Below are 72,089 nucleotides of genomic sequence, written 5' to 3' on the forward strand. Positions count from 1 at the left end.
CTTAGATATGGGCCTGGTGTCCTAGTTGTGTTTGGTTGTGTCTCTTTAGATCAGGGTATAAATATGGAGTGAAGGGCACTGTAATAAAGATATCAATCAATATCAAAACCAATTTTTACTCCCATTTGCATCTACTTACTTTTCGGCGACTTCGTCAATTTGCATTATTTTCTTTTTACGAGTTCTCATTGATTCGGCGAGCTGCATCGCTTTAGTGCGACCTTCGGCGATCCTCGAGTTCCACGTGAGTACCTCTTGGCCGTGACTTCCGGGCGTACCGCTGTTGTCAGGACCAAAGTGCTCGTATCTTCATCCTTGTCGATTAACAGGTCAAATCGACTGGCACGCCTTGGATATCGATTCGGGTATTAGCCCTTTGTGTTTGCAGATCCACTTTTGTATCAACACATCTTTTGGCACGCCCGGTGGGACCAATCAATCCGATCAATATGTTCAATTCCGAGATCGATGCGGGGAACATTATCACGGTATCAAAAGAAGATCTTAAGGAAGAGCAGAGGCAGGCTATGGAAAAGGTCGTAGAAGAATACAGGCAGCTTTGTCTGAAATCGTTTAGCCTGAACAAGAGTGGACAAGTCATCCAGAAGCAAGATTTGCCATTGCCTCAGCAAGTTACCTTTGACTCCAATCCTGGTAAACTTCAAGAGATGGTTAATTCTGCAATAAATCATGCTTTGATTAATCATTCCAATGTGTTGTCCAATACTGTTCATAATGCTGTGGTTTGAACTCTCAAAGAAGGACAAGCGTCACCGCATTATGTTGGGCCTGCCTATCACCAACCAGAGCCGGCATCTGTCAATACTCCATCGGCTCCCTCGGCCGTTGTGGGTACAGAAGTTACTTCTTCTCTAGTATCGGCAGGCTTACCTAATATTCAATCTACACCGATACGATCAGATCCGGTACTACCAGGAGGACGAATTCAGCTTAGTACAGATCTATCGGCATCAGCTATGTCAGGCCCTGTGTCTCAGAATAGCCAGATTCCTACTAATTGGTGGGGATATGGTATGCCTCTGGAGTCATCTGCTTTCAATCCTGGATTACCTCAAGTGTTTGACGCAGTAGGAAAAGCTCCTATACCATCGGCTGTTTTGCCGATGACCCAAGTGCCTCAATATGCCACAGCAACTACTGTGCAACCAACTCCAGGGGGTTTCCAGATGCCTTTGGTTCAAACGCCCAGTTCAAATCCATCGGCAAGCCTACTGCCGAAGCAGCAGAAAGCCCCTGTTATGAGTCAAACTGGGGTTCAGTTTATGCCTCAAGCTGGTTATAATTATCCAACAATGTCAGCAAATTACCAGCCATCGGTAAGTTTTGTACCGATGGGTTCTAATAATGGTTGGTCAGGACAGTTACCTGTTCAACATACAGTTCAGCAAAATCAACAGATTGCAGGGATTCAACAAGGTTATATGCAAGCTGGCGTCCAGAATCAAGCATCGGCAGCTCAGCCGATGAATCCTTTCCAACAGGTTAATGGACCACAAGTAACGGCAAATATGCCGATTGCTGGAGATCGTGGGCCACAAAGATATGTGGAAGGATATCAGTAGGTACCTCCTGTAGAAATTCAGCCAGTTCGTCAGTAGGAAGCTGATGCTTTTTGGGCCGATAGGATAGCAGAAATTATGAAGGATCAGTTTGGGATAAAGCCCAAGGTCAATACTTATTCTTATCGGACTCCATATCCTCCTGCATATGATTTAATTCCTCTCCCAAATCGGTACAAGGTACCAGACTTTACTAAATTCTCCGGGCAAGATGATACATCAACAATGGAGCACGTCAATCGCTTTATTATTCAATGTGGAGAGGCAGCTAGCAGAGATGAATTAAGAGTTCAATTATTTTCATCATCTTTGTCTGGATCGGCATTTACGTGGTTCATTTCATTACCACCAAATTCTATTATTACCTGGGCTGATCTAGAAAAACAATTTCATAAGTATTTCTTTGCTGGAATCCATGAAAAGAAGCTTACCGACTTAGTAAAATTGAGACAGCGCAATGATGAATCGGTAGAGAGCTTTGTGCAAAGGCTACGAGATGTGAAAAATAAGTGCTACAGTCTGGTGCTGGATGATCGGCAGCTTGCCGATCTGGCTTTCCAAGAGTTATTGCCACATCTTAAAGATAGATATGCTTCTCAGGAGTTTGAAAGTCTCAGTCATCTTGTGCAAAGGATTTCTGATCAAGACACTAGGGTTTTTGAACCTAAAAAGAATTAGAGTAAAAAGGTATCATTTGTTGAAGAAGTAGGAGATTCTGATTCTGATGAAGAACCAGTTATCGGCTTAGCTGAGTGGGTTAAGAATAAAAAGCCGATATCTTGTCCCTTTGGTCAAAAAGAGCCAGAAAAGTTTACCTTTGATATCACCAAGGCCGACGAGATATTTGATCTTCTGCTTCAAGAGGGCCAAATTAAGCTGTCACCTAATCATGTGATCCCATCGGCAGAAGAGTTGAAGAAGATCTTGTATTGCAAATGGCACAATGCAACTTCACACAGTACAAATGAGTGCAAGGTGTTCAGGCAACAGTTACAATCGGCTATTGAATCTGGGAGAATTAAGTTTGGTACTTCCAATGCCCAAAGGCCGATGAAAATTGATCAACACCCTTTTCCAGCAAATACGTTGGAGGCCAAAGGGAAGACCAAGGTATTAACGTCAGAGGCTGCTGAGAAAAATGCATCAGTGGATCCCCAACATCGGATAACTACCGATGATGCAAAAAGTAAGGGTTTGCTAGGAGAAAGCAGTGGTTCCAAAAAACCTCCTCGACCTGGCATTGTGATTACTCATCGAAGGCAGCAGGAGGGTTGGCGTCAGCGTAATGATCGATATCGACAACAGCAAGAAGAAAGACGTCGGGAAGAATGGCATCGGCATAAAAATCATTGGAGGTGCCCATTTTTTATCCATTGCTGGGAAGAAGGTATTAAATTGCCAACTGTTGAAAATTGCCCTGAGTGCAATGGTTATTATGGGGTCAATCGATCAGAAAGGAGATTTCAACCTGGCAATCAGGGTTTATTTATCAATGAGCCGATCAGAAGCAGAGCATCAGTGCATGATCGGCTGGGGGGCAAACTTAGTGTACATGAAAGGCTTGGTAAACGCGCTGGATACTTTCCAAGGAATCAAGAGGAGCTTGAGGAAATGGCAAATGCAAGAGTTCCCGATGAGGAAATATTCTACAGGGACCCTAATATACGCCGTGTAGAATCAACTAGGACCTGTTATCAGCCGGTTTGGAAAACCAAGTTTCCTCGATGGTGCCCGGAGGGTCTAACAAAGACACAGAGAAGGAGGATGCAACGTGAGCGTCAGGAGGATTTATACCAAGAGGAAAATTCCTCCAATGAGAGGTCCGGTCATCAGCAGTGGCAGGTAAAACACAAAAATAAGGGTCCATCGGCAGATGTTAATATGGTATTCATGTTGCCAATGGAATTTTTGGCACTATCTGATAATGAGGAAGAAGTTGTTCTCTCTGATCAAGTAGCTCAGTTGACACTAGATCCAATGATGGCTGTTTTTGAGAAACCTACCGATGACGAGAGACAGCATCTTAAGGCTTTGTTTGTGAAGGGCAGAGTTGATGGGCAGCCTGTGTCTAAGGTACTTATTGATGGATGGGCTGCGATTAATATTATGCCTTATGTGATGTATCGGAAACTTGGTAAGGGAGATCAAGATTTGACCAAAACCGATATGATGCTGAAAGATTTTGAAGGCAATGTGTCACCGGCTAAAGGGGCAGTATGTGTTGAATTGACCATCGGCAGCAAAACCTTGCCGATGACGTTCTTTGTTATTAACGGCAAGGGTGCATATAATCTGCTTCTAGGGAGGGATTGGATTCATGCTAATTGTTGTGTTCCTTCTACAATGCATCAATGCCTCGTACAGTGGATTGGGGATAAGATTGAGGTTGTCCCTGGTGATTCTTCTTATATCATCGCATCGGTAGAGTCAGATACTTATGAGCGAACTAAATGCATATCAGGAGAAGCTTGGGAAAAAGAGTTCCTTAGAGTTGCTGATTATGAAATTCCACCGATCCAAGCAGTCGGTTCTGAAGAAGAGTTTTAATGGATAGGTTTGCCGATGATGGAAAATTAGGTCAAGGGTTCACATCGGCAGATGATTTAGTAGAAGTAGATATCGGTGATGGCGATAGGCCAAGACCTACTTTTATTAGTGCTAAGTTAGATTCCAAGTGTAAGCAGCAAATAATTGATGTGTTAAAAGAGTATAAAGATTGTTTTGCTTGGGATTATACTGAGATGCCTGGATTAGACCGATCGGTAGTTGAACATCGGTTACCTATCAAATCTGGATTTCGGCCACATCAGCAGCCAGCGCGCCGATGCAACCCTAATATACTTCCTGATATTAAGGCCGAAATAACTAAATTAATTGAGGCAAAGTTTATTCGGCAGTGTCGATATGCAGAGTGGATCTCTAGTGTGGTTCCTGTGTATAAGAAAAATGGAAAACTTCGTGTTTGTATTGATTTCAGGAATCTCAACAAAGCCACACCGATGGATGGCTATCTAATGCCGATTGCTGATTTATTGATTGATGCTGCAGCCGGACATCAAATTATCAGCTTTATGGATGGTAATGCAGGCTACAATCAAATATTCATGGCTGAAGAAGATATTCCCAAGACTGCTTTCAGATGTCCAGGTCATGTAGGGTTGTTTGAGTGGGTAGTCATGACGTTTGGCTTGAAAAATGCCGGTGCTACTTATCAAAGAGCTATGAACTTTATTTTTCATGAATACATCGGCACATTGGTGGAGATCTACATTGATGATGTGGTGATTAAGTCTGGAGATATCACAAAACATCTAGCCGATCTACGAAAGATACTAGAGTGCACGAGGAAGCATGGATTGAAGATGAATCCTAATAAATGTGCATTTGGTGTATCGGCAGGTCAATTCTTGGGTTTTATGGTGCATCAGCGGGGCATCGAAATCAGTAGGAAGTCTATTGATGCAATTAGCAAGGTGGTTGCTCCTGCCAATAAGACTGAATTGCAATCATTGATCGGTAAGATTAATTTCATTAGAAGATTCATATCTAATCTGTCGGGTAAGATCAAGGCTTTCAGTCCATTACTTAAATTGAAAGCCGATCAGGAATTTGTATGGGGAGCTGAGCAGCAGTTAGCCCTCGATGAAATTAAGAAATATTTGACAAATCCTCCAGTGCTAGTTCCACCTCAACACGGGAAGCCTTTCAGGTTATATTTATCAACTGATGATACAGTTATCGGTTCAGCTCTTATTCAAGAATTTGAAGGGAAAGAACGTGTTATTTATTATTTGAGCAGAAGATTAGTGGATGCTGAGACGAGGTATTCGGCCATCAAAAAGTTGTGTCTATGTTTATACTTTTCGTGTGTCAAATTAAGGCATTATTTGTTATCTGCCGAATGTACGGTCATATGCAAAGACGATGTAGTCAAGTATATGTTGTCGATGCCGATATTAAGTGGTAGAATCGTCAAGTGGATTTTAGCATTATCAGAATTTGAACTACGTTACGAATCAACTAAGGCAGTTAAAGGGCAAGTGATGGCTGATTTTGTCACTCAGCATTGTGATACAGTGGACTCTCTGGAGGTTGCTCCCTGGACACTTTTCTTCGATGGGTCCACATGTGGTGAAGGAGCAGGTATCGGCATTGTGTTGATTTCACCTCAAGGAAGGAAGTATGAGTTTTCATTGCCGATTGTTGCCACGTCGACGAACAATCAGGCTGAATACCAAGCCTTGGTAAAAGGGTTAGAATTACTGAAGGAGATACGTGCCGATGCTGTTGAAATCTTTGGTGATTCTATGCTAGTTATAAATCAATTGGCTGGACTTTATGAATGCCGAAGTGAAGCTTTGATTTTGTATTATGAAAAATGTTTGCAATTGTTGAAAGGATTTAAAGATTTTTGTCTTGAACATATCTCTCGATTGCATAATGAGGAAGCTAATCGACTACCTCAGCATGCTTCAGGGTATCAACTTATTCAGGAAGTGCTAACATCGGCAGTTGATACCGATGACTGGAGAAAGGAGATTGTCAATTATTTAAAGGATCCATATAAAAAGGTTGAAAGACGTATAAGGTTCCAAGCTACCAAGTATGTGCTCCTCGATGATGAATTATATTATCGAACTATAGATGGAGTTTTACTCAGATGTGTTGGCAGTGATGAATCAAGAACTTTGATGGGTGAAATTCATGAAGGAGTGTGTGGTGCGCATCAATCGGCTTTCAAGATGAAGTGGATGATCAGAAGGAATGGATACTATTGGCCGACTATTCTTGAAGATTGTTTTAAATATTTTAAAGGATGTCAGGGATGTCAAAAGTTTGGTAATATTCAAAGAGCGCCTGCATCGGCTATGAACCCTATAATCAAACCGTGGCCGTTCCGGGGATGGGCTATTGATCTCATTGGTCAGATTTATCCGCCATCGAGTAAGGGACATAAATTTATTCTGGTTGCTACTGATTATTTCACAAAATGGGTTGAGGCAATTCCTTTGAAAAAGGTGACATCGGTTAATATGATTGATTTTGTGAAAGAACATATTGTTTACCGATTTGGTATTCCTCAGACTATCACTACCGATCAGGGCACTATGTTTACATTAGGAGAATTTGATGAGTTTGCTGTAGGTATGGGAATTAAAGTTTTAAATTCTTCTCCATATTATGCTCAAGCTAATGGTCAAGTTGAGGCTTCTAACAAAGGGATCATCAAACTCATTAAGCGCAAAATTGAAGAAAATCCTAGGAGGTGGCATACAGTATTAAATGAAGCCTTGTGGTCATATCGGATGTCATGTCATGGTGCAACCAAAGTAACGCCTTATCAGTTAGTATATGGACACGATGCAGTATTGCCTTGGGAAATTAAAGTTGGCTCTAGGCGAATACGTTCTCAAGATCAGCTGACAGCCAATGATTATAATACTCTTATGAAGGATGAGTTGGAAGATGTGGCGGGTCATCGGTTAAGGGCTTTAGTTAGCATCGAAGAAAATAAGAAAAGAGTAGCCAGATGGTATGACAAGAAGGTGAAGGTAAAGGAATTTGCCGATGGAGATCTGGTCTGGAAATTGATTTTACCGATTGGGACTAAAAGTTCAAAGTTTGGAAAGTGGTCTCCTAATTGGGAAGGTCCATATCGGATAAATCAGTCTGTTCCTGGTAACACATATATTCTAGAAACCCTCGAAGGGGTTGTGTTTCCTAGAGCATTAAATGGAAAATATTTAAAGAAATATTACCCTAGTATTTGGATGGATGCATAAAAGTATAAGTGCCGATAATAGTCCTATCGGCTAGAATTATGCAAGGATGTCGATGTCTCATAAAGTGCCGATACAATAAACAAGATTACAAGTTCAACAAGGATTGGATAGCTAATATCACACGCAGGCGAATCTGCTCGGCTTCCTCCATTTCTTTGATATCGTCATCGGCAGTACCCTCCACAGGCTTGAGTTTTTTCTTCATGGCCAAAGCTTTGCGAGCGTGGATATCTCTTTCTTGCTGAAGGGCTTTGATGGCATTGGGTAGCTGGCTTTCTTCTTGTTGAGCATGAGTTAAGGCTGCATCGACTTCCTTCAATTCAATCAATAGAGCCATCTTCCTTGCCGATAAATCCAAGATTTTCTGCTTAAGTTCAGCACCCGAAGTCTGCAAGTTGCTGATGCCCTTGTGCTTCTCATCGGCAATTTGTTTCAGTTGTAGCATCTCTTCTTTGAGTTGAGCCTGAGCTGCTCTATCGGCAATACGTTGAGCAGCCCGTTGATATTGTAGTTGGCGACTTTCTAAATGGGCTGCTGGGAAGAGTACTTCTTCAACATCGGCAGGGACCTGACCACGGATTGTTTTGAAAATTGCCTTTGTGGGGTCCGAGTCATCTACCAGTTGGGCGGTATCCTGCTGTAGCAAGTTCAGGAGAGCTTCCAAACTAGACTTAGTTTCTGCCGATATTGTTCCCAGTGCAAGGGAAGAACTTGTTTCCTCTCCATCATCGTCAGAGACGTCAATAGCGAAGGAGAATAGGCTGTTTGGGGAGTCTTGTTCCTGAGGGAAAGGAAAGGAGGTCAGTTAAGGATAAGTATGAGTATTGTAAATCAGCTAGGTTAATCGGTTTACCTGTTTCAAGGCAATTTCCTATGCTTGACTAGAGGAAGCAACCTAGAGTATGTCGTGTGGGGGATCGGTTGAGCTTGCCGATGGGATATCCTCTGTGACTTCATCGGTGGTTGGCTCTTGAGGTATGATGACCGATGACATTGGGGCAGATGTAGGGATCAGCATGGACCTTTGTCGTTTTGGCTGTGCTTCAGCATCTGTTAAAGCTTTGCGCTTTGCTTGGGCATCGGCAACGATTGGCTGGAGGGCATCGACACTTGTTGATTGTGAAGCTTGGACATCTGGTATGCTTGCCGATGTACCCAATTGTTGCTGCAAAACAAGTGTAAGGTATGATATTTAACAGATAAAATGTAAAGTTAAGAAGATACCTCTGAAGGTTCATCAAAAGAAATGGTGCTTGATATCGGAGGAATTGCCGATGATGATCCAGCAGCAGCTTTTACCCCCTGGTGATTAATGTTAATATAGTTTGTGATCGGCATGAGTAGAAATAAACAAGGTTGTTACCTTGAATGCCTTGACCAAGGTTGTAGCAGCAGCCGATGGAGTGGCCTTGGCTGTGGCCAATTTGGACTTGGAGGTGATGGTCTTGGTACGGATCTTCTGGTGAGTCAAAGCGGCTAAGGTGGGAGCGTTGTAGCCGATCGGTGATATCGGGGAAACAGGTCAAAGATCGAAGGGTTTCCCACTTTTGCTCATAGTTGGTGCTGGGTTGTTAACCTGTCACGAGAGAGTTAGTTACCGATATATGAAAGGAAAAAGCAGAAGGGAGCTAAAAGGAACTTACTGCGTCATCGGGAATGGCGTATTCAGGGTCGATCATGTGCCGATATGTGTGAACAGATGTTGCAAACAGTTGTTCCTTCCACTCTCGCCACCATTGCTTGTATGACTCGGTGATGAAGGATACTGGCGTCCAGGTGGATATATCAACATCTATGGTATCGGCATCGGGGGAGAGTTGTACTACCTTGTTCCAATCTGTTCCACAGGTGATTGTTTCCTTGGGTTTGATCACATCGGCAAAGCAAAGTTTGATTGGCAGTTGCCCAAAAGCCAATTGACGGGATACTGCCGATGGGTTGTAAAATTCATACGAAATGTTGGTGTTTTTCCCGCTACCAAATGTATTTACTGGAATTGCCCTGGGAGTAATGATGGCCATCATGAGTTCCTTATCCTGATTCAGGGTGTCATCGGCAAAGTTAAAAAGACGGGGAAATCTGTTTTCCTCGTCAATATAAGGTACCTAGGCTCTATGATCACGAGAAAGGCCATTGTAGAAGTTTTGGAAGAATCTGCCGATCTGGTCTTCATTGGCCTCTGTTCCAGGAAGGACAATTATGGCTTCACCAAAATTGAGGGGTGAACGTGTTGCCGATTCATCATCCCCAAGCACATGGTCTTCAGCAATTTCTCGTGGGAATTGTTGGGCAAAAAAGTCCCATTGCAAACGTTTGTGCATATGGGCATTCAGCCACATGTTGATAAACCACCATGGGCCTCCTAGGTTGCCGATGGGTTCGCCAAGCAGAAGTTTCTGAGACACTTGATGAAGAAGATGATAAGTGGAGCTCAGAAGGTATCGGCCAAGAGGAAACCTTACACCATTAGCCAAAAGTTTAGCTGCGGGGAGGAAGGCGTTGGTTGGTCCTACTGATCGACCACAGAAGATAAATTTTTCTAACCACATATTCAAGAATGTGGCATGTTCCCTCTGGTTAGGTGTCCTAGTCTTCTGGTATTCTTGAATGTATCCAGTCCAACCGCCGATGTTGCGGGTATTCACCCTATATTTAGATTTTCTACCATAAATGGAGCCTTCATCGGCAGTTGAAATATCCAAGCCAGTGAGCATGTGGACATCGGCAAGTGTGGGAGTAGCTGGGCCATGTCCAAACATAAAAGTGTTTGTCGTGTCTGACCAGAAGTAAGCAGCTGCAATCATCATTGATTCATTCTTCTGCATATCGGCAATAGATAGCCTAATGCATTGGTCCAACTTCTGTTCTGCCTAGTATACTTGCATCGATCTATTAACCCTCAAGTACCAATCTTTCCACCCTTTGGTGGTTTTGGGCCAAGATCGGAATGTATCTTTCCATAAATTCAGAGAGAAATGTTGGGCTCTAAAGGGGATTCTGTTAACCTCTGCATTGATCAGATCGGTTGGATCTGGGTTGCCCATTGGTCCTAGGCATTGGACATGCGGCTGATCGGTTGGAATAACTAATTTGTTGCGCAGTTCCTAAGTTTAAAGGATCCGGAGAACAAAAGAAAGGAAAAATCACCAACTGTATAGATTTGCAAAAACTAGGGGAATCAAAGTAAAAGGTAATGGAAGTAAAGCGAACCGCGGGGACGTTGAAGTTGATTGCCATTATCTTAAGGAAGATGAGGGCATGAGCCGGAGACTTGAGGTAACGCTGGAGAAGGGTTCTTGTTGGTTGAAGTCGTGCAGTGGTTCGTCGGAGTCACCACCAGAAAGAGAAAATGTCAAAGATTGGAGTCTGAGGGTAGAAGACGAGTGTTTCGGAGGAATCTATTTATAAGCCGCTTGGAGTAGGGGTATTTTGGACTTATCTCTATGCCGCGCGCATGTAGGTCGAAGTGGTTCAGATGGATATGGTAACTGTTTGCACGATAATCAGGGGATTGTACAGATGGATTGATGGCAAGTAATCATGACTTGGAAGAGATATCGGTACAGGATATTTTAATTCTGAAAATGACAGCATTATCATGTTAAGATCTTGCTGATGGGTTATTGTTTTGGTATCTTAATCATAATCATGGCAAGAGTGGTTGGCGATTGTGCGATATTTACTGAAGTGCATGAATTAGGATTAGATTTGATTGGATTTGATAACAGATCAGGTTTTGGCTTGGAGGATGAGTTGCAGTAATCTGGAGTAAATTTCGGAGCATTAATGGTTTTATACTACGAAATTGGGGGGCATGTGTTGACACCGTTTTTTGCACGTGTCAAAATGATCGGAGTGGACTAATCGGCAAGAGGAAAGTTACTGTATACTTTGATAGCCGCTAAAAGCCAGCTTGTAAAGATGGTTGCCGATAGCTGGTGATGGTCGATGGAGAGGTTGATTTAGACTCGGGCGTTGCCAATGAGGTTGAAGGTATCATTGTCGATGCCGATGAAGGGAGGCTTGAAGACTACTGCCGATGAAACAGGGAGTATGCCGATGAAGGAAGATTTGAGGACTACTACCGATGAAATAAGGAGTATGCCGATGGGAAGGAGGACGGTGAGATTTCCATCGTAATTGAGGCGGACAGGGAAATAGATAGGAGTTGATTTCCTTTTCTATATTTGTTAGAGTATGATTCATGTAAGAGTCACGTGTTTCCTTAGATATGGGCCTGGTGTCCTAGTTGTGTTTGGTTGTGTCTCTTTAGATCAGGGTATAAATATGGAGTGAAGGGCACTGTAATAAAGATATCAATCAATATCAAAACCAATTTTTACTCCCATTTGCATCTACTTACTTTTCGGCGACTTCGTCAATTTGCATTATTTTCTTTTTACGAGTTCTCATTGATTCGGCGAGCTGCATCGCTTCAGTGCGACCTTCGGCGATCCTCGAGTTCCGCGTGAGTACCTCTTGGCTGTGACTTCTGAGCGTACCGCTATTGTCAGGACCAAAGTGCTCGTATCTTCATCCTTGTCGATTAACAGGTCAAATCGACTGGCACGCCTTGGATATCGATTCGGGTATTAGCCCTTTGTGTTTGCAGATCCACTTTTGTATCAATAGGTACATGCTAGACAACCATAAAGGAATGCTTACATGTATCTTTTGGATCATCTCAATGAAGATCCATGGTCGGCTTCCGTGTGTGTGTGGGAAATGGCAAAAAGTTCATGTCAGTGAAGTCTTACGGGGCCATTTCCTCCTCTTGTTCTTTATTTTGTGCCAAAGATTCAAATTCCTGGTGCTTTTTTGCTTTTCCTGCATGGTTAGGGTTTGGTGGATCATGAGTGGACTTGCCAGAATTATTAACAGGAATAGCAGCAGCTATCTGAGCTAATTGTGTTTTGATCATTTTATTAAAGCTCAGTTGATTTTTAATAGAGGAAGTCAAACCTTCTATTTTTGTGTTGATATTTTCTAGCATTTTGTCATTAGCAACAAGTTTCTTTGTTAGGTTTAAATTTATCTTTGCTTGACCTAGAACTAAATATTTTAAGGAGGGTTGATTTGAAAAGTAGGAATTGAAATTCAAATTACCTCCTTGGTACTTTGGCCATGATTGGTTGTTCCACCCCTGGCCTCCTTGCGGATGGAACCCATTGTTCATGTAGAATGCATCTTCACGGGTTTTGGGGCAGTCGTTCCCCGAGTGTCCGGCATTGCCACAGACTTCGCATGTCATATGCGAGTCTAGTGCTTGGACAGTGCCAAAATTTGCTTCTTTCTCGGTGGCATGCTCATCCAGGCGCTTCATGAGGAGGTCTAGTTTAGCGGCTAGCATATCCATCTCCTTCACGGTATGCATGCCTTTCTGATAGGCCTGGAGCCTTTCTTCGCTCCAACCCTGGTTGGAGACCATCTTTTCTATCAGAGCCGTAGCTCCATTATTGTTAGCAAGAGGAAGGCTCCTCTGGCAACAGCATCAACATGGGCTCTTGATATGGGTGTTAACCCATTATAGAAGTTCTAGAGGATGAGCCAGTTCTCCATCCCGTGGTGTGGGTAGGCGAGGATGTATTCTTGTAGCCTCTCCCATGCTTCGGGGATGGATTCATGTGTATTTTGGTGGAAGTTTGAAATTCTTCCATGAAGGGCATTGGTTTTACCCATCGGGAAGAACTTTGCAAGGAACACCATGGAGCACTTGGCCCATGTGTCAAACAGCTTCCTAGTCCTTGTAGAACCACTGCTTTGCTTTAACCAGGAAGAAAAACGAAAACAGACGGAGTCTTATGATCTCCGGTGCGACATCCTTCATCATGACGGTGTCGCACAGCTCCAGGAAGTTTTGGAGATGCGTGTTGGTGTCCTTACTAGGAAATCCACAAAATGGATTTGCTTGCACCATCATGATGAGGCTAGCCTTGAGCTCAAAGTTTGCATCACCCATGTTGATGGTGGGCTCAACGGGGATGGAGTACTCGCAGAGCGTCCTCTGGGCCATGGTGTTTGATGTAGATGGTGCTGGGTTGACGAGTTCGTTTGTCGGTAGAGTGATGGAAGGAAGGACGAGACGGCGTCTGGTCTTCCTTAGGAGTGACTTCGGATTCTCGATGAAGTTTGTTGGCAAGGCGAAACCGGTCATGCACTATCCTGTTTTCACCCACAACAAGAGAAAACAAGCAGAGTTAGCCTGCATGAGCAATGGCTACTATACAGTCATTTTATCATGAACATGTCCTAATAGATTATTTTAACCAGTGCCTTCCCTGGCAACGGCACTAGAAATGCTTGTTGGTATTTCTTAACGCATATAGAAATAATCCGCAAGCGCACAGATATACCGTTGTACCATTTCACCCGAAAGAATTCAGGGTATCGTTAATTTATATTTTCCCAAAGGAAGGCATGGTGTAAAAATCTCTAGTAGGGACATGAACAAGATGACATGCTTGTCTAACAAACCAATGTTAATAACAGGGTAAACCAGGATAAAAATTGGGATAGTGTGACACACACAAGCCAATCTCAAGGATAAAAAGAAAAGAAAGAATAAAGAATAAAAGAAATAAACCTAATCAGGAGTAGACGTATCTGAAGTTGTTATGCTAAGATTAGCAGATGATCATACAAATACATGATTAAGACTTAGCTCTAAGCATACAGATGGATGGGGAGAGATCCGAGCACTGGTCTGCCATCAAGCGCGAGAGGCATTTACGAACTCCTACACTATACCCGAACGTGGGGGATTAGAAGGGATAGACAGGGCTGTCACCACCTGCCGCCTACCCCTCAACCGTGGAGCACCGTCATATCCGAAGGTTCCCATGTACATGAGCACCATGCCCGTGTACAAAGAAACTACCCAAATTCCCCTGGGACTCCGACCCTACGGATCGACAAGCATAGAACTTGGGCTTACCCGAAGGCACAACAAACCGCCACCTCAACTTAGGTCTTAGTCTAAACATATATGTTGTATGAATGATTAAGCATAAAGGTTCATATGTCAAATGAATAATAAAAGAACTTAGCTCTAGTTTTATAGCATAACTACTTTGATAAAATGAGAGCAAGAACAAAGAGGAATTCTTCATATTGCTCATACCAAGATTCTCCAAGGTGTTCAAGCTCTCCACAAAGCTTTGCCTAGCTCCAAATACTACTAAAAAGGTAAAAGTACAAGTGTAGAGGGAGAGAGTGTAATACCCAGAATACGTTTTGTGTGTTAGAAACCGTAAAGTGGCAAAGGGTTCAATAGGAGTTTTAATGAGTGGCAAAAAATAATTTTTTTATACGTAGCTTGGATGGACGATCAAATATCATAGATGCGTAGGGCTTGTCGAATGCTTTCTGTTTCACTACTCATATGCGTTGTTCGGAGTTCGGATCATCAATATATAGCTATCGCAAGATGCAAGGTTGGAAAAAAAAAACGTGAACAGTAACACATGGTTACTGTATCGCCGTCTGGCTACAGTACCGATGGTTTTCCCCCTTTTCTATGCCGGTGTCCCTTCAGCCACCCACCTCTCTCATGCACCAGAGAAAAAAATTGGAGAAGAATAGCAAAGAGATGAGATGGGAGGGAGAGAAAAAATATGGTTTTGCCGCCATTACCGCCGTCATCGTCCAAGTGGTGCCCCTTCTTACATTTGTAAAACTGGTTAGGATCTATCTCATACCTTTGGTTTGCTGTCAATCTTTTTCTTTCCCTCGCTGTTCTTGATGGAGATGCCATCGATGCGTAGATTAAGTCGACGAGACGTGTATCTACGGAGATCAATTCTAGGGAGAAGGGGAACCGGGAGTTCAATCGTTGCAGATCTTCATCATTATCGCTGTTTGGGGTAAGACCTCACTTTAGCCCACTGTTTTGATGTGAAATCTATGCTAGAGCTTGGTGAATTCGTTTGATTAATAGGAGCTAGTTCTAATCTCGAAATTGGGAACTGCAGTTTTTCAGATTGTGCAGTCATGGGCTTGGTGCTGTTTAGGGCTGTTTTTATGTATCCAAAAATCATAGAAAAATTATATTAAGTAGTATACTTGAGTATCTTTCTTTTGGCGTAAAGATCACCTTTATAGCACCTGTGGTTTAGGAGATATGGTCGTTGTTTGATGATGCATTTGTTCTGTCAGAAATCTGGACACTATTAGATGAATTCAGTTTTTTGTTATGTTAAGTCCATAATCTCGAGAAATGATCTACATGAAAGTTGTAGGTAATTTAATAATCTTTCCATATTGTTAAATATCACAAATGTTGGATCAGTACATCTCCAGTTATGTATGTTTTTGTGGCCTGCTGTTGTTCTGTCATCAGAAAAGTTCAGTTAGTTTGTAGTCTTGTTTTGGGCATCTTAGGTTCTTGAAACTCCTAAAGTTATAATATGAAAGTTGTAGATCATGTTGCTTTGTATATTCTGACATAGTTTCATAATTTTTGTATGAGTAGTTTATCCTTAGTGAAAATGTGAAGGTAGGTTGCTGTTGTCAATTAAGCGTTTGGTTGCTGTTTTGGAGAAAACGATTGGGCATGCCGTATGAATGCTTTATGCGTTATTTCTATATGTTTGTATGAGTCTATTTTTCTGAGGTAATGATGTTTGAACAGGTGGTGTGCCTTCGGATCGTTCTTAGCTCACGTTGTCACATCATCGTTTCCAGGCAAGTAAACGTAGCGGTGGTTGCTACAACTTGACTTGTTTATTCTACCTACACATTGTCATAACATTAATTGAACCAAGATGATATACCTATTATGAATTAACTTATCCTTTAAAGTAATGTATGTTATGATTATAATTGTTGAATCTCATTTGTCTATCATCGGAAGGTAAGTGATATGTTTTATGGTTGTGGAGACATATGACATATGTGGTAAGTATTTGTCTTTCTTCATGAAGTAAGTGGGATGTTTATGATTGTGGATGTATATGGCGTATGTGGTAATACTCTTGCGGTTGCATCATATCATTGCATCATGTGCATTCTTGTTATGAGCATATGCATCGAGCCAGGTCGGTTAGAAAGGCATATAACTATTTCCAGAGTGCTCTTGAGTCAGGTCGGTGAGAAAGTTATATGACTATTCCAGAGTGCTCTTGTGGATTATGTCGCCGCTTGCTGGCCGCTACCGTACCGGTACAGCATCGTACATTACCCAAGGAGGGGTACGATGCAGCTTCATACCTTGCTGGGTATGGAGGCAGTGGACATGCATATGCATTGCATTTGCACTCTTTGAGGTTTATTTGTATTGAAGTTTTATGTTGGCTTGATGGTGGATATGATGAGTATTGTTTTTTATGAGTATTGTTTCATTCATATGTGGAGGTGGTTTATTTATTGTATATCTTGCCCTCTACTTCTTTATGAAAATTTTATTGGATATCTTACATAATGTCATTTACTTCCTTATGGAAATCTCATTGGATAAATAACTTGAGTATTAACTATTGTTTTCTTATGCTGTTATCTTCCATATTAAATCGATGTCTAACTAACTTGTAGTTTGAATGACATGTTCAGGCAGTTTGCTTGCTGAGATTTATTCTCACCCGTCTTATCTTTCCAGGTGCTTGGTTTCGATGATTTGCTTGAAGGGAGGGGATTAGTAGCACATCTTCATTGTTTCACCCACACTTAGAGTTAATAATGATGCTTTTGGCTTGATGTAATAATCTTAGTTTATTAGTCATGGTGACCCTTGGTGGTTTAATAAAAATGTTTGAGGTGGAACCATTCTTAAGCATAGATTTGTTCTTACTGTTGCTTTCGTGTTTTACTTTGATGGTGGGGTTTTGAGGCCGAGTTTTCACGCTCTGGCATGTGGTTAGGGACGTTAGTAACATCTTGGGCTTTTGTGGCGCCTGGGGTGTTACAGTTGGTATCAAAGCTGGTTTTAGATTCTCGGAAAATAAGGATTAAAATGATACACTTGCACATGTAGGGTGGATATGGGGTTGTTTATCATGCATGCCATTTGAGATTGAGGTATTTGTTGTTGCTTAACTCAAACTGATGGTTATGTTGTATAGCATTATTATTGTTAGTTATGAGCAAGTGAAAATTTTATTTGCTTGGTTTATACCTTCTTTAATTGTCATCGTACCAACTTGTATATGAAAAGACTTGCCACCTGCCTGTGGAGTTGGAATTCAGAGCACATTGGGCCATCAAGAAGTGGAATATGGATTTATAGGCTGCTGTTGGTATTTCTTACGTCATGAATAAATCCGCAAGCGTACGGATACCGCTGTAGCTTTCACCCGAGAGTATTCAAGGGTATCGAATCCACAGGGAACGTGTGTACCCTTCTAGCTGGTTCGTCCAAGGACAACACAAGGATAAAGTTGGCAGGGGTAGAGATGGATTCCTATGGCTTTAGGGTATATGGAAAGATAAACTTTACTTTTACTTGCTTACTTCAGGCACCGGATCGCACTTGGTCTGCCAAGTGATGTCGGCCTATAGCTCTACGCCAAACCTGAACGTGGGGGATTACAAAGGATGGACAGGGCTGTCACCACCTGCCGCCTACCCCTCAACCGTGGGGAATGAGGCAAATGAAGGTAACCTCTTGCCAAGACACCATGTCTACACTATCGATTACTACTCTAGTGTCGTATAGGATTATCTGTTTTCATCATGAGTCCTCTACTAGTGCATCTGCTACAAGAATGGATGACGAACCCATAGCAAATAAGAATAAAGCTTATATAACCAAGAGACTCACCACCATATGAATCACAGACACTTAGAGAAGAAAGCATTCGTCAAGGGACAAGCTTGGGGAGTCTACCAACAAACCCAGCATTTCCCCGAACTCTCCCTCACATCTCTCCCTATTACTAAGTTCTAGCTAGCTAGGGCCTTTGCCTTGGAGTGGTGCTCTTGCTCTTCCCCTTGGGGCCTTGTGTGTTGTCATGAAATGAGGAGGGGATGGCCTTCTTTTATAGGTGAGGAGGAGGGGATGATCCATGGAATATTCCCTTTATTCCCTCCATTAGTAAAGGAACCGCTATCTAGCGCATTCAATTCTAGCCATCCACCCCACAACCGATGTCAGCAAGGTGGTAAGTGACTCGCTGCAAAAGATGGGCCTATTTGGGCTCAGTAGGGGGTCGCTCGACCCTATAGGCTGGCCGACCACTTTCTAGGCTCGTTCAGGCTCCGCTTTGGTGGGTGGCTTCTTTGTGAGCTTCTTAATTGGGATCTGGGTGGATGGTGGAGTTGAGATAGTTTTGCTTCAGTTATGGGCTCATGAATCCATGTGTTTAGGCCTAGATTTGTCTGGTAAGTGGGCCTCTTTCATTTTCCAAGATTTTCTTTAATATTCAATGTGTGTTCTTAGCCCTTTATGTGCATTTGCACATATGTCCTCCTCCATATAAGCAATCACCAAAACTTGTGGAATTTGTTAGTTATAAACCCTAATGTTAAGTTTGGTGTTTATATAAGTAGGTTTTATGCAAGATTTGGCGGTTGATTTTAGGAGTTAAGGACCACCAACAAGCTCCCCCACACTTAGCCCTTTGCTCATCCATGAGTAAAGGTTAAGGACTAGGGTGGAACATCTCCTCAAATGGTATGATGCCTGCATATAAGTTATTCCAAGCCTCACCTATATATGTGAACTTTGAAGTGTCTACCACACCATCTTGGGTGGTTGAGGAATGCTGGCGGTCCTTAACTCCCATTTCTTACTGCCAAATATTACATAAAATGAAGTCATATGAACACCAAACTTAGAATTAGGGCTTATAACTAACAAGTTTTTGTGATTCATCATTTGCAGGAGGACATGTTGGAATAACACAGATAATGAGCCTAAAGTATACAAGAAACACAACAAAACACACACCTGACTTGAGCCCAAGGGGGAGCAGGCCCACTTACCAGACAAATCAGGGCCCTGCCATGTGGAGAACAAGCCCATGACCCAAGCAAACCACCTCCAATCCATGTCAAACTTCATAGGCCCAATCAAGAATCCCACAAGAGGTCACCCACCAAAATTGAGTGCATTTGGACTTTGTTTAGGTTGAACGGACCCCTGGTGTGGCCACACCCCTACTAGGCCTATTTGGCCTCAGCTTTTGCGGGCCGCCTCTTTATCACCTCCCTATGGTCGGTTGCGGTGGTTTGGTCGGTAACATTAATGCGTAGAGGGTGGTTTGCTCATGTTTATGAGGGGGTCAAAGGAATATTGTAGGAATACTCCCCTCCTCTCCACCTATAAAAGGAGGCCTCCCCTCCTCACTCAAGAAGAACACATCAAGCAAGAGCAACATCACATTTGAGCTTCACTCCAAGGCTTAGGCCATAGCTACCTAGAGTTGAATAGTAGGGAGAGATGTTAGGGAGAGTACGGGGAAGTGCTAGACATGTCGGTAATCTCCCCAACCTTGTACCTCAACGAACACCTGTGCTATACCTTGATGAATCTTTGCTAAGTAAGTGTTCATGGTTCTTATGGTTATAACTCTTTTTGAATAGCTAAGTTTTACTCTTATTTGCTTGTGGGTTCATTGTCCGTTCTTGTAGCGGATACTCTAGTAGAGGGCTCTGGATAGAGATGGATAACCCTATATGACGCTAGAGTAGTAGTCGATAGCGTAGACGTGGTGTCTAGGCTAGGGGCTACCTTTGTTTGCCCCATGCCCCATGGTTGAGGGGTAGGCGGCAGGTGGTGATAGCCCTATCCGTCCCTTGTAATCCTCCACGTTCAGGTTTGGCGTAGAGCTATAGGCTGGCCTCGCTTGGCAGACCAGGTGTGATCCGGTGCCCAAAGTAAGCAAGTAGAAGTGGAGTTTATCTGTCCTTGGACCCTATAACCATAAGAATCCATCTCTACCCTCACCAACTCTATCCTTGTGTTGTCCTTGGACAAACTAGCTAGAAGAGTACCTCTGTTCCCTGTGGAAAATATGATACTCTTAATACTTCTAGGTGAAGTGTTACAACAGTAATTCCATGCGCTTGTGGATTATTTCTGTTTGCGTTAAGAAATACCAACAAGCATTTTTGGTGTCGTTACCGAGGAATGGTTGCTGTACTTTCTTCAAACCTAGTTCATCCTTGTATCTTTATCTTTTCTTTTTATAAAAAACAAAATATTTCTGTTGCCTTTTTCATCATGAAGCCAGCACCACTTCAAAACCTTTCTGCTTCAATGGGTGAGTTCTCTAAGCCACCACTTTCAAAACCAATTTCATCTGGCTATGAACTCCACCCTAGCTTGATAGCCATGGTTCGAGCACAACCCTTCTCCTAGCGTGATAATGAAAACCCTTGCAATCACCTGCAAGAGTTTGAGGAAATGTGTTCATGCCTGAGCATATCTGACATGACACAAGAAACTCTTAAGTGGAAATTATTTTCCTTTTCTCTCACAAAGTAGGTGAAGCAATGGTACACTCAAGCCATAGACAGTATGAATGGGGACTGGGATGAACTTAAAGACAAGTTTTATCTTGCATTCTTCCCTATGTCTCATATCGTCTCTCTACCAAGGGAGATCTTCGACTTTGAGCAGTACGAGAAGGAATCCATAGGTGTATCCTAGGCCAGGTTATTAGTTTTAATGCACTCTGGCCTAGACTTGTCTTTACCCGACGGCATGTTGCTATGTCTCTTTTATTCGGGTCTTGACATAGAGGCTGATCTATGCCTAGACGTGACTACCGGAGGATGTTTTACACACAAACCTATGATGGAACAAGTGAAATTTCTTGAAAACTTCCTAGAAAGACACACTTCCTCCATCATAAGAACCAAACCCCTCTAGGAGAAAGCCATGTCAAGCTTTGAGGAGCTCTCATTAGCCAAATCCAAACCTGTAGCATCCTTAGATTCAACTCATGAGCCCTCACATGAACCACGAACATCGAATCAAAGAGTAATTCATCCTTCGGAGTTCCCTATCGAATTTGAGGATTATGGCAATACCTCGAATCACTCTTGGCACGAAAAGCACACAACACTTCCTTCTAAGGAAGCTTCCCCCAAGGTAGAACCGTTGAAAGAATGGTTAATGGAAGTGAAATGTTCTTCCAAAGCAATTTGGATTCTTTTACCTTCCACGACCATGCCTTGTTCGTTAAGGGGAACTGTCGTAGAAGCCCTTCACAACCCCATAGTCAGGACTAGTATCATGTCAGAATTCCTTGCGGAAACTCTTTGGAGCAACATGCCGCTAGTCTCGACCGCTAAACTCTTCAAAAGTCAGTCAGGACTCATCTTTGAGTGTCGTGGGATTGCCAGGGGCGTGCCAATCGTAATAGACAAAACCGAGGTCCACTTAGATTTCCACATCTTTGCTATCCTCGATTTTGATCTTCTCTTGGGCTACCCTTTTGAAAAGATTTTTCAAGGACAACCTTCCCATGGGAGCCTTAATGAAAAATTTGGGAAAACTGCTTCCACCACTCCTATCTCTCGCCTAGAAATCCCAATGGCGAAGCATCATCCCAACCATGACTCGTTCGAGGTGGTGAAGTTCATATCCCTGTTTGTTTTACATGGGCTTTCTTCTCATCCCTATGAAATAGAACGTCTGTCATCACCCTCGCTCAAACTTAAGCCATGTCCCTTTGGCCATCAAAATGTTGTTCTCGATAGTGGTCGAGATTCAACATTGATCCTACACAATATATCTCTTGAGAACGAAAACTTGTGTGCCATGGACACCTTGCTTAGTACCACGTGCTACTATGAGGATCCCAACCATCTCTCGATCCCCATTTTCAAACTTTTTATGAGGATGGTTGTGGATGCTTTCGTTTACCATAAATTTTACAAATCTTGTAGTTGCACTATGGCACTAACCTTGCAGCTTGAACAACAACATTAAAATGCTTGGTGGTGAAGCTGGGAACTACACCACCACTGATAGCTGTAGGATGAAGTTCCTACGATCAAGCTTGTGACCATAAACAAAGCACTGCTAGGAGATAGCCCAGATTATCATAAAAAAACAACTTCCTCTTCAATAAAAGCAAGAACATGCTATCAGGATAGTATGCACCTTCAGGTATTCTTGGTTGCTAACCATTTCAGGTTAAGATCAAGAAGAACAGGGGATATACGATGCCTAAAAACATGGGAGCTGCATCAACTATACACCATGATGCTCTTTGGTGATGGAACACATTCAAGAGGAGACCTCGACTCTGCACACTTGACTTTCACACAAAAGTCCAAATGTGGGGGAGGATGGTGAGTCTCACCACAAGTTCCATACACACCAAAGGACATCTTGGTTAAAAACAAAAGAAATGATGTCAACTCTGCCTTGCTGAAAAAAAAAGAAAGAGAGAAAGCTGAAAAAATAAAAAAGAGAGAAAAAGAGAAGAAGAGAGAGGAGTCGGTTAGCTCCACTTGTCTACCATAAATGCCAATGTGTTGCCTGACCCCACCCAGTATTGCTTCCATACAAGCAAGAAGGATTCTCCACTTCTAGACCTTTGTTGCTGCCACCGAGGCCCATGGTCCATACACACTAACCATGTGTATGTGGCCTAGCCTTGTTGTTCGCCTGAGTTGGACCATATGTGTAACATCCCGGCCCAGGGCTTAACAGGATTAATAGGATACTCATACCAATAAGTTGCAACTTCTTTTCCGGAAGCCCATCTGTAAATAACTCCGAGGTTAAGCGTGCTTGGCCTAGAGCGATGGGTGACCGACCGGGAAGTTCTTCCCGGGTGCACACGAGTGAGGACAAAGTGCGCAGAAAAGACCTGTGTTGGTCTGTGAGGGCAGTCTATATCCTAGAGAAGCTGTCAGATATAAGCGGGCCCGACCTCGGAGAGGCGGGACGTTACAGAATGGTATCAGAGCCGACTTTTGCGGTTTCACGGGCGCATGTGTCGCAGTTGTGCAGGCATGGTGCGCATGGCTGGTGTGGATCCGGCGTGGTCACACAGCATGACACATGCGCTGGCTCTGGACACACGGACGTGGCCAAGAGAGGACGCTCCTAGCTTGGGATTGATCGACGAGGATGTCGATCTCTTAAGGGGGTGAGGATGTAACATCCCGGCCCAGGGCTTAACAGGATTAATAGGATACTCATACCAATAAGTTGCAACTTTTTTTCCAGAAGCCCATCTGTAAATAACTCCGAGGTTAAGCGTGCTTGGCCTGGAGCGATGGGTGACCGACCGGGAAGTTCTTCCCGGGTGCACACGAGTGAGGACAAAGTACGCAGAAAAGACCTGTGTTGGTCTGTGAGGGCAGTCTATATCCTAGAGAAGTTGTCAGATATAAGCGGGCCCGGCCTCAGAGAGGCGGGATGTTATCCTAAAAATTGCCTCTTTTGAAATAGAGTTAAAATGATTTAAGTTAGAATTTTTGTGCACATGAAATATAGGAAATAAAAATTTTCATTAATTTAAAATTCAACATAAGGTAGTAACATGTGTGAGCATACATGCTGCTGCATCTTATTCATTGTGATGAATAGTGTTGATCCAAACTCCAAAGTAAATTGGAGTGTTTTTTAAAAGAGTTTGAAAATGGCTTTGAAAGAAAAGAAAATTAGAAAATAAAAGTATTTTTAAAGTTGTAAAGTTTATCTTAGAAAACCTAATGGAATTGACCATTTTTATTGAATGGGAAAGTATTTTTTGAAACCATACTCGAATTGGATTTGAATTTAGCTCACAATTGGAAGATTAGAAAAAGAAAAGGGGTTTGGAAAATGCAAGAACTTAAAAAGTTATTTTTGGAAACTTCCCAAAAATTGGTTCATCTATGTTGGACTTAGAAAGTATATTGAAATCATATTTATGCTTGATTTGGTACATAATTGAAATGGTTTTGAATTAAGAAAAGAAATAGAATTCAGAAATGGAAAAGGATTTTTATTTGAAAATTTGTTTTTCTTCCCTTTTCAGCCCAGCACAGCAACCGGCCAGGCCCAGCATCCCCTCCTTTCCCCTCCTTCCTGTTTTTCTCGGCTTCGGCCCGCTGCCTAGCGGCCCGCTTCGCGCCTGCCTCTGCTCCGCCCTCCGCGTCGCTCTGCACCACGGCCCGCTTCGCTCCGGCCTGCTCCGCGGCCTAGCTCCACCACGTGGCCCAACTACTGCCGCAGCCCGCCTCAGCTTCGCCCGCCGCACGCGCTGTCTCCCCTTCCTCTCACTGCGCCCTGGCCCCATTCGTCAGCGCGCACCCACACTCGCGCGCGCAAGTCACCGGCCGCTCTGCTCGGCCTGCCCATAGCACCGCTGGCCCTGCGCGTCAGACGCCCGCACGCACTGCTCCTTCCCTCTTTCACTGCGCTCCGGCCCCGCATGTCAGCCCTGCCGTTGTCTTCCCTTCCTTTCTCCCCCGCGTCTTCTTTCCTTTTCTCTCCCCCGCCGATGGCGCGGCCAAACACGGCAAGCCACCGGCACCCATGCAAGGAAGGCAGCAAATCACCGTGCCCCGCTCCCTTTCCTTTTTCCATGCCCCATCCCACCTATAAAACCCCAGATCGAGGCCTCCCCTCTGCCCCTTCCTCTATTCGCCGTTCCAGTCGCCACTGCCGCCGATGAACTCCCGCTCCGGTGCCTAATCCCCGTCGCCGACGAGTCCCAAGGCACCACCGTACTCTACCGCGACCATAGGTACCTCCCTATCATTGATTTGGTGACCCTGTGCTTGGATTGAACCTCAGCCACGCCGTGCTCTCTCTCCAGATCACGGCTGCCGTCGACGACCCGCTTCGGAGCCCTCCCGGACACCGCGACCACCACCGGCGACCCCGCGGTGAGCTTCTCCGCCTCCCGGTGTACTCCGTTCGTCAACTAGCGCCCTAGAACGCCGTACCTACAAGCGCGGCTCACCGCCGGCAATGGCAGCCTCGCCGGTGATGCCCTGTAGCCACCGGAATTCGCCTAGTGCCACCTGCGCCGTCGAATTCGTGATGAAGGGCCGCGATTAGATCTTACCACTTCGTTAAGTGACTGGTCCCTGGACCCGTAGACCACAGTCCACCGTGGCCGCGTCAGCCGATCCACAGAGCCACATGGTGCACCGGACCAACCCTATGCCGCCACGTGTCAGCCCAGTCAGCAGACGGGTCAACATCCAGTCAAAGCCGTACGGTTTTGCAGTTAAGCCCCCCTATTTTCGGTGAATCAACCCGCAGTCCGTAGCAATTCAAAATAATTATTTTTCAGCCCTATTTTTATTCGGTTAGGCCCCTGTATTTTCCAGAATTAGTGTGCCCAGTCCAAAGTACATTTAAATTCAGATTTTAATTGTTTTAATTCAAATTTGAGTTCAAATATTTACAGGAATGCCACTGAACCTTATTTCATGCGTAACTTTTGCGTTTTAAGTCCAATTTGATCCGTTCGAATTGCGTTAGGACCGTATTTACGTTATCTACGTGTTTATACTACTGTTAGGCATGTTTTCAACACTTGAAATTCATGAGTAGATTTAATCTATTATTTAATTAAAGTAAAACTTGTTTAAATCATAACTTGTTTATTTCAACTTTGAAATAGTCCGTTCAAGTTGCGTTTGTTTCGTAATGACGAGATCTACGCTTTAGCAATGATGTTTACTATATTACTATTTCATAAAAATCATAGTTTAAATCATATCTTGATTAAAGATTATGCAACTAGGTTTTGTACATAAAATATGATTTGTTTTACTTTTGTTTTATAATTTAAATCTAAGATTGACTTGATTCAATCCATATCATTTATAAAATATCTTTTGTATATGAATTCATAAAGTTAACATAAATGAAGTCTATAGTTTATTTTTCCACATATAAGGCAAATCTCTCGGTAGTTGTATCTTTTTAACCATAGCTTCGATTAGCGTGCCTCTCACGACTATGTGTTCGTAGTGATGCGTAGAATCATATATCAATCTCTTTTACTTATTTTTCTATGATTGGTGTACTATTCAGATATAGATACAACTGTATGCTATGCATGTATGTGTATGGATGTTTGTGTGGTGTTCTACGATTGTCCAGTCGGTGAGATATACGTGGTGATCCAGAAGAAGAAGAAAGACATCAAAGAATAAAGCTTACCGAAGGATCAGTGTGTAAGGCAAGTATAGCATGGGACCATCCTTGTTACCTATTCACATTTAATCACTTAATTCATGTTGCATGTGTCTACCTTGTTGCTAATAAGGATATCCTAGATATTTGATATCTTGTTCCTTGAAAACCTTTGGGATATTGCTTGGGATAGTTTTTGCTAGTGCTTAATCAAAACCATGATCTTGTAACTTGACTAATGATATATGCAATAAACGTTAAAACATGACTTTTTAGTAACATGGAATCAGGGGGCTGGAGTGTTTAGCTACTTTCTAAATGCTCTAGATTCCTCTCCCTAAGGACTCATCTGTAAGTGATCATCCGGGACTTACAGTACAGCTGTGAGGGCCATATGGCTCTGGCCTTAGCTCAGTATCAGGACCTTTTCTAGCTTGTTAGTGGTTACCTTTACGGCGCAAGAGGGGCTCCAATGGGTATGATCTCGGTTTGCCAAGTAGGTGCACTTGCTAGTCACTACTTGGAGGGGGGTTCATGCTTATTGATGGGTAAACCTTAGCTGCCCTAACTTGTTAGATGAACCTTTGAAAGGCTTCAAAGTGAATCCTGTCGACCTTCCTTGGTAGTGGGTCAAGAGGCTGATCACCTCGGGCGAAAGGGTAAATCACGACTCACAGTGAACGTGTACAACCTCTGCAGAGTGTAAAACTGTTATAATAGCCGTGCTCACGGACACGAGCGGCCTTGGACCCTTATGGAATAGTGATGATCACTAATGGATGATGATGTTAATAATTAATCGTTTATGCTATACATTATTCATGTTTACTTGATCATGAGTTTATGGGCTTATGGATAAACTTGTTGCCAGCCAATTGCTAAAAAGATGATCTATTAAAGCTAATCGCAGTTAAACCAGTGTTAGCCCTTTTGAGCCTCATGAACCCCATGATATAATTGTTAAGTACAACATGTACTTACGCTTGCTTCATTTTTCTATACATTGGATAAAAATCTCGGATGGGTACCAGATTGCTGGTTTGGAGGAGTTAGGTTTGTGGTCAACCAGTCAGTCATCCCTGTGAATTTGGAGTCTTCACCAGAAGATTGGAGTCAACTTTCCGCTGTCTTTACTCTGAGGGTACTTTTCTTTTACTAATACGTTATGTAATAAGTATTGTCTTTTGATATTACCCTTATTTGTGGCTATATGTGAGATTTGACTTCCTGAGCTCACATATAGTGTGTATCTGGTTTTGTCTTTAAAACCGGGTGCTACAAAGTGGTATCAGAGCAATGCTGACTGTAGGACGCAAGCCTAGTTAGAACTGGACGTATTAGCATGCCTTCATCTCTGCTTACTTCTTGCTCTCTCTCTAACCTTGTTATTTGCGAAAAGTTATGCTTACTTTAGCCTGTGTCTGTTATGAAAACTTTGTCTCTATTCTGAATCTTCTCTCTTGGTCTATTAGATGGAACATAACGAGTTAACTGCCAACATTAGAGATCAGGAGGGTCAAGCTACATTAGCCATGACTGCATTTGACAAGGAGAAGCCTGTAGCTATGCAACAACAAGTGCTAGAAGGAATAACTCAACATAGGAGTTTCAACAGTGCTTGTTACAAGGTCAAACCAACATACCAAAGGGACCAGTGAAGAGACAAGTCGTAGAAGCTTGGAAAAAGATGAAGTGTCCTACATTCTAGTTTGTGCAGTGGAAGCGTGGTGATACTCAAGGATGTAAGAGAGAACTCAAAAGTATTAAATAATGAGGGTGTTCATAGCAAGTCTCTTAGAGGTTAGGATCCAAGTCAGTGCTATAAACATTTTGGTTTTCCCTATTTTTAGGACAAGTCTAATAAGAAGGAAGTTAAGGTGAACCCGAGTTGTGAAGCTAATATGGATAAGAAGAGAATGGAGGTCTCAACAGAGCAAGTATTGGGAAGCAATCGATATTTGTATTCGTCACATCTAGCTCTAATCCCTAGTCAGATGAATCTAAACTGTAAAGAGTTAGAAGCTTCTCAAGCTAAAACTACTTCACTTGAGGTATGCATAGATGGGTGGACTATCACCTATAAGGAGTTTCAACCTCGAAAGACCAAGCAAGCTAGAAAACAGATCAGTCAAACCAAGGTGAATCTTCAGAGTCAGAAAGCTGACAAAACACCAAATAACAATTCCGTAGAGTATGACATCACAAAAGACCTAGCTAAGAGAAGGTGTCATCATTGCCAGTAGGAAGAACATTATGTTAAACCTTGCCCATAGAAGAATCAACAAGTACACCATGAAAGTAGCCAGAGTCAGATCACTATCGGACTGCCACCAGAAAGTGTCAGTGATAACCAACCTGAAAGAAGTACTTGGTGAAATTGATGAATGAAGAAGTTATGCTAGACTACCCAAGATCCTTAGTTAAGAAATAGGAGTTTGTGCCCCTTATGTAATAAAAACGATAGTATCGCAAGTTGAGTCAATGATTGAGTTATGCATATTTAGGTGCTTTGTTGAATTGTCATTATGATTATGCTTGTTTTGCATCTTTGTAATGATTTCAATGATCTTGTTGGGTGTTCCCACAATTTCATTTAGTTTATAGGCCTAAGGTATAAGGATTAATGAAATAAATAGTTGGGTTATGGTTTTCTTTTGTTTTTACCTATCCTATCTTTGGAGTAGCCTATCTCTATCGGTTCATATCTCTGATTTTGGACGATAAAAAAAAGAAATCATGAGAAAATTTTGGACAACAGTAGACTTCAATCACAAGATGATGCAAGCTATACTTTGGTGTCCTCTACTTTAACTCATCTTAAGGGGGGTAGCCAAGTTGAAGGGTTTGCAAGATGAAGTTTTCTTGCATTCTAGTGTATCATGTGGAAGAATTGGATATTCCGATGGTTGGGGTTTTCTCTAGTCTTTCATACTATCAATCCTAACTTGTTATCTTTTGAAACTACAATAAGGAATGCTATGAATGACTAAATCCTAATGCACATATGTTGGAAACAGATGGCCTCTACCAGGAGAAATGCTTCACAAGATGTTGGAAGGAATGTTCCCACCTCTAACCCATCGCTGTCAAGTCCCCCAACCAAAGAGCAAGCTTTGATGACGCAGACTCAGCTAATGGAAGAGAAGAAGAAGAGAAAACATGATCTTTCATGCCAGCTAAGGAATACTCAACCTCGGCTTGCTACGCAACCAGAATATCAGTCACATCCTATGAACCTACTTGTGAGTATAGATCAGAATCAGTATCAGCAACTCGATGGTGAAGTGCAACAGGTCAGCTCTTAAGAGCCAGAACAGAATGTCCATGGGAAGCAGGTGCATGGAAATAAGTTAAAACGGAATTACATCCTTGGAAGATTGAATAATGTGAATATGACTACCCTTCATGGAGCTAAGGAGGTCGTTTATGGATGGATTGCAGTAGGTTCAGCCAATGCTATGGTGATGTTTGACCCTAGTGCGTCACATTCGTTTATCTCCAGTGCATACGTAAAAGAACATAAGATAACTATGCTACCAATGAGGAAACCAGTGATAGTTAAGTCCCCAGGAGGAGAAATGAAGGCAAACCGCATATGCCCAAGAGTTAGTCTTGACATAAAGGGGATAAAATTTGAAGCAAACCTTATTGTATTAGAGTTAGTGGACGTTGATGTTATTCTTGGAATGGGATGGATGTCTGCATGTAAAGGAGTTATCAAGAATGCCCAGCATTCGGTGCTTCTAACCACACCGTCACGAGAAAGAATTGAGTATGAGGGTTTTCAACCTGCACCTGAGGAATATGACAATGGAAATGATCTAATAGAAGGTGTGAATACTGAGGATAGTAAAGTTGACTGTGAGTTTCCAGATGATGGTGTAGAGGAACAAACACCCTTGGAGGAGCTCCATCCGACAGATGGTGATTATCCAGTTAGAATCTTAGAAAGAGCCCAGGGAACTCTTAAGGGAGAAGTGCTTAATGTGTGTAAAGTTCAATGGAATAATCAATCAGAGGAAGATGCAACTTGGGAAAATGAGAATCAATTGAAGATGGATTTTCCTCATCTCTTTGAGGTGTAACACAACTACGTTAGAAGTCAAGATGGGGGTGTCATATGAAGTTAGTTATGCCCTTGAGTTTAAGATTTCTGTATTCAAGACAGTTGTATCCCTTGACTTAAAGGGGTAGTCCGTGCAGCCAAATCTTTTGTTCTTAAGCTTTGCAGATGAGATAGATGTAACTTGTTAAGCTGGTTTACAATGCAAGTTGAAATGTTGGAATGTTTCATTTGAGTTCTATTCCTAGTTCTGTCTCCCTTCCTTGTCCCTAGTTTTCTCGAATCTCGGGACGAGATTCATCTTAAGGGGGGTAGAATTGTAACACCCTAAAAATTGCCTCTTTTGAAATAGAGTTAAAATGATTTAAGTTGGAATTTTTGTGCACATGAAATATAGGAAATAAAAATTTTCATTAATTTAAAATTCAACATAAGGTAGTAACATGTGTGAGCATACATGCTGCTGCATCTTATTCATTGTGATGAATAGTGTTGATCCAAACTCCAAAGTAAATTGGAGTGTTTTTGAAAAGAGTTTGAAAATGGCTTTGAAAGAAAAGAAAATTAGAAAATAAAAGTATTTTTAAAGTTGTAAAGTTTATCTTAGAAAACCTAATGGAATTGACCATTTTTATTGAATGGGAAAGTATTTTTTGAAACCATACTCGAATTGGATTTGAATTTAGCTCAGAATTGGAAGATTAGAAAAAGAAAAGGGGTTTGGAAAATGCAAGAACTTAAAAAGTTATTTTTGGAAACTTCCCGAAAATTGGTTCATCTATGTTGGACTTAGAAAGTATATTGAAATCATATTTATGCTTGATTTGGTACATAATTGAAATGGTTTTGAATTAAGAAAAGAAATAGAATTCAGAAATGGAAAAGGATTTTTATTTGAAAATATGTTTTTCTTCCCTTTTCAGCCCAGCACAGCAACCGGCCAGGCCCAGCATCCCCTCCTTTCCCCTCCTTCCTATTTTTCTCGGCTTCGGCCCGCTGCCCGGTGGCCCGCTTCGCGCCTGCCTCTGCTCCGCCCTCCGCGTCGCTCTGCACCGCGGCCCACTTCGCTCCGGCCTACTCCACGGCCTAGCTCCACCGCGTGGCCCAGCTACTGCCGTAGCCTGCCTTGGCTTCGCCCGCTGCATGCGCTGTCTCCCCTTCCTCTCACTGCGCCCTGGCCCCATTCGTCAGCGTGCACCCACACTCGCGCGCGCAAGTCACCGGCCGCTCTGCTCGGCCTGCCCACAGCACCGCTGGCCCCGCGCGTCAGACGCCCGCACGCGCTGCTCCTTCCCTCTTTCACTGCACTCCGGCCCCGCACGTCAGCGCTGCCGTCGTCTTCCCTTCCTTTCTTCCCCGCATCTTCTTTCCTTTTTTCTCCCCCGCCGATGGCGCGGCCAAACACGGCAAGCCACCGGCGCCCATGCAAGGAAGGCAGCAAATCACCGTGCCCTGCTCCCTTTCCTTTTTCCGCGCCCCATCCCACCTATAAAACCTCGGACCGAGCCCTCCCCTCTGCCCCTTCCTCTATTCGCCGTTCTAGTCACCACTGCCACCGGCGAACTCCCCCTCCGGTGCCTAATCCCCGTCGCCGATGAGTCCCAAGGCACCACCGTACTCTACCGCGACCATAGGTACCTCCCTATCGTTGATTTGGTGACCCCGTGCTCGGATTGAACCTCACCCGCGCCATGCTCTCTCTCCAGATCGTGGCCGCCGTTGACGACCCACTTCGGAGCCCTCCCGGACACCGCGACCACCACCGGTGACCCCGCGGTGAGCTTCTCCGCCTCCCGATGTACTCCGTTTGTCAACTAGCGCCCTAGAACACCATACCCGCAAGCGCGGCTCGCCGCCGGCAATGGCAGCCTCGCCGGTGATGCCCTGTAGCTGCCGGAATTCGCCCAGTGCCACCTGTGCCGTCGGATTCGCGATGAAGGGCCGCGATTAGATCTTACCTCTTCGTTAAGTGACTGGTCCATGGACCCGTAGACCACAGTCCACCGTGGCCGCGTTAGCCGGTCCACAGAGCCACATGGTGCACCGGACCAACCCTATGCCACCACGTGTCAGCCCAGTCAGCAGACGGGTCAACATCCAGTCAAAGCCGTACGGTTTTGCAGTTAAGCCCCCCTGTTTTCGGTGAATCAACCCGCAGTCCGTAGCAGTTCAAAATAATTATTTTCAGCCCTGTTTTTATTCGGTTAGGCCCCTGTATTTTCCAGAATTAGTGTGCCCAGTCCAAAGTACATTTAAATTCAGATTTTAATTGTTTTAATTCAAATTTGAGTTCAAATATTTACAGGAAAGCCACTGAACCTTATTTCATGCGTAACTTTTGCGTTTTAAGTCCGATTTGATCCGTTCGAATTGCGTTAGGACCGTATTTACGTTATCTACGTGTTTATACTACTGTTAGGCATGTTTTCAACACTTGAAATTCATGAGTAGATTTAATCTATTATTTAATTAAAGTAAAACTTGTTTAAATCATAACTTGTTTATTTCAACTTCGAAATAGTCCGTTCAAGTTGTTTTTGTTTCGTAACGACGAGATCTATGCTTTAGCAATGATGTTTACTATATTACTATTTCATAAAAATCATAGTTTAAATCATATCTTGATTAAAGATTATGCAACTAGGTTTTGTACATAAAATATGATTTGTTTTACTTTTGTTTTATAATTTAAATCTAAGATTGACTTGATTCAATCCATATCATTTATAAAATATCTTTTGTATATGAATTCATAAAGTTAACATAAATGAAGCCTATAGTTTATTTTTCCACATATAAGGCAAATCTCTCGGTAGTTGTACCTTTTTAACCATAGCTTCGATTAGCGTGCCTCTCGCGACTATGTGTTCGTAGTGATGCGTAGAATCATATATCAATCTCTTTTACTTATTTTTCTATGATTGGTGTACTATTCAGATATAGATACAACTGTATGCTATGCATGTATGTGTATGGATGTTTGTGTGGTGTTCTACGATTGTCCAGTCGGTGAGATATACGTGGTGATCCAGAAGAAGAAGAAAGACATCAAAGAATAAAGCTTACCAAAGGATCGGTGTGTAAGGCAAGTATAGCATAGGACCATCCTTGTTACCTATTCACATTTAATCACTTAATTCATGTTGCATGTGTCTACCTTGTTGCTAATAAGGATATCCTAGATATTTGATATCTTGTTCCTTGAAAACCTTTGGGATATTGCTTGGGATAGTTTTTGCTAGTGCTTAATCAAAACCATGATCTTGTAACTTGACTAATGATATATGCAATAAACGTTAAAACATGACTTTTTAGTAACATGGAATCAGGGGGCTGGAGTGTTTAGCTACTTTCTAAATGCTCTAGATTCCTCTCCCTAAGGACTCATCTGTAAGTGATCATCTGGGACTTACAGTACAGCTATGAGGGCCATATGGCTCTGGCCTTAGCTCAGTATGAGGACCTTTTCTAGCTTGTTAGTGGTTACCTTTATGGCGCAAGAGGGGCTCCAACGGGTATGATCTCGGTCTGCCAAGTAGGTGCACTTGCTAGTCACTACTTGGAGGGGGTTCATGCTTATTGATGGGTAAACCTTAGCGGCCCTAACTTGTTAGATGAACCTTTGAAAGGCTTCATAGTGAAACCTGTCGACCTTCCTTGGTAGTGGGTCAAGAGGCTGATCACCTCGGGCGAAAGGGTAAATCACGACTCACAGTGAACGTGTACAACCTCTGCAGAGTGTAAAACTGTTATAACAGCCGTGCTCACGGACACGAGCGGCCTTGGACCCTTATGGAATAGTGATGATCACTAATGGATGATGATGTTAATAATTAATCATTTATGCTATACATTATTCATGTTTACTTGATCATGAGTTTATGGGCTTATGGATAAACTTGTTGCCAGCCAATTGCTAAAAAGATGATCTATTAAAGCTAATCGCAGTTAAACCAGTGTCAGCCCTTTTGAGCCTCATGAACCCCATGATATAATTGTTAAGTACGACATGTACTTACGCTTGCTTCATTTTTCTATACATTGGATAAAAATCCCGGATGGGTACCAGATTGCTGGTTTGGAGGAGTTAGGTTTGTGGTCAACCAGTCAGTCGTCCCTGTGAATTTGGAGTCTTCGCCAGAAGATTGGAGTCAACTTTCCGCTGTCTTTACTCTGAGGGTACTTTTCTTTTACTAATATGTTATGTAATAAGTATTGTCTTTTGATATTACCCTTATTTGTGGCTATATGTGAGATTTGACTTCCTAGGCTCACATATAGTGTGTATCTGGTTTTGTCTTTAAAACCAGGTGCTACAATATGTAATCAAGCCACCGCTACAGCAGCTTCAAAGCTTCCATCCACATATGCTGTCGGCAAGAACACTCAGGTATGCAAAGGTAATTAAAATATTCACCAACTCCCTTACTCATATTTATCTCCATGAGAATATTATTTGCTCATACAAAAATCATACCTCCCTTGTTTATGTCATATGCTCTAGTTTGGGTGTACTCATATACGATACATCCATAGGCCTTTTTAAATTAAGCTTGGTGCTTAGGTTTAAATAGCCTTCTTTAACCAAAATTAGACATGGTGTTTAATTTTGGTTAACGAACTTTGAGTAATTACTTTCAAAAACAACGGAGATAATTCATGATGGTGATGAATCAAGGCTAGGTTTAATTTGCAAACTTTACTTTAGCCTTGCTTGAGTTGTACTAAAAGATAAAAAGTTGGGTGAACAAATAAAAAATATAAAAATAATAAATCAATAATAATAATAATAATAATAATAATAATAATAATAATAATAATAATAATAATAATAATAATTTAGGCTCTCTAGTATTTCAGCTGGTAGAGCCCTTGTTTGTTTCTGCTTTTTGTTTTTCTGTTGAATAAAGCAGGTACAAGAATAAGTGTGGGGGAGATTCGCAACCTTCCATTGTTTCTGGCCGATTCGGCACGAACGTGGTTGGAACACCAGCCGTCCAACAGAATCTAGAGTTGGGCGGACCTGAAGGAGATCTTCGTGGGGAACTTCTAGGGCACATACAAGCGCCCTAGAAACCCATGGGACCTCAAAAACTTCCGATAGAAGGACGGTGAGACCCTCTGTGGGTACATTTGATGTTTCTCTCGGCAGTGCAACGAGCTACCTAACGTCGCCGATGCTGACATTATAGGGGCTTTCCTGTCCAAGACCACCTACGAGTCTTTGGTTCACAAGCTGGGATGTAAGAGCCCGCAAACCACTAAGGAGCTCCTAGACATTGCCACCAGCCATGCCTCAGGCGAAGAAGCGGTCGGAGCAATCTTTGATCGTCTCGATGGCAAGGCAAAGCGGGATGAGGACACCGGTGAAGGCACCTCCAATTGTCCTGCCAAAAAGAAAAACAAGAAGCAATGGCGCGAAGGCTTGCTCGTGGCCGTCGCTAACCGCAAGGGTGGTCGGAAGCCCATGGAGGGCACTCCAAACCACTTCGAAAAACTACTCAAGGGGCCATGCCTGAACCATACTTTCCCAGTCAAGCATCTGTACGAGGAATGTAGCCTCATGCGGTGGTTCTTGTCCAGAGGCTCCAACAAAGGGGAGCACGGAAAGGACCCTGCCCCCACCGCGGATGACGCCGAGGAGAAGGATGATGGCTTTACAACACCGAATGGCTGCCTCATGATCTTTGGAGGATCAGAGGCCTATGACTCCAAGCGCCGCTAGAAGATCGCATGCCGCAATGTCTATGCGACCGAACCGGCCACACCCACCTTCCTCCGGTGGTCAGAGTCCGCTATAACCTTTGACCTTGCTGACCACCCAGAGAGCGTCCCATAGTCAGGAAGATACCCGCTCGTAGTTGACCTAATCATTGGCCCAAAGCGCCTCACTAAAGTACTGATGGATGGAGGCAGCGGCCTCAATATCATGTACGCCAAGACGCTCAACGCGATGGGCGTTGACCTGGCGCGCATTCAGCTAACCAGAGTGTCTTTCCATGGCATCGTGCCTAGAAAGCAGGCCATGCTGCTTGGGCAAATCAGTCTGCCTATCACTTTCAAGGGTCTGTCCAACTATAGGATGGAGACCCTTACCTTTGAAGTGGTTGGGTTCCCCAAAACTTACCACGCCATCCTAGGACGACCATGCTACTCGAAGTTCATGGCCGTCCCCAACTACACCTACCTCAAGCTAAAGATGCCGAGTCCTAGTGGAGTCATCACCGTCAGCACCTCCTTCTAGAGCGCCTATGAATGTGAGGTCAAGTGCTACGATCACACCGCAGCAATCGTCGCCTCCAAAGAGCTCGCGGACATCAAGAAAGAAGTCACCGAAGAAGCGCCCGACCCCAAGAGGTCGATCAAGTCCTTCAAGCCAGCGGAAGGCTCTAAGGAAGTCCTCATAGACCTTGAGTCAACCAAGGGAAAAATGGTGCACATCGGTACCACACTTTACTCTAAATAGGAAAGCGCGCTCGTCGACTTCCTCTGCAACAACAAAGACATCTTTGCGTGGAAACCCTTGGATATGCCAGGCATTCTAAGGGAGGTTGTCAAGCATACCTTGAAGATCTTCCCAGGCTCCAAGCCAGTGAAGCAGCGCCTGTGTCACTTCGACAAGGAGAAAAGCAGGACCATCGGCGAGGAGATAGGAAAACTTTTGGTGGCCGGATTCATCAAGGAAGTATACCACCCAGAGTGGTTAGCCAATCTCATCCTTGTATGAAAGAAGAGTGGGAAATGGAGGATGTGTGTTGACTACATGGGTCTCAACAATGCATGCCCAAAGGATCCATTTCCTTTACCGTGCATAGACTAAATAGTCGACACTACCTTGGGGTGCGAAACCCTCTGCTTCCTTGACGCGTACTCTGGGTACCACCAAATCGCGATGAAAGAATCTGACCAGCTTGCGACATCTTTCATCACCCCCTTTGGATCATTCTGCTATGTCACAATGCTATTCGGTCTATAGAACACTAGGGCTACATACCAGTGCTGTATGCTCAAGTGCTTTGGGGACCTCATTGGGCGGACCGTTGAGGCCTACGTTGATGATATCGTGGTCAAGTCCAAATGGGCTGACCACCTCGTTGCCGATCTTGAGCAGACCTTTGCAAAACTCTGAGCCAACGGCATCAAACTCAATCCCGAGAAGTGTGTTTTCATGGTCCCAAGGGTTATGCTGCTCGGCTTCATCATCTCCAAGCGTGGCATCGAAGCCAACCCAGAGAAAATCTCAGCCATCACAAGGATGGGCCCGATTCAGAACATAAAGGGGGTTCAGCGAGTTACAGGATGCCTCACCACACTCAGCCAATTCATCTCACGTCTCGGTGAATGAGGTCTCCCCCTTTATCGGCTCTTGAAGAAAGCCGACCGCTTCGAATGGACATTCGAGGCCTAGGAGGCACTTGACATGGTCAAACTACTTCCGACAAAGGCCTTGATCTTGGTTCCTCCTACCAATGGAGAATCCCTCCTCCTCTACATCATGGCCACCATGCAAGTGGTTAGCGCCGCCCTGGTAGTAGAGCGGGAAGAAGAGGGGCACACCCTCAAGGTGTAGCACCCTGTGTACTTCATTAGCGAGGTACTATCCAACTCTAAGACCCGCTACTCCCAAATCTAGAAGCTCCTGTACACCATCCTCATCACCAAGAGGAAGTTGCGCCACTACTTCGAGTCACACCTAGTGATGGTCATGATGTCGTTCCCCCTCGGTGAGGTCGTCCAAAGCTAGGACACCATGGGAAGAACCACAAAATGGGCAATCCAGTTGATGGATCAGGGCATTATGTATGCCTCCCAAACAATGATCAAGTCCTAGGTGTTGGTGGACTTCATCGCTGAATGGACCGAGGTCCAAATGCCCCTAGCGGTCGTCGTTCAAGAGTACTGGATGATGTACTTCGATGGGTCACTGATGAAGAAGGGCGCCGGCATGGGGCTGGTCTTTGTGTCGCCCCTCAGGGTACACATGAGGTATATGGTTCGTCTCCATTTCCCCTCCTCCAACAATGTGGCCGAATATGAGGCGCTCATCAACGGCCTAAGCATTGCCATCGAGTTGGGCATCCGACGTCTTGACGTTTGAGGAGACTCCTAGCTGGTGGTCAATCAAGTCATGAAGGAGTCAAGCTACCATGATGCCAAGATGGCTGCATACTGCCAAGAAGTCTGACGGCTGGAAGACAAGTTCGACGGCCTCGAACTCAATCGCATCCCAAGGCGCCTCAACAAGGCGACCAACATGCTTGTGAAGGCAGCATCTGGCCGAGAGCCGGTGCCAGTGAGTGGCTTCGCCAGCAACCAACACAAGCCCTCGGTGTGCTATGAGGGATCAGAATAGGCCAATGACAGTCCGCCTGATCCAGCCTCGAGGGCTAGCCAACCAATAGCTCTGTCCGGCCCTAAGGTCATGGAGCTTGAAGAAGATCCAACGACAGAGCCTGACCCTCTGGTCGACTAGAGAACACTCTACCTGAACTACCTACTCCATGATGCACTACCAACGGACAAGGCGCAGGCTCAATAGCTCGCACGCCGCGCCAAGTCCTTCATTCTTGTGGAGGGCGAACTCTACAAATGAAGCCACACCGGGATCCTACAGCGCTGCATCCCCATTGAGCTGGGGAAGTGCTTGGTGAGCGATATCCATGGTGGGGTCTATGGTCACCATGCCGTGCCTAGAACCTTGGTTGGAAACACATTTCGATAGGGCTTCTACTGGCCCACTACAGTAGCCGACGCTGAGCAGATCATGCACACCTACGAAGGGTGTCAGTACTATGCTCAGCAAACTCACCTCCTGGCCTAGGCACTCCAGATGATCCCCATCCCATGGCCCTTCATGGTTTGGGGGCTTGATCTGGTTGGACCTCTCAAGAAGGCGCCTGGATGATACACCCACTTGCTCATCACCACAGACAAGTTTACCAAATGGATAGAAGCTCAGCCATTCTCTACGATCAAGTCCGAGCAAGCCGTGTTGTTCTTCCTCGACATCATCCATCGCTTTGGAGTACCAAACTCCATCATCATAGACAATGACACGCAGTTCACTGACAAGAAGTTCCTTTGATTCTGTGATGAAAACCACATTTGGGTCGATTGGGCCACCGTCACGCACCCCTGAATGAACGGGCAGGTCGAGCGCACAAATAGCATGATCCTACAAGGCCTCAAGCCCAGGATCTTCAACTGGTTGAACAAATTTGGCACACGCTGGGTCACCGATCTTCCTTTAGTACTCTAGAGCCTGAGAACAACCCCAGTCGAGCCACCAGCTACATGCCCTTCTTCATGGTCTATAGTTCCAAGGCTGTCCTCCCAACCGACCTCAACTATGGAGCACCAAGAATCAGGGCATATGATGAATAGGGAGCCAAGGCATCCCATGAGGATGCCATGGATTAGCTTGATGAAGTGCGCGATGTCACCCTCCTCCGCTCGGCCAAGTACCAGCATATGTTGTGATGGTTCCATAGCCGATGAGTGTGGGGTCAGGCCTTTTGATGTGGGGGACCTAGTCCTCCACCTCGTGCAGAGCAACAAGGACCGGCACAAGCTCTCCCCACCCTAGGAGGGGTCGTACGTCATCGTGGAAGTACTCTGGCCAGGTGCCTACAAGATGAAAACCATCATCGGTCAGGTCTTCACCAATGCCTGGAACATCGAGTAGCTACGTCATTTTTACCCCTAAATAAATGCATACTTTCTCTTATCAGTTTTGTCATCAAAATCCTTGATCTTTCATGACAACCAACCCCTGCAAGTGCGAGGGGTCAAACCTCACTCGGGGGCTAGTATGAGTACATTTATCTTACAAACATTCTCTATGCTTTCCCCCTTTTCTCATGGTAAGTCCTATGGGCTAGGATTTCGGGAACAAGCTCTGAGTATAACTGGTAGGACTGCAGGAAACCCATGCCCCGATGGCTACGGTCTCTTTGCTCACCAGCGTGATTAGAATTGGCTCGCCCGCACACCGAGCTTTTGCGACCTTAACCATGGAAAGGGTTGGGATGTGCTAAACCTTTTTTACACAAAAGGGGGGAAGAAATAAGAATCTGTTTGCTATAATGAAATTTGAAAGCATGTCCATTTGTTACAAGTTTCGCCGCCTGGCTTCCCTGCTTAACTAAATTCTTGCACGGGATGTCCGCATCCTTTATATCCGTAGGAAATTTTTGTTTCAGCAGGTAGCCCAAATGGACCGAACAGCTAGCACGACCATTGACAGGAAATGGATGGGACATGCTTCCCCTTACAAAGTGATTTCATCACGAAAAGGGACTGATGTATTCATGAATACAAAAAACTATTCACACGGGGGCTCCCCCACAACTTAAACGGATACATTTGCTGACCACTTCTACTCTAAATACTACTATGGCCATCCGGCGGCATCGGCCAGTTCATCTACTACGGCTGCCACAGCACGCTCTCCATCGGCAATGTCCTACCACTCCATGGGATCCCTGAGGGTGCCATCGTCTACAACATCGAGCGCCACATCGGTGACCGTGGTGTCTTCGCCAGGGTATCCGGGGACTACGACATCATGATCAGCTGCAATCCTGATAACAGCACCTCAAGGCAAAGTCTTCTAGATGGGGACGTTGCTCGCTGAAGTATGGCCACCATGGCTGGAGGATGTCTCTGACATCTCATCAAACTTGATGAATTGGCCGACCTGAGCGGCTGCAAGGGCGAAACCCCCCATTGGCATAGTCTTGGGCGGCTTCCCCACTGACAAGGCTCGCTCGGAGAAGCTCCGCCAAAAGAAGCCTACATACGGCTCCATCCCGACGAAGGACCCACAGACGGCGACAAAGCCGGCGATGTGTAGCACCCTCCAATGCGCCTCCTCCTTCGGCGGAAGTGGCCCCTTCTTGGCAAAGGCAGCCAGCACCATCTCATCTACGTTGGATGACCTCCAGCTCGACATCGCGCTCTAGATTCACAAATGGATCTCTAAGTTCTCCTCTCCCTCGCATTACCCTCTCTCACTTAGGAATCACTGCGACGCACGAATGCACTCGGCGAGAAGGAAGAAGGAGGAGAGGCAGCAGCTCAAGAATAGGTGGAGGAATGGGATGAGAGCCCTCTCCCTTCCCCTATTTAAGGAGGAGACACAATAGTTGGAAAAAGGCAAAGGGTTAGGGCGAAAAACCCTCTCCCTTCCCCTATTCAATGCAGATGGGAATTCGATGTGATGTGTCCTGACCGACGAGACACACCCTGCTCAATGAGATGGCGCCTAGTGAAATGGGGCATGGCCTAGGCATGGCCCACCACTACCACATGCTGGGCACGAGAAACAAGGCATAGCCACATGCAGGCGGCTCTCTGCCTTCCCAGGCAGGACCTGGAAGGGCCCAACGATGGAACCTCCATCAAGGGGAGACCAATGGGCCTCCTGAGTTGATCCGACGGCCCAGGCAAATGCTGAGCGACTGGGTTGCGGAACCAAACAGCCGCCGAAAGATAACCACCCTTGTTTACTTACTTTACATATTAGTATTCACTATCGAGCCTCCGACCCCAGCAATGGCTGGGGGTCGGACATCGCTCGGGGGCTGGCGAGAGCGTCTATTCACTAGACATCCTCTTTGCTCGACCCCTCCTTACGTTTGAAAACTAGAGGCATGGTGTGCGGGTGTAAACTTTGAGTAAAACTAGTCGAACCGCTAAGACCCTATGCCCCAGCGGCTATGGCGTTTTCGTTCACCAGCATGATCAAAGTCTTTGTTCCCGCATCCCAAAACTTTAACCTCCACCTTCTTGGGAAGGGTATGGTGGGGCCTACCTATGGAGTCTCCATCAAGGAGAAGCTGTCAGGTCACCCAAGTCGATCGAATGCCTCGGATCACTACCGAGTGATAGAAACAAAAATTTGGGATGCTCGTGCAGGTTACACTGGCCCCATCGCAAATGTTGGACCCAAACCCCTACATGGACATGTCCAGTAAGAGCTCCCCGCCACTCATGCCAACAAGGTAACATCACTGACCCTTGCCTTTTTCCATCATATGGTCATTTATACATTCATTTATTCATTCATTGCATATGCGATTGCTGCATCTCAACGCTTAGCGTCGTGTCACGAAGCGATAGTTGTCTCATTCGATATGAGCGACAACTGACCGAGGTTCGATGGCTGGCCCACAAAGGGCTCAAGGCCGCCTCATGTCAAATAGAGCCAGGGGAGAAAAACTAAGATGAGCCCCAGCGGCCATGCCCAACCCCGCTCAGAAGTGGATAGGGACATCTCGACCTTTCTCGTTCGATTCTAACCTCGAGCCAAACCCATAGAATCTCCATCGAGGAGAGGCCAACGGGCCACCCGAGACTATCGAATGGCTTGGGCATCTGCTAGGAGGTGGGTTAAGAAGTAGTGGATACCACATGAGGGCTCTCCCGACCCCATCAGCGGATGACAAACCCAGATTCCACTCAAACATGCCCGTTATCGAGCTCACCGAATGCAACACTCGAGCCATCGAAGCAAGTGTCATTAGCTCAGCCCCTTCGATTGCAGAAATCGAGGATGGGGTGACGCATGAAACACGGCCAACCCCTACCAAACCCCATGGGGCTCAGGGGCACATGCCGCCCGATCCTAGATTATGAAACCAAGGTCCGAAGGCTAGCCCATAGAGGGCCCGAGGCTGCCTCACGTCGAACAAGAGCTAGGGGAGAAAAACGCAGATGAGCCTCAGCAGCCTTTGCCCAACCTGCATAGAAGTGGGTAGGGTCATCTCAAACTTCTTGTTCGATCTAGCCTTTAGCTGAGCCCATAGAATCCCCATTGAGGGGGAATCTGTTGGAAGGCGGGTTACGGAGCAACGGAATGCCACACGAGGGCTTTGCCGACCATGTCATGAGTGACGGTTCTAGATTTCATTCGAACATGCCCGTTAGCGAGCTCACAGAGTGCGTCACTCAAGCCATCGAGGCAAGTGACGTCACCTCAACCACTCCCATTGTGGGCGGAAACCGCAACGGGGCGACAACCACAAAAATGAGCCAAACCTTGACCGAATCCCCACCACGCATGGGGGCTCGGGGAAGGTTGGACTTGCAAGGAGACCGAACGCATGGTCGCAGAATAATAGCCAAAATCCTAAGGAAGGGGTACGTGTGAATACAAGAGTAGTTTTGCTATCCTCTCTTCGGTCCTCAGTAAGATATGACTCCAGCAACCACAAGGGGTCGGATCTCACTCGAGGGCTGATAAAGGTATAAATACCCCCTTTTTTGAAACAGTCGGTAAAACGGACCTCTTCCTCACGTTAAGGTTAGTGGCAAGGTTTGTGGGAATGAATAACCTAGCGTGCCTAGTCAGACTGCAAAAAACCCATGCACCGATGGCTACAGTAACTTTGCTCACCAGCATAATCGAAGTTTCCCTCTTACACACCTCGGGCCCAACGGTCTTAATGAACAGAAGGGTTGGATTGCATGAGCCCCTTTTTTTATACAAAAAGGGAAGATAGCAAGTTCAATCAAACAAAATGAAATTATGAATTTGCCTAATGAAATGAAATTGCCCTTTTTTAAGACACAAAAGGATCGTCACTTGTCCATAGATTATAGATAAATGTCTATTAGACCCATTCGAATAACTATCCCCTTTGGGGGAGCACTATGTCTTTCATCATGTTTGCCAGGTTTCACACAATAGGAGTCACCGCCTTCTCAATGTCATCCAGCTTGAAGGCTTCGTAGCCAGGCACGAAGCCAAGGCTCATTGTCTCCAAGTCAATGGTCTCCGCATAATGAGAGCGAGCAACAGCAAAGGCTTGGGTGACCCTACGTGAAAAGCATCCTCCTCAAGCTGGCGCACCCACGCCATGATATCTACAGCATGGGCCACAAGCGAGCTGGTTCCCTCTAGTCGTGCCACCCCCAGGTCATCGAAGACCACCTTGACGGTAGCGCATAGGAGATCGTGCTCATCACTCTTGGCCTAAAGGATCCCTTGCACCTCGGCAAGCTCTGTGACTATCCCAATGGAGATGCTCTTAGCCTCTAGCCTTCAGGCTACCATGGTTCCAAGATCGGCCTAGAGGGACCTGACCCCCTGCCGTGCCTCGTCGCGCTCTCGGACGGCCTGGTCACGCTCCTCATGGGCCGCGCCATGTTCTGAGCGGAAGCTCTCCGCAGTCTGGCATAGCTCGTCTCACTCCTTGCGCAGCTAAGCTATCGCCTCGGTGTCTAGGCTCTCCCTTTGCTATAGGGCCATGGACCTCTCCTCAGCTCCTAGCTTGAGATCCCGCTCCTTCTCCACCTTGTCCAGGAGGTCGAGGGCCTACTGGCAGGCCTCGGCGTCCCTCTAGAGTAGCTCATCCCACTCCTTCTGAACTTTTACGTCATTGTCCTTGTCCTGTCGTGCCCTCGCTGACAGCTCCTAGAACATCATCACGGCATCCGCCATGTCCTGACGTGCCTCGGCCTCCCGCTGCTGGAGACCGTCCGCCACCTCGGCCAATGGAGTCAGCTCGACCACCCGCTATTGGGCGACAGCAAGCTGGGTGCTCACATCTCCACATAGCTAGGCCCCCTTGATGAGACGGTCCCATTCCACCTTCTGCTCACGAAGGAACTAGTACTTCTCCTGGCTATGAGCGATAAGGGACTGAAAGAAAATTAGTGTCAAAACAAAAAAAACACATGAAGAAAGAAGAAAGCGAGAGGAAAGATTAAGAGAATACCCAGCTAGTGGGAATGATGACATCGCGCAAGATGCCCCTGGCCTAGTTTAGGACTTCCATCATAGCCGAGATCCCCTTGTCGAGACTCTCTCGCTCTATGCTCTAAGTAGCATCATCGAGGGTGAAGACTCTCGATGTCGGGTCTTATGGATCCCTCCACTGGAGTAGAGGCTCGTCCCACATGGGCGATTGGCTACCCCCTGATGTCAGGGCCAAGGATGACCCCCCGCTAGTCCTCTCCACCACTGCCACGATGCCCAGGGACCTTTCGACCATGTCCCCCTCCATCCTGCCAACATCGAGCGCCGTCACCTGGGCCGTCGGTGGTGCGAATTGAGCCGCATCCTTGGGCACCACCGTGGCTACGTTCGGCTACGCCTGGCTTGTCATGGTCACGGCCACCTCCGCTTGCGTCGGTGGGGCCTCGACCGGTGGCGCCGCGCTCACCATAGATGATGCCACAAGTGCGAGTGGCAGCTCTGCCCGCTCCAACATCGGCAGCAGAAGCGCCTCCATCGCCGGTTGCTTAGCGACCTCCGAGGGCACTCCTTTAGCCCCAATGTCCGCTTGACCCACCGAGGGCACAGGCACCACCGCAGGTGGTGCCTGATCGGCCAACAAGGCTGTGGCATCGGCTCTGCTCCTGCCCGAAACAGGAGCAACGTCGGGCGATGGCTCCCGTCTCGCCTAGATGACGACGCTCTTCTTGGGCCCCAGCGCCAAAGAGGGGCCCTATCTCAAGACTCTACAAGAGTTAAAAGGCATAGGTCACTCTAAAAAATAGGTGAAAACAGAGAAAAATAGAGGAGTCGGTGACTTAAGCTGGCACTGTTGGGCAGTTGGGATGTTTTGGGGATGAACCCCCAGGTTCCTGCTTTGCCTCCTCAGGACGGGGCCATTTTGCGCCCACCTCCCGCTCTCGGACCGAGGGGCTCACCTCCCTTGCATCTGGGGGTGCGGTGGCGGAGCCACTCTCCTCCCTCGGCACCTTGGGCGCGGCAACAGATCCGCCCACCCCTACTGGCTCTTCGGGCACGACGGCAGGGCCGACCCCCTATGCTGGCACCCCTGATGCGGCGGCAAAACCACCCGCCCCTGCTGGTTCTAAGGATGGGCCGATAGTCTACCCTGCCTCCTCTGGCCTCACGGCTGCACCTTCCCTTGCATGGAACAGGAAGGGTCCCTGCATTGATGAGTGGGTACCTATTAGCACGTCCTTGCTTCCCAGGTCACCCCTCTCAGTGTCTGCAACTACCTCCTCATCCTCCTCATCATCGTCATCACTGTCTGTCTCCTCTCCTTGCTCCCATGCCCGCAACTTCTGTTGCTTCTTCCTCCTCTCGTCCTCCTTAGCCTTCTTCTGCCACTTGGCTATGGTGCAATTTGCCACCGCCACAAATGGGTCCTTCGGCAGTGGAGCCAGGCGGTCCATAAAGACGAGTCTCTTCGGCTGGTCCCCCTATCTCAATATCAGCATCAAGGGATCGGGAGTTCAATTAAAAAGGAGGCATGAGGAAACATAACTTACAAAGTCAATGTACCCCGGTTCCAGCCACATTGGGGGATGCCCTGGCATCGGATACACAAAATAAAGAACGGCGTCGACACCGTCCCACGAAGGCTCCATCGCCTCCTTGATGCACTACACCACTTCGGAGGGGGAAAGCGCTCCCTCGGCAAGCGCTGTCCCATCGAGGGACACCCCGGGCGCCATCATGTGCAGGTGAAGCGCGTGCCTCTTCAGCGGCGCCACTCTTCGCGTATGGTAGGCGCTGTGATCCCTAACCCCTTCATGCCCCACTCCTTCAGGATGCTGATGGCAGCGAGGTGGTCTAGGATCCTCTTCTTGTCCTTCTGTAGAACCCCCCACTTCCTCCATGATTCAGGGACCTCTTCACTGAGGCACCCGGTGAACTCTGGCATGGGGCTGGCCGCATTGTTCTTGATGTAGAACCAATGTGAACGCCACCCATTGTTGGAGGTCGATAGACACATCGGTGGGTACTCATTGACCTAGTTGTTGCGGAGCGAGATGCCAGCGCATCCCATCGGCATGCTCAGCTCTTGCCTCTTCTCCCGCTTCTTCAGGAGGGTGACGGCAAAGAAATATCGCCATAGGTCAAAGTGGGGACTAATCCCCAAGAACACCTCACATAGGGCAACGAACGCCGCAATGTGCTGGATCCCATTAGGAGTAAGGTGCTATAGCTCCACCTTGTAATTCAGCAACCCCAAAGGAACTTGTGGGCGGGGGTCGCGAATCCTTGCTCATGGAAGTGAGCGAAGGATACAACATAGCCTTTAGGCGGCAACGACATGTCCTCATTGTCGGGCAGCCGCCTTTCCTTGGTGGTGGTCCACGCACAAAGAAGGCGGATGGATGGATGCGAACTTGATGGCGGCTGAGATGTGGATGCGGGAGGCTTAGGCGATTAACAATGGAGGTTGTGAAGGCAAAAGCAAGGAGGTAATGTACAAAACCCTAGGGGCCAACCCTTTGGTTTTATAGGGACGACGGATGCGAGGAAGGCAACCATCCGCCTGGATCTCCGCGCCTGCCATAATCCGCCACCATGCCACAACATGGGATATGTGCCCGCAATCCTTATCCTTTCCCTCCGAAGATGTGCTGGACATTTTGCCTCCTCGGGCAGACCAGGACTCTTTACCCGTAGAAGGAATATGGGTCAAAAAGTGTTTCTCTGGCCCGCCTAGGCCCAGGAGTTCGAGGGCTGGCCTAATGGTTTTGACGGCCGTCCCAGCGAAGGATAGGCCCACAAGCGGCCAAAACTCAGGTGCATGAGCCTCAAGGCAGTCTCGATCCGTGATCGAGTCTCAACCATGTTGACCCTAGACAAATCCCCGCAAATGGGATACCAGGGTTCCCTTTAGGCTACCTGGCTAACAAACACCAAATCTCACAACCTTACCCGCGAAGGGTCCGAATTACCCCCGGACGATTCTATCCAAATCACCTGGGGGCTCAGGGGCTACACTCGATGGTGCGCTCGCGCACACCCTCTAGCGAATCAAAATACCCCTAGGTGATTCTATCCATATCACCTGGGGGCTACACCCATCGGGTGCGCTCGCACGCACCCTCTGGCAAGTCAAATCACCCCCTGGGTGATTCTATCTAAATCACCCGGGGGCTCAGGGGCTACTGTCGGGGACCAAATATTGGGGTACCCAAAGAGGAGGAGCTAATTACCATCAAATGTTGATGCTTCCGAATAGACAAGAACGCAACTACACTTCTTGCCCAGCAATCAAAGGTTGGCTCCGCCTCACCCGACCCCCAAGGGCTAGACTCCGCCTTGCCCGATGGCTGAGGGTAGGCTCTGCCTTGCCCGATGGCTGAGGGTTGGCTCCACCTCACCCAACCCCCGAGGGCTAGACTCTGCCTCGCCCAACATTTGGGGATAGACTCTGTCTCGCCTGACCCCAAAGGGCTGGACTCCACCTTGCCTGACATCTGAGGGCAGACTCCACCTCACCCAATGTCTAGGGGCAGACTCCACTTCTCCCAACCCCTGGGGGCCGGCTCCGCCTCGCCCGATGTCCGAGGACAGACTCCGCCTCGCCTGACGACTATGCGCTAGTCCATCATAACTACGCGCGCAGATACGGTGGGGCATTCAAGTCAACCGCAATACTGAGGACCATACCCTGCACGCCTATAGGAAAGTACCATCAGGATATGACAAGATGGGTGCTTTAAGCCCTTCTTGGCATGCCAGAGCCCGAATAGTGTTGTAGGCGCCAACATTTGTCTCACAGTGTTGTGGGCGCCGCCATTTGCCCTCGGGTGCGGATCCTGATGGAAGCATATGACAACCACTATAGTCCAGAAAAATCGCATCATCTATGATGATGGATGTGTGGTCACTATGCTGTCTGCTCCCTGTAGGGTCATAGGTCAGCACCCATGTTTGCCACGCCGCCCACCGGGGTGGGATGGGACATGACCACTTGCTGATGACGCCTAGCACGACCCTATTAGGATCAGTGGATAGGCGCCCGGCGTGGGACTACCCTTGCCACCGCCTACCATGACAGCAAGGCCTGCACAGAGGAAAAGGAAGACCCGGCGTCACCGATAGATTTCCTTGGCCTCTGGTTTTTCTCCTTTCTCCCATTTGTAATCCCTGCTTCCCCTTGGTCTATAAAAGGGAAGGTAGGGCACCCTACTAAGGGGATGGATCGATACTAAACACATCACATCACACATAGCTGAGCAGCATCAAGGCTCTCAGTACCCATTAGACCTTTCCATCTGAGACTTAGGACATGTCCCTCTCTCGCCTATTTGTACCCCCTACTATGAACCTTTTAGTGCAAATAACATGAGCAGCAGCCGCAAACTAGACGTAGGGACATTCTACCCAAACCAGTATAAACCTCGTGTCTTTTTTGCACACCATCCAGGCCAAGCGCACAATAATACAAATTTACTAGTTGGTGTTTACTCGAAACACCGACACTATGTTTGTCTAAACTCAAGATTTTAGGGAGTTGAGGGTTGTGTTACACAAACCATCGTTGAAGAGGAAGAAGGAGCTGAGGGGAGTCAGAGGTTGTTTGGCTGAACTAGAGGTTTAGCCGACCCTCTCTAGAGCCTATCTGTCCTATTCTTTTGCATGCTGGATCGTTCGATGTTGTGCAACATGTTGGTGGGAGATCTCGAATGAGTGTGTGTTTGTTAAGCTTGAGAGATCTCCCCCACACTTATTTTTGTACCTGTTTTATTCAATAAAGAAACAATGGTGGAAACAAGTAAGGGCTCTACCAGCTTAAACACTAGCACTACTACACAAACTTTACTGGAGGCGGGCGTTTTCGGTTTCCACGGTGGGCAAAGCCGTCTGCCGTGGCCTAGAGGCCACGGTAAATCATGGCTTAACCGCGGCGGGCGGCCTTGCCCGCCGCGGTTAACTGATTTACCGTGGCAGGCAGTGTAACGTGCCCGCCGCGGTAAATATACTTTTACCACGGCGGGCACGTTAGGATGCCCGCTGCGGTTAATCATTTAAAAAACAAAAAAAACTAGGAGCCCACCGGTGAGCCCATTCTCGAGCCCACTGGCGAGCCCACCAGCGATGGATCCGGGCTTCCCACGGCTGCTGATCCGTGTTGCTCGGGGAGGGAGAAGAGGAGCAGCCGACCGGGCCCCAACGTCTCTGGAGAAGCCGGCTAGACATGCCGACGCCACTGCAGGGCCACCACCACCTCGCCAGTCACTCGCAGGGGACCACGCCGATGCCTCCTCATGGATCCCCATGCCTCCTTGTGGATCCCGCCACGCCATGGTGGAGGGAGGCTGCTGCGCCAATGCGTCCTCGCCCGCGGTGGTGGAGGTTTTGAGGTTGCTACAGTGGTGGCATGATCACATATGGTTGTCGATGACTCCTCTAGCCTAAAGCAGAGGAAGGCACACCATACCAACTCAGGCGAGCAACAAGGCTAGGTCACACACATGGCTAGTGTGTATGGACCATGGGCCTTGGTGGTATGATCCATTAGCACAATGATGTATGATGGGAGACATAGAGTATGTGTTGGGTTCATAAACCTGGGGTCCCTCATGGACCTACTTCCCAGCAAAAGCTTGACCCAGTAGACGACGTTATGAATGACATGCAACTCCTAGGACGGCCCAAAAACCTAACAACATGCCAGAAGGGAGATCCAGTCTTTGACCAGAAGGCCTAGCCAAGGAGGAACGACACTCGCTTCTGACTCTGACCCACCTCTCTGACCAAAAGGCCTAGCCAAAGAGAGCACGACGCTCGCTTCTGACTCTGGCCCGCCTCTCTGACCAAGTGGCCTAGCCAAGAAGAGGATGATGCTCGCTTCCAACTCTGGCCCACCTCTCTGACTGGAAGGCCTAGCCAAGGAGGAACAATGCTCACTTTTGACTCCAACCCGCCACCTCTTCGACCAGAAGGCCTGGCCAAAGAGAAGATGACGCTTGCTTCTGACTCCGGTCGCCTCTCCGACCAGAAGGCCTGGCCAAGGAGAGGACGACGCTCGCTTCAGACTCTGTCCCACCACTCCGATCGGAAGGACACCGAACCTCTGCTTACTGCTCTTCTTCGACCAGCACCATCGGAGCTGACTAGGAAATGACCGAACGGTGATGCCCGCTCGGAAAGGACCCAAAGAATCAGGTGGTGCAAGTAAGGCCGGGCCCTGGAGTCAAATCGCAATACCGAGGACCATACCCTATGTACCTGCAGGACAGTACTATCAGGTCATGTTAGAAGGGTACTTATAAACCTTCCAGACATGTCAGAACAAGAACAATGTTGTAGGCACCGACATTTGTCCTACAGTATGGTAGGCGCCGACATTTGCCATACCAGAAGAACATGGTGGAATCGACCACATGCATCCAGCCATCAACAATATTGTGGGCACCGACAAACCATCTTGTACCCAATGGCATGGGCAACCAGACTAGGTAGCACACACACTCTCTTTCTCTCACTCTCTTGTAAAGCCATCCCCTTCATGTATAAAAGGGGATGTGCTCTCTCAAAAAGGAGGACGATTCCGATGATTCGAATGACAACAATAGATGAATCATTCCGATTCACCCTCTGCTAGCTTTAAACACCTTAAAGCTACACAGAGCACATGTTCGAACACTTAGCGCATGTTGGAGCTCCCATCACTCTTGGTCCTTCGGTCAAGAGTCCGATCAAACCTCTGATACCCCCCATCTTACTCCCACTCATTTGTAACCCCACTGCAAACTTCAGGAATAAAGTCTCTGACTAACTCAAACTAGATATAGGGCACGTTGCCTAAACTAGTATAAACCCTGTGTCATTGAGTGCTACGCCACATCCGATAACAACGTATGGCAAAACTACAAATATTTACTTGTTGGTCATGTTTCGCACCGACAGTTGGCGCCATCCGTGGGGAGAACACCGCACATTTATGCTTTTGGTCATCGAATGGCCCACCTTTCCACCACCTTCGACATGGTGGGCTTAAGCAATATGACTCGCTTTGGCTCACTGGAGTTTCCCACACTCCCACCTATTGGGATGTGGGTTCCACCCGTCTTTGAACCATCCTAGACCTTCCTCTTCGGAAGCCTAGACTTCGTTGCTGACCAGCTCGGTGTGCTTTGCCTTCGCAAGAAGGCACCTATCCTAGTAGCCATCAAAGGAGGAGCGCCCTCTGTTGGCTTCAAACAGCCCAGCAACCTCAACGATGAGATGCCTGCGCTTCGCTTTGAGCTTACGCTAGGCTCAAACCCCATTGTGAGTAACGTACATATTGTTCTTTACTCGCTATTCAATATCTTCCGCTGATTCTCTAGAGGGACCCTACTGTCCCTACCGCAACCACCATTTGACCATTTCCCCTATGGCCTCATGTCCCCCATGGACGTGTACGCCTGGGGGTTCCAAAAGATGCTGACGCCGCCTCCTCTCACATCCGAATTTGTGGGGATGGCGAGCTATGCTCCCACCTCTTTCCATGACCTCATGGATGACGAGGTTGAGAGCGATGGCTCTAGCATCGGCAATGTGGCACCTAGCCACCCTCTATCCTAGGAGTGTGCTATGGCGAATGCTCCGAGATAGCCAATGGTAGTGGCAGAGTCTCTACAGATGCACACCTCTCTAGATCCTCGTGCGGAGGCCCTCGCATGCACGCAAGAGCATGGCGAGGAGTTATGACAAAGGCAGTAGAACCAACCACCACCTGTGCTAACACGCTCGGCACAGCATGCTGCGCCACACTCCCATAACCTAGCGAGCAGCGCAACATCGTGGATGGTGGGAATGATCCCCACAGTTCGCTCAGGCTAGCCGGAACATTGCCACTACAGCGATGCTTCCGTGCGGCGTTCCCGAGCCTGTCGACCCCTAGGAGCGGGCGGTCCACCGGAACCTCCGGGCACTGGTGGAAACTGCCGCCGTTCAATAGGCGGAGAGCTCCACGTCATGACACTGACTCGTGGCCTCTCTCCCCACTAGGGGAATGGGGATGCATGAGATAAATCACTCCATCTGCTCTCCACTATAGTCGCTAGGTGTGGAACAGGAGGACATAGCTCCACCATGGCCTGACCTGACGCTCGCTCTACATCGGCCACCTATGCATGAATAGCTCGGGCCAAACCGAGATGCTCACAGCATCATCAACAACTGGCGTCAGGCCCGGCATGATGATGACGTCCATCAGGTGGCGGTGAGAGCAGGTGGCATGGACCTCGGCCAAACCATCAAGGGGAGTGGTGAAACACACCCTAGGCATGGTCGCCAGCTAGACGACGGGAGTCCTAGCCCTAATGGCCTGGGGCCACGGGCCTTTGGCCGACACATCCAAAGAGCGTTGTTCCCACAGCACTTCCGACCACCCACCAACATCGCCAAGTACACTGAGGAGATGAATCCCGGTATATGGCTCAAAGACTTTTGGCTCGCCAGGGGAGTGGATGATGACCACTTCATCATTCAATACCTCCCCATCTGGGTGGGGGAACATGTTCGAGCATGGCTCGAATTCCTCCCATATGGCAGCATCCGTGACTGGACGGACCTCAAGAGGATCTTCATCGGGAACTTTCAGGGGATGTATGTCTGCCTGGGGAACTCCTAGGGCCTCAAGAGCTGCTACCCGAAGCCCAATGAGTCCCTGTAAGATTACATCCATAGGTTCTTGAAATGATAACTCCCTTCTTGATGTCATCGATGTGGACATCATCAGTGCGTTCCTCTCCAAAACAACCTGTGAGTCTCTGATCCACAAGCTTGGCTATCTAAAGCCCCAAACCTCCCGCGGCCTGCTCAATGTCGCCACGAACCATGCCTCTAGCGAGGATGTGGTCGGAGTGGTCCTTAGCGATGGTCGGGACAAGGGCAAGGCCAAGCGTGATGACCAAGATGAGGGCCCGTCCACGCTGAGGGGCAAAAAGAATAAGAAGGATCGGCACCGACCGGCCCACTCCGCGTTGGTCACCGTGGCTAATCGCGTGGGCAAGCAGCCTCAGCAGGGCCTCCTAGACCACTTTGACAAGCTCATGGAGAGCCCGTGCACCAACCATGCCTACCCTATCAAGCACCTCTACAAGGACTACCAAAAGAAGGAAAGGTCAAGGAGGCAACAACCAAGAAAGGAGGCATGGCGGACAAGGATGGGGACGGTTTCCCCAATCTTGAGGAATGCATCATGATCTTCGGGGGATCCGATGTCATCTACTCCAAGCATCAACACAAAGTGCGCTATAGAGAGGCATGCATCGCCCAAATGGCCATCCCCTCCTTCCTTAGCTAGTCACAATATCCTATCACCTTTGATAAGAGGGACCATCCTTCCCACATCGCTAGACCAGGACGCTACCCACTCATCCTTGACACCATTGTCCGCAAGATGCACCTCACCAAGGTGCAGAAGGATGGAGGCAGTGGCCTCAACATCCTCTACATTGACACCCTCGATGCCATGCGCATTCTCCGATTGGAGCTCCGCCCGGCGAGCTCTCCCTTCCATGGCCTGATCCTAGGGAAGCAGGCATACCCGCTCGGGCAGATCGACCTGCCCATCATGTTTAGCGATCGAGCCAACTTCTGCTCAGAGATCCTCACCTTCGAGGTGGTGGACTTCCTAGGGTCCTACCACGCCATCTTGGGGCGGCCATGCTACGCCAAGTTCATGGCGATCCCCAACTATACCTACCTCAAGCTAAAGATGCTGAGACCAAATGACATCATCACTGTGGGTAGCACCTTTTTGCATGCCTTCACGTGCGTCCATGAGCCCTTGAGCTCACCACTGCCATCATCAACTCATCCGAGCTCCCATGGCTTGGGGAGTTGTCGACCCTAGCAGTTCAAGACTGCAACAAGCCAACCTCCTCGACTACCTTCTGCCCACTCGAGGAAACTAAGGCGGTGGGGATCGACCCCACTGACCCAACTAAGATGGTGTAGATCAGGACCTAGCTCCTAGCCAAATAGGAATGCGAGCTCACTGACTTTCTATGTGCCAATCATGAGGACTTCGCATGGAAACCTTCTGACATGCCAGGCATACCATAGGAGGTCGCCGAGCATGCATTATGCCTCGTCCTAGGCTCTAAGCCCACCAAGCAACGCCTATGTCGCTTTGACGATAAGAGGCATAGGGCCATAGGCGAGGAGGTTGCCAAACTTCTGGTAGCTGGATTCATCAAAGAGGTATACCACTCTGACTAGCTTACAAATCCTATTCTTGTTAAGAAGAAGACCGGGAAATGGAAAATGTGTGTTGATTATACTGGCCTCAACAAGGCATGTCCGAAGGACCATTTTCCTTTGCCATGCATAGACCAGATAGTCGACTCCACCTTAGGATGTGAAATCCTCTCCTTTCTGGATGCCTACTTAGGCTACCACCAGATCGTGATGAAAGAGTCTGACCAACTCTCGACTTCGTTCATCACCCTGTATGGTTTGTATTGCTATGTAACCATGCCTTTTGGTCTGAAGAACACTGGCGCCACCTATCAATGGTGCATGTAGTAATGCTTCGCCGATCAAATCGACCCGCTCTACCAGCCTAACCAAGTCAAGCGGCCAAAACCAACAATCACCATCTATGTTGATGACATAGTGGTCAAAATGGCTCAAGCTTGTGACCTGATCGCAAACTTGGCTGCGACATTCGTGAACCTCCGAAGGTTCAACATCAAATTGAATCCCAAAAAATGTGTTTTTGGGGTTCCAAAAGGGAAGCTGCCTAGATACATCATGTGCAAATGCGGCATTGAGGCCAACCCTAAAAAAATCATGGCCATCTCCAACATGGGCCCTATACGCAATGCCAAGGGCATACAAAGGTTCAACATGGGCCCTGAGCTGGTTCATCTCCCAGCTAGGCGAGCGGGGGATGCCTCTCTACAAGCTTCTCAAAAAGACAGATACATTCGTCTGGACTGAGGAAGCATAGTAGGCTTTGGAGAGCCTCAAAGCGTCATTGATGTTGGCCCCAATCCTCGTCGCTCCCGAGTGGGGAGAACCCCTCCTCCTCTACGTCGTGGCAAGCAACCACGTGGTGAGCGCCGCCCTAGTTGTCGAAAATTAGGAGCTAGGACACCACCTAAAGGTACAGCGACCCATATACTTTGTCGATGAGGTACTTACCGACCCCAAGGTTTGGTACCCCTAGGTGCAAAAACTTCTATATGCCATGCTGATGGCAACCCAGAAGCTCCTGCACTACTTCACCGACCACGAAATCGCGGTCGTCACTTCTTTCCCACTCGGAGACATCATCCGCAACTGCGACATCGTGGGATGGATCTCCAAGTGGGCACTCAAACTAATGGGCCACAACATCAGGTATATCCCTCGCACCGCTATTAAGTCTCAGGCTCTCACGGACTTTGTCGCCGAATGGATGGAGGTCCAACTCTTGACCCCAGACGTCACCCACGAGTACTGGACGATGTACTTTGACGGGTCCGTTATGGTGCCCAGCTCGGGGGCTAGAGTGGTTCTGATCTCCCTAGATGGGAGTAGGCTCCGTTATGCGATCCACCTCCACTTTTCAGCCTCAAACAATGCCATGGAATACGAGGCCCTCATCAATGGACTACGCATCGCCATCGAGCTCGGCGCTACGCGGCTCTATGTCCATGGTGACTCAGAGTTGGTCATCGATCAAGTCATGAAGGAGTCCTCTTGCAATGTCCCCCTCATGGCAACATACTACTAGGAGGTGCACAAGCTTGAGGAAAAATTCTAGGGGATCGAGCTACATCATGTCCCCCAAAAGGACAATGATGCCGCTGATTTTCTCATGAAATTGGCTGCCAGGTAGGTTCCGTCTCTAGACGTGGTCTTCATCAACGACCTTCATGAGCCATCGGCCCACATCTTGGAAGGTCCAATCCAAACACACTCCGACACTGACCCGACACTAGGGGGCTCCGACCCTGGTGCCCCCATGATGATGTCGCCCGTCGACATCGCCGTGGTGGCACTCGATCAAGGCGACTAGCGAGCGCTGCTACTCGCCTACCTCCTCAAGGATGTTCTCCCACCAGAAAGGACTAAAGCATGACAAATCATTCAATGTGCCAAGACATTCGTCACGATCGGTAATGAACTCTACAAACAAAGTCCATCGAGAGTACTCATGAAGTGCATCCCCACCGACCAAGACAGATAGCTCCTCCTCGAGGTCCATGCCGAATCTATAGACATCACGCGGACCCGAGGTCACTGGTCAGAAAAGCCTTTTGCCAAGGCTTTTACTGGCCCACCGTGCTACGAGATTGTTGATGCAAAAGTGGATCTGCAAATACAAAGGGCTAATACCCGAATCGATATCCAAAGCGTGCCAGTCGATTTGACCTGTTAATCAACAAGGATGAAGATACGAGCACTTTGGTCCTGACAACAGCGATACGCTCGGAAGTCATGGCCAAGAGGTACTCACGCGGAACTCGAGAATCGCCGAAGGTCGCACTGAAGCTATGCAACTTGCCGAATCAATGAGAACTCGTAAAAAGGAAAAATATGCAAATTGACGAAGTTGCCGAAAAGTAAGTAGATGCAAATAGGAGTAAAAATTGGTTTTGATATTGATTGATATATCCTTTATTACATTGCCCCTCACTCTATATTTATACCCTGATCTAAAGAGACATAACCAAACACAACTAGGACACCAAGCCCATATCTAAGGAAACACGTGACTCTTACATGAATCATACTCTAACAAATATAGAAAAGGAAAACAACTCCTATCTATTCCCCTGTCCGCCTCAATTACGATGGAAATCTCACCGTCCTCCTTTCCATCGGCATACTTCCTGTTTCATCGGCAGTAGTCTTCAAGCCTTCCTTCATCGGCATACTTCCTGTTTCATCGGCAGTAGTCTTCAAGCCTTCCTTCATCGGCATCGACAATAACATCTCCAACCTTATTGGCAATGCCCGAGTCTAAATCAACCTTTCCATCGATCACCACCATTCATCGGCAACCATCTTTACAAGCTGATTTTCATCGGCTGTCAGCGTACACAGTAACTTTCCTCTGCCGATTAGCCCACTCTGATCATTTTGACACGTGCAAAAAATGGTGTCAACACATGCCCCCAATTTCGGAGTATAAAACTATTAATGCTCCAAAATTTACTCCAGATAACGTTTGCCTTCGCCCAATTACCATAACTCATCCTTCAAGCCAAAACTTGATCTGTTATCAAATCTAATCAAATCTAATCCTGATTCACGCACCTCAGTAGATATCGCACAATTGCCAACCACCCTTGCCTTGATTATGGTTAAGATACCGAAATAATAATCCATCGGCAAGATCCTAACATAATAATGCCGCCACTTTCAGAATTAAAATATCCTGTACCAATATCTCTTCCAAGTCATGATTACTTGCCATCAAATCATCTGTACAATCCCTTGATTATCGTGCAAACAGTTAACATATCCATCTGAACCACCTTGACCTACATGCGCGCGATATAGAGATAAGTCCAAAATACCCCAACTCTAAGCGGCTTATAAATAGATTTCTCCGAAACGCTCGTCTTCTACCCTCAGACTTCAATCTTTGACATTCTCTCTTTCCGGCGGCGACTCCGACGAACAACTGCGCGACCTCAACCAACAAGAACTTTTCTCCAGCGTCAACCTTGAGTCTCCGGCTCGTGCCCCCATCTACCTCAAGATAATGGCAATCAACTTCGACGTCCCTGCGGTTCGTTCCACTTCCATTACTTTTTACCTCGATTCCTCTGGTATTTGCGAATTCATACAGTTGGTAATTTTTCTTTTCTTTTGTTCTTCGGATCCTCTAAACTTAGGAACTACGCAACAAATTAGTTATTCCAACCGATCAGCCACATGTCCAATGCCTAGGACCAATGGGTAACCCAGATCCAACTGATCTGATTAATGCAGAAGTCAATAGAATCCCCTTTAGAGCCCAAAATTTCTCTCTAAATTTATGGAAAGATACATTCCGATCTTGGCCCAAAACCACCAAAGGGTCAATAGGTCGATGCAAGTATACTGGGCAGAACGAAAGCTAGACCAATGCATTAGGCTATCTATTGCCGATATGCAAAAGAACGAGTCAATGATGATTACAGCTGCTTACTTCTGGTCAGACACAACAAACACTTTTATGTTTGGACATGGCCCAGCTACTCCCACACTTGCCGATGTCTACATGCTCACTGGCTTGGATATTTCAACTGCCGATGAAGGCTCCATCTATGGCAGAAAATCTGAATATAGGGTGAACACCCGCAACATCGGCGGTTGGATGGGATACATTCAAGAATGCCAGAAGACCGGGACAGTTAACCAGAGGGAACATGCCACATTATTGAATATGTGGTTAGAAAAATTTATCTTCTGTGGTTGATCAGTAGGACCAACCAACGCCTTTCTCCCCGCAGCTGAACTCTTGGCTAATGGTGTAAGGTTCCCTCTTGGCCGATACCTTCTGAGCTCCACTTATCATCTTCTTCATCAAGTGTCTCAGAAACTTTTGCTTGGCAAACCCATCAGCAACTTAGGAGGCCCGTGGTGGTTTATCAACATGTGGCTGAATGCCCATATGCACAAACGTCTACAATGGGACTTCTTTGCCCAACAATTCCCACGAGAAATTGCTGAAGACCATGTGCTTGGGGACAAGGAATCGGCAACACGCTCACCCCTCAATTTTGGTGAAGCCATAATTGTCCTTCCTGGAATAGAGGCCAATGAAGACCAGATCGGCAGATTCTTCCAAAGCTTCTACAATGGTCTTTCTCGTGATCATAGGGCCTGGGTACCTTATATTGACAAAGAAAACAGATTCCCCCTTCTTTTCAACTTTGTCGATGACACTCTGAATCAGGATAATGAACTCATGATGGCCATCATTACTCCCAGGGCAATTCCAGTAAACACATTCAGTAGCGAGAAAAACACCAACATCACGTATGAATTTTATAACCCATCAGCAGTATCCTATCAATTGGCTTTTGGGCAACTGCCAATCAAACTTTGTTTTGCCGATGTGATCAAACCCAGCGAAACAATCACATGCGGAACAGATTGGAACAAGGTAGTGCAACTCTCCCCCGATGCCGATACTACAGATGTCGATATATCCATCTAGACGCCAGTATCTTTCATCACCGAATCATATAAGCAATGGTGGCGAGAGTGGAAGGAACAACTGTTTGCAACATCTGCTCACACATATCGGCACATGATCGACCTTGAATATGCCATTCCCGATGACGCAGTAAGTTTCTTTTAACTCCTTTCTGCTTTTTCCTTTCATACATCGGTAACTGACTTTCTCATGACAGGTTAATAACCCAGCACCATCAATGAGCAAAAGTGGGAAACCCTTCAATCTTCAGCCTGTTTCCCCGATATCACCGATCGGCTACAACGCCCCTACCTTAGCTGCTTTGACTCACCAGAAGACCCATGCCAAGACCATCACCTCAAAGTCCAAATTGGCTACAGCTAGGGCCACTCCATTGGCTGCTACTACAACCCTGATCAAGGCATTCAAGGTAACAACCCCGCTTATTTCTACTCATGCCGATCACAAACTGTATTAACATTAATCATCAGGGTGTAAGAGCCGCTACTGGATCGTCATCGGCAATTCCTCCGACATCAAGCACCACTACTTCTGACAAACCTTCAGAGGTATTCCTTTGATTTTACATTTTATCTGTTAAATATCATACCTCACACTTGTTTTGCAGCAACAAATGGGTACATCAGCAAGCGTACCAGATGTCCAAGCTCCACAACCAACAAGTGCCGATGCCCCCCAGCCAACCGTTACTGAGGCCCAAGCAAAGCGCAAAGCCTTAACAGATGCCGAGGCACAGCCAAAACGACAGAAGTCCATGCCGATCTCCACATCTGCCCCAATGTCTGCAATCCGGCCAGAATCAGTCGATGCAACTGAGCAAGCAATTAATCCTCCTGTACAGGACATACCATCGGTCATCATACCCCAAGAGCCAACCACCGATGAGGCCACAGAGGATATCCCATCGGCAAGCTCAGCCGATCCTCCACACGGCATACTCCAGGCTGCTTCCTCCAGCCAAGCACAGGAAATTGCCTTGAAACAGGTAAGCCGATTGACCTAGTCGATTTATAATATTCATACTTATCCTTAACTGACCTCTTTTTCTTTTCCTCAGGAACAAGACTCCCCAAACAGCCTATTTTCCTTTGCCATTGATGTTTCTGACGATGATGGAGAGGAAACAAGTTCTTCCCTTGCACTGGGAACAATATCGGTAGAAATAAATTCCAAGTTGGAAGCTCTCCTAAACTTGCTACAGCAGGATACCGCCCAACTGGTAGATGACTCGGACCCCGCAAAGGCAATTTTCAAAACAATCCATGGCCAAGTCCCTGCCAATGTTGAAGAAGTACTCTTCCCAGCAGCCCATTTAGAAAGCCGCCAACTGCAATATCAACGGGCTGCTCAACGCATTGCCGATAGAGCAGCTCAAGCTCAACTCAAAGAAGAGATGCTACAACTGAAACAAATTGCCGATGAGAAGCACAAGGGCATCGGCAACTTGCAGACTTCGGGCGTTGAACTTAAGCAGAAAATCTTAGATTTATCGGCAAAGAAGATGGCTCTATTGGCTGAATTGAAAGAAGTCGAGGCAGCCTTAACTCATGCTCAACAAGAAGAAAGCCAGCTACCCAATGCCATCAAGGCCCTTCAGCAAGAAAGAGACATCCAGGCTCGCAAAGCTTTGGCCATGAAGAAAAAACTCAAGCCTGTGGAGGGTGCTGCCGATGAAGACATCAAAGAAATGAAGGAAGCCGACCAGATTCGCCTGCGTGCGATATTGGCTATCCAATCCCTGTTAAACTTGTAAATCTTGTCTATTGCATCGACACTTTATGAGACATTGACATCCTTGTATAATTCTAGCCGATAGGACTATTATCGGCACTTATACTTTTATGCATCCATCCAGATACTAGGGTAATATTTCGTTAAATATTTTCCATTTAATGCTCTGGAAAACACAACCCCTTCGAGGGTTTCTAGAATATATGCGTTACCAGAAGCAGACTGATTTATCCGATATGGACCTTCCCAATTAGGAGACCACTTTCCAAACTTTGAACTTTTAGTCCCAATCGGTAAAATCAATTTCCAGACCAGATCTCCATCAGTAAACTCCTTTACCTTCACCTTCTTGTCATACCATCGGGCTACTCTTTTCTTATTTTCTTCGATGCTAACTAAAGCCCTTAACCGATGACCCACCACATCTTCCAACTCATCCTTCGTAAGAGTATCATAATCATCGGCTGTCAGCTGATTTTGAGAACGTATTCGCCTAGAGCCAGTTTTAATTTCCCAAGGCAATACTGCGTCGTGTCCATATACTAACTGATAAGGCGTCACTTTGGTTGCACCATGATATGACATCTGATATGACCACAAGGCTTCATTTAATGTTGTATGCCACCTCTTAGGATTTTCTTTTTCCCAAACTTCTCCTGATATGCATTTAGTTCGCTCATAAGTATCTGATTCTGCCGATGCGATGATATAAGAAGAATCACCAGGGACAAACTCAATCTTATCCCCAATCCACTGTACGAGGCATTGATGCATTGTAGAAGGAACACAACAATTAGCATGAATCCAATCCCTCCCTAGAAGCAGATTATATGCACCCTTGCCGTTAATAACAAAGAACGTTGTCGGCAAGGTTTTGCTGCCGATAGTCAATTCAATGCATACTGCCCCTTTAGCCGGTGACACATTGCCTTCAAAATCCTTCAGCATCATATCGGTTTTGGCCAAGTCTTGATCTCCCTTACCAAGTTTCCGATACATCACATAAGGCATAATATTAATCGCAGCCCCTCCATCGATAAGTATCTTAGATACAGGCTGCCCATCAACTCTGCCTTTCACAAACAAAGCCTTAAGATGCTATCTCTCATCATCGGTAAGTTTCTCAAAAATAGCCATCATTGGATCTAGTGTCAACTGAGCTACTTGATCAGAGAGAACAACTTCTTCCTCATTATCAGATAGTGCCAAAAATTCCATTGGCAACATGAATACCATATTAACATCTGCCGATGGACCGTTATTTTTGTGTTTTACCTGCCACTGCTGATGACCAGACCTTTCATTGGAGGAATTTTCCTATCGGTATAAATCCTCCTGATGCTCACGTTGCATCCTCCTTTTCTGTGTCTTTGTCAGACCCTCCGAGCACCATCGAGGAAACTTGGTTTTCCAAACCGGCTGATAACAGGTCCTAGTTAATTCTACACGGCGTATATTAGGGTCCCTGTAAAATATTTCTTCATTGGGAACTCTTGCGTTTGCCATCTCCTCAAGCTCCTCTTGATTCCTTGGAAAATATCCAGCGCGTTTACCAAGCCTCTCATGTACACTAAGTCTGCCCCCCAGCCGATCATGCACTGATGCTCTGCCTCTGATCGGCTCATTGATAAATAAACCCTGATTGCTAGGTTGAAACCTCCTTTCTGACCGATTGACCCCATAAGAACCATTGCACTCACGGCAATTTTCAACAGTTGGCAATTTAATACCTTCTTCCCAGCAATGGATGAAAAATGGGCATCTCCAATGATTTTTATGCCGATACCATTCTTCCCGACGTCTCTCTTCTTACTATTGTCGATATCGGTCCTCACGCTGACGCCAACCCTCCTGCTGCCTTCGATGAGTAATCATAATGCCAGGTCAAGGAGGATTTTTGGAACTACTGCTTTCTCCCAGCAAGCCCTTACTTTTTGCATCATCAGTAGTTATCTGATGTTGGGGATCCACTGATGCGTTTTTCTCAGCAGCCTCTAACATCAATACCTTGGTCTTCCCTTTGGCCTCCAACATATTTGCTGGAAAAGGGTGTTGATCAATTTTCATCGGCTTCTGGGCTTTGGAAGTACCAAACTTAATCCTCCCAGATTCAATAGTCGATTGTAACTGTTGCCTGAACACCTTGCACTCATTTGTACTGTGTGAAGTTGCATTGTGCCATTTGTAGTACAAGATCTTCTTCAACTCTTCTGCCGATGGGATAACATGATTAGGTGACAGCTTAATTTGGCCCTCTTGAAGCAGAAGATCAAATATCTTGTTGGCCTTGGTGATATCAAAGGTAAACTTTTCTGGCTCTTTCTGACCAAAGGGACAAGATATCGGCTTTTTATTCTTAACCCACTCAGCTAAGCCGATAACTGGTTCTTCATCAGAATTAGAATCTCCTACTTCTTCAACAAATGATACTTTTTTACTCCAATTCTTTTTAGGTTCAAAGACCCTAGTATCTTGATCAGAGATCCTTTGCACAAGATGACTGAGGCTTTCAAACTCCTGAGAAGCATATCTGTCTTTAAGATGTGGCAATAATCCTTGGAAAGGTAGATCGGCAAGCTGCCGATCATCCAGCACCAGGCTGTAGCACTTATTTTTTACATCTCGTAGCCTTTGCACAAAGCTTTCTACCGATTCATCATTATGCTGTCTCAATTTTACTAAATCGGTAAGCTTCTTTTCATGGATTCCAGCAAAGAAATACTTATGAAATTGTTTTTCTAGATCAGCCCAGGTAATAATAGAATTTGGTGGTAATGAAATGAACCATGTAAATGCCGATCTAGACAAAGATGTTGAAAATAATCGAACTCTTAATTCATCTCTGCTAGCTGCCTCTCCACATTGAATAATGAAGCGATTGACGTGTTCCATTGTTGATGTATCATCTTGCCCAGAGAATTTAGTGAAATCTGGTACCTTGTACCAATTTGGGAGAGGAATTAAATCATATGCAGGAGGGTATGGAGTCCGATAAGAATAAGTATTGACCTTGGGCTTTATCCCAAACTGATCCTTCATAATTTCTGCTATCTTATCGGCCCAAAAAGCATCAGCCTCCTGCTGACGAACTGGCTGAATTTCTACAGGAGGTGCCTACTGATATCCCTCCACATATCTTTGTGGCCCACGATCTCTAGCAATCGGCATATTTGCCGTTACTTGTGGTCCATTAACTTGCTGGAAAGGATTCATCGGCTGAGCTGCCGATGCTTGATTCTGAAAACTAGCCTGCATATGACCTTGTTGAATCCCTACAACCTGCTAATTTTGCTGAACCATATGTTGAACAGGCAACTATCCTGACCAACCATTATTAGAACTCATCGGTACAAAACTTACCGATGGCTGGTAATTTGCTGACATTGTTGGATAATTATAACCAGCTTGAGGCATAAACTGAACCCCAGTTTGACTCATAGCAGGGGCTTTCTGCTGCACTGACAGTGAGCTTGCCGATGGACTTGAATTGGGTGTTTGAACCAAAGGCATCTGGAAACCTCCTGGAGTTGGTTGTACAGTAGTTGCTGTGGCATATTGAGGTACTTGAGCCATCGGCGAAATAGCCGATGATATAGGAGCTTTTCCTACTGCATCAAACACTTGAGGTAACCCAGGATTGAAAGCAGATGACTCCAGAGGCATACCATATCCCCACCAATTAGCAGGAATCTGGCTATTCTGAGACACAGGGCCTGACATAGCTGATGCCGATAGATCTGTATTAAGCTGAATTCATCCTGGTAGCACCGGATCTGATCGTATCGGTGTAGATTGAATATTAGGTAAGCCTGCTGATACTGGAGGAGAAGTAATTTATGTACCCACAATGGCCGAGGGAACCAATGGAGTATTGACAGATACCGGCTCTGGTTGGTGATAGGCAGGCCCAACGTAATATGGTGACGCTTGTCCTTCTTTGAGAGTTCAAACCACAGCATTATGAACAGTATTGGACAGCACATTGGAATGATTAATCAAAGCATGATTTACTGCAGAATTAACCATCTCTTGAAGTTTACCAGGATTGGAGTCAAAGGTAACCTGCCGAGGCAACGGCAAATCTTGCTTTTGGATGACTTGTCCACTCTTGTTCAGGCTAAACGATTTTAGACAAAGCTGCCTATATTCTTCTACAGCCTTTTCCATAGCCTGCCTCTGCTCTTCCTTAAGATCTTCTTCTGATATCGCGATAATGTTCTCTGAATTGATCTCGGAATTGAACATATTGATCGGATTGATTGGTCCCACCGAGCGTGCCAAAAGATGTGTTGATGCAAAAGTGGATCTGCAAACACAAAGGGCTAATACCCGAATCGATATCCAAAGCGTGCCAGTCGATTTGACCTGTTAATCGACAAGGATGAAGATACGAGCACTTTGGTCCTGACAACAGCGATACACCCGGAAGTCACGGCCAAGAGGTACTCACGCGGAACTCAAGAATCGCCGAAGGTCGCACTGAAGCTATGCAACTCGCCGAATCAATGAGAACTCGTAAAAAGGAAAAATATGCAAATTGACGAAGTCACCAAAAAGTAAGTAGATGCAAATAGGAGTAAAAATTGGTTCTAATATTGATTGATATATCCTTTATTACATTGCCCCTCACTCTATATTTATACCCTGATCTAAAGAGACATAACCAAACACAACTAGGACACCAAACCCATATCTAAGGAAACACGTGACTCTTACATGAATCATACTCTAACAAATATAGAAAAGGAAAACAACTCCTATCTATTCCCCTGTCCGCCTCAATTACGATGGAAATCTCACCGTCCTCCTTTCCATCGGCATACTTCCTGTTTCATCGGCAGTAGTCTTCAAGCCTTCCTTCATCGGCATACTTCCTGTTTCATCGGCAGTAGTCTTCAAGCCTTCCTTCATCGGCATCGACAATAACATCTCCAACCTTATTGGCAACGCCCGAGTCTAAATCAACCTTTCCATCGATCACCACCATTCATCGGCAACCATCTTTACAAGCTGATTTTCATCGGCTGTCAGCGTACACAGTAACTTTCCTCTGCCGATTAGCCCACTCTGATCATTTTGACATGTGCAAAAAATGGTGTCAACAGAGATGCAGAGGAAGTCATCCAAAGGTGTGAGGGATGCCAGTTCTATGCTTGGCAAACTCATTTATCGGCATAGGAGCTTCAAACCATCCCCATCACTTGGCCATTCGTGGTCTGGGGCCTTGACATGGTAGGACCCCTCAAAAAGGGCCCGGGCGGCTTCACTCACCTACTCATAGCAGTGGACAAGTTCACCAAGTGGATAGACGCGAAGCCCATCACCAACATTCATTCGAAAGAGGCAGTCAAGTTTTTCCTTGACATCATCTATTGTTTTGGTGTTCCTAATTGTATCATCATAGACCATGGAACCAACTTCACTGGCAAGATGTTCCTGGACTTCTATGAAGGATACGGCATCAGGATCAACTAGGCTTTAGTCGGACATCCACGTACTAATGGTTAGGTCGAACAAGCCAATGGCATGGTGCTCCAAGGACTCAAGCCATGAATCTTTGACCAACTCAACAAGTACGCTGGGTGATGGGTTGCAGAGGTCCTAGCAATCCTCTAGAGCCTAAGAATGACCCCAAACCAATCCACAGGGTTCACACCTTCTTCCTAGCCTATGGAGCTGAAGCAGTGCTGCCCTCTGACCTCGACCATGGCTTCCCAAGAGTGAAGGCCTTTGACTACGACCAAGCCATGGAGGCTCAGCAAGATACAGTAGACCTGCTCGAGGAGGCTTGTGAGATGACCGTCATCTGCTTCGCTCGCTACCAGCAGACTCTCCATAGGTACCATGAGAGGAAAATCAGAGGAAGGATCCTGAGGTCAGAGACCTCATGCTTCGAAGGACCCAATCAACCAAGGAGAAACACAAACTCTCTCCGCCTTAGGAAAGACCCTATATGGTGACCAAGGTGATCCAACCAGGCACCTACCGACTAAAGGATGACAACGGCAATGTTCTCACCAACACTTGGAACATCGAACAATTACGTCGCTTCTTCCCCTAAAAATTTGGTCTTACCGCTTTCTTTCATTCGAACGTTCACTCCTACAAAGCACCCTGGCCCGAACACTTTCAACCCAGGTCACTCGGGGGCTCCATGAGGATGCAATAACACATCTCTTTTTTACTATCATATGGTAAATATTTTTACCCAAACGAAAGGGTAGTCTATTCCTTTAATTACCTTACATAACTTTGCTTTAAACATTCCGACCGATCACACCCCGCCACGACCTACGGTTATGAGCAGCTGAGCCTCATGGGCCACGCCCGAGTTCTTAAGGTTGCAGCCTAAGGTTCAAATGGGCAGGTGCGAAAAAGAAAGAATAAAAAACAAAGCTATGCAAGGGTAAAAATAAGGAATGGATGGGACAAGCTTCCCCTTACAAAGTGACTCATCACAAAATGAAATTGTTGTATTCATTAATACCCAAAATGTTCACATGGGGCCTTCCCCACGAACTTATCCTTTACATGAGCTGATTCCTTCTACTCTAAATGCTACTACGACCACCCGGCGACATCGGCTGACGGCGTGATCGGCGAAGGTAAGGGCTACTCGCTCTCCGGCAGGGCGACATTCGGCTAGATCGGAGGTGGGACGATGGTTGCTTCTGACCTGGGCTCCACTCCATCCGTAGGCTGGACGATGTCTTCTTGACGCGCACCTTCAGTCGCGCCCATGCGGCGAGCCTCCATCACCCACTACGCAGAGACTTGCTTGGCCACCAACTATGCATGTGGAAACAAGCTTTCCCCGAGCGCATGGATGGTGTCCAGGCTCTAACCATCGGTGTACCCGCTGTAGATGGTGGCGAAGTCCAGATTCGGGTGGTGCGTCACCACCAAAGTCAGCACCCTCGACGTCCTATAGAACATCCCATTAGAGATATGCACCCAAACTTCATTTGTGACCTCCGCCAGTCGGATGGCGGGCGTGCGGGTGCTCGGCGCTGACTCAAACACCTCCGAGACAATGGCCTAGCCGACATTATGGATTTGGTCAAGATCCCCCTCGAGAGCACGTTGCTCTTCAAGGGACTTGGCCAGTGCCTCCGCATTCTGATGAATCATCGCCTTGGCCATCTCCAGGTCCTGCTCCAGCGACCCAACTCTTCCGCCCAGTTCTGGAAAAAGCATGACGAATTTAGAAGAAAGGGAAGGGAAAACCAAGACATCAAACAAAAGCGGAACATGTACATACCAAGGCTGGTGTTCTCAAGGATGGAGAGTCCTTCCACCTGTTGGGTCACCTGCTCACGCAACCGAGTGTTCAACTCCTCTGTCCTAAGCAACCGACCCCAGAGCACGAGCACTTCCTGGTCGACCTCCAACCGGGCCTTCCGCTCGGACTCTACAGCCTCTAGGGACTCCTAGAGCACCACCTTAGTCTCCACCAGGGACTTCTAGAGGGCCGGCTTAGTCTCCGCCTGATAGACCTTCACCGTGTCAAGTCACCGCTCAGCTGCGGTCGCCTGCTCCACCATGAACAGTTCCACCGCCCGCGCTTCCATCACCTCAGCTGCCCCGTCTTGAGACTCACGGTGGGTAGACTCTAGCCGATGCTTGAGCTCGGTGACCCACTGCGATGTCGTGGCCTCCGCTCCATCCGAGCGTGCTCCTCCTAGGGAAAATGGGATTTGTGGCTCGACATCTCCTCCAAGCCCTGCAAAGTAAGAAGCAAACACGCTGAGGCAACCAGCAAGAGACCAAGGAATCAAGGACAAACACAGAAAACTTACCTCTGTGATGCAGGGTGGGTCAACCATAACTGCCTGATGGATGATCTTGACCCGCTCCAACGCCACCTCAAGTCTCACCCTAGTTTGGGCGAGATCAGACTCCATCGTGAGTCCTCTCCCCCCAAGTACATCCTAGAGCTGCACCCCCTTCTCATCCCGAAGGATGAACCACGCCTTCCTTGGGTCACCGGGGTAGGGCCACACTAGCTCATGGGTCACCCCTGACCCGCTGGAAGGTCCAGCCAATGACCGAACCACCGCCAGCTCCTACGACGGTGGGATGGCCGGTGGCTCCACCCTGGTGCCTACTTTGCTGGGGAGGGGATCTATACCTCCTCGACCTCATGGCCCACCAGCGGTTGTTTTGCCTCTAGCCCGGCCACATCTCCTCCTAACCCCGATAGCTCCAACCAGGAGGGCGAGCCATGCATCCCTCCACCAGGCGAGGCAGGGAGCCTGGTCTCCTTCCTCTCTTCCACCATGACTGTTTGGGGAGGGGCCACAAGGGTCACCTCTTACTCAACCCCCATTATCGCCATGGGGATCGCTGCCATCACCATCGCCACCACTGCTGCTGCCTCTATAGTCACGACCAGCTAGGAGGGCACAACCCCTAGGAGGGAAGGTCACACCGCCGCTAGTCTTCTTCCCCTACCACTTGTCATGGCTCAGTGTAGGCTGTGCCTCCACTCCTCCTGAATAGGAGGCGAGGCGATGCTTAGTCTCGCTACTTCTTGGCCACTGTCAAAAAGTACAGGTCAGTCGCACTAAAAAAACTCAACTATGAGACAAAAGAAACATGGGTACATACCTAGGCGCAAGGGGCAGGACCCTAAAGCCTCGACCCACTAGACAAGGACCGCTCATGGGTCATGACTCGCGCCCCCTCACTTCGACCGAGGGGGGAGTCAACCCGGCCGGTTCCCAATCAGCCCGCGAGCCACCACGACCTCCGGCTTGGGGCACGCCTACTGGAGCAGCTAGTGGGGCATCCCCCCATTGTGGCTCACGTGCCAGCACTGGCCTCGATGATGCAGGGGTGTGAGCCACTCCTCCGATCGCCTGGCCTACCCTGCCATGCCCGGAGCAGGTGGGGACAAGGCTGATGATGCCTCCAAAGGGTGCGGCGACCGCGTCTGCTTTGCCTCCCACTCACCAACGGCGTCCGAGCTCGCGGTGTGCTTCTTTGGTGTAGGAACATCGCCATGCCTCTCTGCATTCCGTCCACTACCGGTAGACGCGGCATCAGGCTCATGATGCTCCATCGAAGTCACAATGATGTCTTGGTCTCCATCCTCAAATCTCGCATCGCCACCCAACTCCATGGGCTCCTCTGACTAGAGCTCCGCCTTAGCGTCACTCCCATTTTCCCCGGCCTGCACCCATTAGGCAATCTCCTTCTCCTTCTGGTGCCAAAGACAAGCCTTCTCAGCTCTCTTCTTCTTCCTGCCGTCCACCACCTCCTTCAGGGCAGCTTGCCAGGCCACGCCCTCTGGCCCCTTCAGAAGATGCGGCCGAGACTTGTAACCTTCAAGTCCCTACGAAATGGATGACTCGAAGTCAAGATATAGGAAAGCAAAAGGGAACAGAACATGGAATAAGGAAAGGGGAGCATACCAAATTGGATAGCTTAGAGGCATGAAGACGTCTGAGCTTTCCTTTATGGGTCTCTTAGGCCCTTAGTCGCAGCACCTGGTTGAGTCGGCTCCAGACTTTGACCTTCGCCAACTCCTCCAGCGATGCACGGTCAGGGTCCATCGGGCCGGTGTACATCCTCATCGGCCGTGTGCTTTCCGCCAGCAGGGCGACCCGACGGTAGAAGAAGGTGTGGAACACCCATAGCCCATCGAGACCGTGCTGCACCAACTTCTGGACCTCCACCATGATGATCTCTAGCTTGTTCTACCGGCTGGAAGGGCCCCATGACTAGCTATCCCACCTCTCCGGCCTTCTACCAGTGAACGGCGAGAATGGCACCTCCACTGGGTTCCTGATGTAGAACCACTCCCCATGCCACCCCCGATTGGAGTCACAAGGGGAGTACGTAGGGTAGGCACTCGATGAACTTAGTTTCTTCTACAGGGCAAAGCCCCCCACCAGCGCAGTCCAGGGCGGATCCCCCTCTGATAAGGCTCACCTAGAGAATAGCCGCTAGAAGAAGTCCACGTGTGGCTTCATCCCAAGGAAGGCCTCGCAGACGGTGACAAAGCTAGTGATGTGCAGCACCCCA

The 72,089-nt window shown here is 46.9% G+C and overlaps 1 protein-coding gene and 1 non-coding gene across 2 annotated transcripts; both read left to right on the forward strand.

The window, feature by feature from the left end:
• Window positions 1–12,920: 12,920 nt before the first annotated feature.
• LOC136524939 (small nucleolar RNA R71) lies at window positions 12,921–13,027 on the forward strand. The gene has a single exon (XR_010776285.1). It is a non-coding gene; the product is annotated as a small nucleolar RNA R71 (small nucleolar RNA).
• Window positions 13,028–36,364: 23,337 nt separating this feature from the next.
• LOC136523195 (uncharacterized) lies at window positions 36,365–36,706 on the forward strand. Its single transcript, XM_066516962.1, has one exon. The coding sequence runs from the start codon at window positions 36,365–36,367 to the stop codon at window positions 36,704–36,706; it is 342 nt and encodes a 113-aa protein (XP_066373059.1).
• The last annotated feature ends 35,383 nt before the right edge of the window (window positions 36,707–72,089 follow it).

The sequence above is a fragment of the Miscanthus floridulus genome, chromosome 18 (genome assembly GCF_019320115.1).
Source record: "Miscanthus floridulus cultivar M001 chromosome 18, ASM1932011v1, whole genome shotgun sequence".
Taxonomy (NCBI): Eukaryota; Viridiplantae; Streptophyta; class Magnoliopsida; order Poales; family Poaceae; genus Miscanthus; species Miscanthus floridulus.

Excerpts from the sequence above, each read along its gene's own strand:
- LOC136523195 (XM_066516962.1), top strand. The coding sequence starts at position 36,365 with ATGGATGGAGGCAGCGGCCTCAATATCATGTACGCCAAGACGCTCAAC.